Genomic DNA, 60,948 nt, shown 5'->3' with positions numbered 1-60,948 from the left:
TACCTATAAGGCATTTTTGACATTTGTTCTTTTTGAAGTCTGAAGCGACTGCGGGCAGCAACATCCTTTTGGCCGCGTGACTCGGGTCGCCTAGCAATGCCTCGGCAAGATACGAAAACGCTGTGAGCTGTCGGAGCAGGAAAAGGAACCCTCAGCTCGGCAAACGTGTAGAATTACTCCCTGCCTTGCAACAGGCACTAAAAAAAGTCCAGCGCGTGCGCTGATTTACGGCCGCCGCCCCGCCCCGACAAGATGGCGGCGGCTCCGCCCCCTCACGGGTGTCGTGCGCCGGAAGCGGAAGTGGCGCAGCACTGAGGCGGAAGCGGCCGTTGTCCGGGGAGACGCAGCGCGGCCGGCGCCGGGAGGGCCGCGGCGCGGCGGGGATGTGGCGGCTGGCGCTGGCGCTGGCCTGGCTCGGCGGCGCCGTCCCTGCAGGTGAGGCCGGAGCGTGGGGCGAGCCGGGGGGCGGCGGGCAGCGGCTTGGGGCCGGTCCTGTTGCAGGACGGCAGCGCCCGCGGCCTGCCCGGCGCGGCCGCTGACGCCTCTTTCGCGCCGCAGGAGCCGCGGCGGAGCCGGGCGGCCGCTCGCCCCCGGGGTCCGCGCCCCCCGCCGAGGGCGGCTCCGCGCCGGGGGGCGGCGGGCCGGCGCAGTACCGGACGGCGGAGATGGCTGATGCGATGCTGGGCAGCGGGCCTCCCACTGAGCAGCCCGTGCTGCTCTCGGTGGTGCCGGCGGAGGCGAGCGATGGAGCCGCGGCCGCCTCGGCTACGGGCGCTTGCGACGCTGCGGCCGGAGGCGGCGAGTGCGGCGGCCCCGCGGCCCCCTCGGCTCCGCCGGACGCCCACGGCCGAGAGCTGGTCGCCGGCTCCCCGGTTGTGCTGGAGACTGTGCTGCCCGCGCCGGCTGAGGAGGCTAACGGCACCGAGGGCGTGAAAACACCCAAAGTGAACTGCGAGGAGAGAAATGTTACCGGGGTCGAAAACTTCACGCTACAAATCCTGAACGTTTCTCAAGTAAGTAAATCGCTCAGTTTACTGCTATTTTAAATGAATTACGATGATGAAAGGTTTGATGTTAATAAGCGATTTCTTTAAAATTCTACATACTTAATAAGTATCTGAGCAAGGGGGTTTTTCATGTTCTGAACAGAAATGTTAGAGATGCAGCTCAATCCACAGTCCTGCATCCATGTCTGTCTCTCACCTGTGTGTCTGTAGTGAATTGTCAGCTTTCATGGTGGGCAGATGAGTGTCTCTCAGAAGTTATTAATGGCACGTATTCCCAGTGGCAGTGTCTGTTTCCAGTTTATTTCTTATAGGGGAGAAGACTTTAATTAAAAAAAAAAAAATATTCAGCTACTTGATAAATACTATCAAGTATCTAACTGCTTACTGAAAGATGCCTTCCTGTGTACAAGAACTCTGTTAAATGTTTAATCGTTTGTGTCTCTTTTTATTATACTTTCTCTAAGGATCTGATGGAGTTCTTAAACCCAAACAGCAGTGACTGTACATTAGTCTTGTTCTACACACCATGGTGCCGCTTCTCTGCCAGCCTGGCACCTCATTTTAATTCTTTACCTCGAGCGTTTCCAACTCTTCGCTTCCTAGCCTTGGATGCATCTCAGCATAGCAGGTAATTCCGACTTTCTGTGATCTTATACCAGTCTATTTCCAATACCAAGTTTTGTGTGGTAAAAACAGAAGTGATTTTTTTTTAAAAACGTTCAATATAAATGGTTATATGTCCCTTTTATTTTTGGCTATGCTGTTTATATATTTTTTCGTCTTGACAACTTTACTTTAAACATATAGGAAAATGTTACTCTATCAGTAAATATAATTAAACTGATAACTCTGTTCTGTTAATTCATTTTGGGATTTCATCAGTCAGAAGTGTTACATGCTCCCCCACACCTCGGTATGTTCTTGAATAACAAAACTAAGACCCGTACAATACATGTGTTTATGGTGAAATAACATGCTGATCCAATGCTGAATCTTACATTGTTGAGTAATTCATGAGTAAACTTTTTCCATAATGCCATAAGAAGGTGATTGTATGTTGTTTGTTATAAAGTGGCAAATTATTAAAGTAAAACTGACAATGCCTGTATTGTGAGTCTCTTGTTTCTTTCTCCAGTGGATTTCTTTTCCTTCATATCTTGTGTTTGTTTTATGTCAATCAGTTTATCAACTAGATTTGGAACTGTGGCTGTACCCAATATCCTCCTTTTCCAAGGTGCTAAACCTATGGCTAGATTTAATCATACAGACAGAACATTGGAAACACTGAAAGACTTCATTTTTAATCAAACAGGTATGTAAATCAGCTCTGATGTAGCAATAGGAAGAACAGAATTGCTTCTCAGCTCCAAACTGAGCTTTCTTCTCTGTTTGTTCTTATTTTAAATGAGTTTCATGAAGACTCTGAAGGGACTGTCTGCAGCAGTGGGTCATCTAAGCACTTGCTTTAGTGAGTTGGATTTCAGACATGCTAAAAGCAGAAACTCAACTTACTGGACTGCTTTTAAAGAGCAGGGAGAGACAATGAGGTTTAGCCGGAGAAGGATCAAGCACCTCTTTCTCCCTATGACTAGTTTGAGAATAAAGGCAGGTGAACACTGGGAATGTGTGTCTTGTAAGGTTGACAGAGGTTGGGGGACATGACAGTGCTAGAAGAGACAAACGGATTCCAGTTTTTGTGATTTGGCTGCCCTCGTTGTGAGCTTGCAGTCAGACAGCTTTCTGTGGTGTATTCTTTTCAACTAAAAAAAAAAAAAAAAGGCTAGGCCAATGAGGGCCTTCATTAGGAGCTAGGAGTTGTTATATTTTATAATATAACAAAAAATACCAACCTTCTACCCCCTGCCCCTGCTTTTCATTCTGCATGAGTAAACTATATGATAGACATGTTAAAGTACAAAGACTCTCTTGCCAAAATTTTTAGTCTAACTATATACGCACCTTAATTTGAGAGCAGGAATAAAGCTCCAAATGTAACCAACTTATTTGTATTGAATAATTATTATTGGTGTTGATCAAGTGATTCTTTTTTCAGGAATAGAAGCTAAAAATGATGTGGCCGTGACTGAGGAAGACTGGGATGGCCCTCTGCCTAGCGTTCTGACAAAAGGAATAGATTGGCTACTTCTGTTTTCTTTACTCTTTCTGGCTAGCTTTGTTATGTATGCAACTCTTCGAACTGAGAGCATTCGGTGGCTAATCCCGGGACAAGAGCATGAACATCAAGAATAACTTGAGATGCTGAACCAAGGACAGGATTTCTTGATTATTGATAAGCAAGATATGTACTTTTAGTCCATACAAAATGGACTAAGAATGAACTGTTGAATTTGTTGGTTGTAATTTATAATCTTGACTGAAAATCTGCTTGTTCATCAACTACTGAATCTATAAAAAGCAAACACATGATGTAACATGGTAAGTAAACAAATATGAAAAAAATATTAACTGAAAATGTATTTATTAAATTGCTCTGTCTTGCTTATTTTTAATGTACCTTAATGTAAATATGTGATACCATTCTACTTTCTTCTTAAGAAGTCCCTGTGCTTTGCTGATCAGTTAAGATTTCTACAGCATATTTGCTTGTATATGTGGCATTGCTTGGTAAAAAAGTAGAGTAGAATTGCTTCCATTCGGGTGGAATCTAGGATTCTTTTACAAAACCCATAGTTTCTGTGTGAATGATGCAATATATACTATGAAATTAGGGTGTGTTGACCCACGCAGATCATACCCATATTCTGACTTAAGCATTTCTAAAATAATAAAGTGTTGAAGGGCTATGTTCGTGAAAGGTGATGTTATTAGATTGATTGTCAGGGAAATGAACTATAGTAGAAAAATGCTTTAAAATTAGTGTATATCAAACAAATGATTCCATTGTCTAAAGAGATTTTAATTATAACAGCATTTATTTGCTTTGCGCTTTTGGATACAGTAATACCAGCAATAATAAAAATTTAATAACTTCTACAATTCTATACAGGGTAACTATTTCCCACCTTTGGTATTGAGATTAGATGCTGTTCATCTTGTTCACTGTGGCTTGTGAGTTTTGAGTAACAGCCTGACTTGCGATGGCAGTTCTTCATAAGATTTAGAATACTTTCTAAAGCTCATTGTATTGTGTGTGAGGTGTGTGTGTGGGGGGGAGGGAGGGATATAATTTATTTAACACTTCCCTATGGAATTAAAATGCATTTCTTTTGTGTGATCTTAAGTCACTTTCTTACAGGACTATAAATGCAACTCTTGAAGTATGGATCACTTATCTAAATTAGTGAGACTGTTTTGAGATTTGATTAAAATTTCTGCTAACATGTTTGCTTAATTGGAAAGTCTGCACCTGATGCTACGTAAAGAATTGATGAGGTGTTTTAATTGTAACTACTATGCAAGATCTTGAATAAGGTAGAGTCTGCTGTGTTGCATTTTCTTTGATTATTTGATGGTGTAACAGTTATTTGTGACACAGGTGTGCCCTAAAACCCTGGTATGAAGCTTTAGAGTGGAAATTAAACAAAGAAGAAACAAATACAGTCATAAGTTCTGTTGCTTAACAAAGGATTTCTATTCCTACAAAATAATCAAAAAAAAATTTTTTTCCCCTCTTGTTTCCTGTAAGTTTCCAGATATGGAAAGGTCAAGTCCTTCAGTTATGTGTGTTAAACGGAATAAAACGTAGTGATAAAACGTGATATCACTGAGGATAAAATTAGAGAGTATTCTAATTTTCGTAAGACTCGAGATTTTGAGGAAGGACCTCTGGAGAACGCTTCCCCCGTCCCCTCCCGGCTGGATTTTCCCCACTATCCGTCTCCGTGGATACCTATGCCGAACTAGAGCTGTCCCTAAAGAACTCACGCCGCCCCTGCTCCGGAGGCCGGGGCGCGAGGGGCGCGAGGGTGCGCGGAGGTTCCGCCCGGCGGGAGCGCGGCCGCGGCGCCGCCCCTGCGCAGGTCTCGCCTCGCCGGCGCGGCGCGGCGCGGCCTGGCCTGGCCCTGCGCGGCGCGGGGCTCCTCCCGGGGGCGGGGCGCGGCGCGGCGCGGGGGGCGCCATGCCGGGCGGCGGCGGCGCCGCGCTGTGGCGGGCGCTGCTGGGAGCGCGGCGGCTGGCGGCGGCGGCGGGGGCCGGCGGGAGCCGCGCCGCCATGGTGAGGCGCCTCGCGCGGCGGCGGCGAGCCCCGCGCCCGGCCCGGCCCGGCCCGGCCCGGGCGGCGGCCGGAGCGGGGGCGGCCGGAGGGCGGCGGCGGGCTGCGAGCGCAGGCGCCCGCCCCGCCGCGGGAGGGCGGCGGGAGGAGGCCGCGCTCGGGCGGGCCGCGCCGCCCCGGGGCCCGTGCCGGGCCGCGCCGCCCCGGGGCCCGTGCCGGGCCGTGCCGTGCCGGGCGGGCGGGCGGGCGGGCAGGGCTTTATAACAGTAACTTCTTATAGCGCGCGCATAGATACAGAGATGAATATATATACACATGTATTTTACACAAAATACTAACCAGTCGTGCGTGCGGGTTTCGGCTGTTGCCCCTCCAAAGCTGAATGCTCCGTGCTAATCTCCTTACGTCACTAATGAAACCTTTTTACCTCCCAGACCTATTTTTCCCCCCCAGAGCTGCTTTCAGACGGATGCCGTTTGCTAAAGCCACGGCGTGACGGCCTGTCAGCAGCGCGGCGCGGGTCGGCTGCGCCGGCCTGGCGTGCTGAGTCCGTGTTTACGTTTCTGTGTGCAGCCTGCATTGGCTTTTCGTTGCACTTTTTCTTTCTTTTCTTTTCTTTCTTTTTTTTTTTTATCTTTTTCAGACAATTTTGCACCATGTTGTGGTACACGCTGCTGTGCACGCGTAATTGCGAAAACGCAAACGGCGCCTCGTGCTCTCTCAGTTTTTAAAGCACATTGATGTTGCTTTCTTCTGCATTTCTGAATCTGAAAACGGTTGTAATATGTTTGAGGAAATACCACAAAAAACGGCCTTTGCAGTTTGTTTTTAAACAAAATCCTATGCTTGATATGTGCTCAACCCTGTATCAAATTCAAATCTCCCTGTTTGCATGAAGAAAGGTGTCATTTAATCTTAAATCACAGTATTGTCTCTGTGACTTGCGTGGCCTAAATAAGGCCTCAGGAAAGTAACGGAAATATGTTTAAAATTAACCAAACAAAATCTCTACTGACAACCTGGAGAATGAACTTTGTACTGATTCTTAGTCCAGATCCTGGTCTTATCTATCTAAAACAAAACATCCCAGAGTTTTCTGAAATCATCCTATTAACTTCATCTCTTAGCAGATAAAATAATAAATTGGAAGTAAAAAAAGAAACTCAAACCTACAAAGTTTTGTCATAGCAACTTAAATTTGATATCAAACTATTCTTGCAAGTCTCAGGTGTTATTCTGAAGAGTAAAGGGCCTGAATTAGTTCAGTCTGGGGACTGTAAAACCCACATGGTAGAATGCATATGTCCCACTGAACACAAACTATCGTAGCTGTGCTTCAGAGTGACTGCAGACTGCTTCTTGGTCCCTTAATATTGGTGAAAATTTTGCGTCTTGGAAATTATACAGGCTTTGGTAGGTTGCTCCTTAGCAATGCCTGAATATTGCTATTATTTTCTGAGAGATAAACATCTGATAATAAAGAGCAATCTTAAAGGTTTTTGCTCAGCTAGAATTAATTGTATTAACTTGTGTTCTGATTTGACATGCAGCACCATCTGGTGGCAGAGGGGTTACTTCTTGTGTTTATACTAAAGCAGTGAGCCCAGACCTGCCTGCGCATCAAACTGGATTCTCGAAATACAAACTGTACACATTGGCCCTGTCAAGTTAGTTTGTAAGTACATGTGACGAGAAAGTGGCTGGAGGTCAAAGACTGGCACTTCTGTAATGAAATAACTGCACATGTAACTGTCAAAAAATTTGAGCAGAAGAGCTTTGCGTTAGGTATCTACAGACCTTCAGTTGAAGTCCTGTTGAAGAATTGCTCAGTGACTCTCAGTAAGGCTTCACATAATTGTGATAGCCTAATAGTATTTGTAAAGACTAAAGCAAACTGAATTTTGCTTTACTACGGAAAAAATTTCTTCTTGTTAAATCATTACATTTATAAAGTGAATTTGAGACCAGTCTGTTAGAATATACAGTCTGTAATTAATCATTCAGATGTTTAATCTCGATTTCTAGGAAAAATATCAAACCTTGTCCAAAAGACCTTTAGACCTTCCATCTTCAGGCCTGTTTTTTTAGGCACTGATTTAGATATTTAAGCAGGTGGTATGATCTGTTAAGTCTGTGCTCCCACTGGATTTAGAAGGACTCATTTTGCTTAAAATTGGACATATGCATAAGCGCTGTATAGAGTCTGGTGCTAATACCAATAACTTACAACTGCATGTGTTTGTATTGTCAATTTTTCTTTGTGTTGTCAGTGAAAAAAACCCTTTCTGTTGCTTTTAGACTACTGCAATGCTTGCTATTTGTAAATCTGTTTTTACCTTCTTGGTAAAACACAAGTTATCTGTAATACAATCTCATATTGTATGTTGTTTCTGTCTTTTAAATTACAGATATTCCCCTAATGTCCCTTCTAGCATCATGTAATTATACAATTATTGCGTAATGTAAATCTTATTTATGTGGCTAAATGAATATATGGAAATAAATTCAAGTGTTACTGCATCTGGATAATTCAGGTAAACAAACTATAGGCTACAGGTATGCTGATGTCCATGTTTGGTCTCATGAGAGTCTATGTGTAATTCAATACCTGAATACATAGCCAAACTTAAAGGACCAGACAGAATCAGTGTTTCTTGGTTGTTCTGAGTAATGTGAATTATGCTGATTTGTGAAATTATAAAAAGTAACAAATCACATAGTGATTTTTCCACCTCTTATTTCTTGAATATTTACATTTCTAAAATATATAACCACAACTTCATCTTGTGGTTTTCTTATTGTTATATAAAAGAGAACCTCAACCTTACTCGTGTATTTTTTTTCCCCTTAATAGTCTTCACAGTCTCACTGGTTGACAACAGAGGAAAGGAACCAAGTTTTACTTGATCTTAAAGCTTCAGGCTGGTCTGAATTAGGTGAAAGAGATGCCATCTACAAAGAGTTCAATTTCAAAAATTTTAATCAGGTAATTATTGTTATATACTATTTTTAATATAGAGGAAACATAATTACTTTAATTTCCATATGATCTTGATGGGAAAATGTTTATATTCTGAAATTTAGGAGTGTCCTTTTGAGGCCAAACTGTTGGATTTGCTTAGATGGATTGTTCTCTGATTCTGATCTTATTAGGTGGAGTAAATAAATTCCATTTTGTATTTTTATTGTAGATACGTTCTAATATCACTGTTTCTTAATTATAACATCAGGGTGAAGGTCAGGGTTGGTACTATGGGATTAGACAAATAATATTTGATTCTGTTTTTTTTTAATTTAATTATTAGCACTCCTAGACTAATGATGGAAATCTTTAGCTGTTGAATAGTGTGGTTCATTTTTGTCTGGTAAGAACTTGAAAAAGATGGGTAAATGTAAGAATAGAAGCTTTGGGGAGATAAGGTTGGGAAAATATGATAAGCTTCACCTCTTAAACAGGAAAACAGAGTTCTAATACACTTTCAAATGAATTGCAGTTGCTCATCTTGCACTGCCTTTGGCACAGTGGATTATTGGTTAGGCCTTGCTGGTTTTATATTTGAAGTCAGAATCCTGAGCTGTAATACAGACTATCAAGAACACGTCTTTGAAATCAGTTGCAATCTTACTATGAAAATATTGAAGTTTTCTTGAAACTTATGGTCGGCTGCATTCTAGTTACTTAAATATTTATTTGCAAGAAAATTTGACTTTTGATGAATCAAGAGACTACTTGAAGAAGTCATGTCCAAAGAACTAATTAACTGTATTGAATGTCCTAAATTTGTGAGTTTGTGCAGAAAATTGTGTCCTGTTAATTTCCACATAACTAAGAATAGTATTTCTATACTATACCTTTCATATAGCTAGTCTGTTTAACATGTTTAAGTTAAGATTTAAGGACATACTGCCAAAAGATGAGCATCTTTAGTATGTGGTTACGATTTCAATTGTATTTGTGTGCTGACCTCTTTTGCAAGTTTATTCTAATGTGTTAATTCTTCTGTTGCTATTTCATTTGATTCTGTTTCTTAAATTCAGAACATATTTTTGTTCTGAAATTAATTTGTGTTCAGAACACATTCAGGACAAATTTTGTTCTAGCCAAAGTAGTAGTGAATTAGTGGATACTGACTACTTTTCTAGGGGAGGAGGGGAGCAATGCAAGACCAATTTTCTTACGGTATTGGAAAACAGCCTGTATGTGGAAGTGAATGAAGACAGTTCCCATTCTATTTTATTTCTGAAAGAGGTGCTTTCTCAGGTGTGAGAGGAAACAGGATTTTATTAAGGTGACTTGCTCTGGGTAAGATGATTCTTTTCTCCACTATTGGACGGACATAGCAGATCACCACATCGGTATTTATTAGTGTATGTAGGGACTAAGAGTGTGCTGTCAACTGTTTATTTATATGGCTATGCTTAAGCTCCAACAGAGATCTTTAGGAAGTCATAGTAAGCTAGATAAACAATTTGCTATGCTGCCTCTTTTTTTTTCTAATTCAGATAGTAGTTATCACAGTGAGGAAAGCCCAGACAGTAGAGGGAAGGTGAGTGAAGTGCTGAAGCTCTTCTAGGCTGTTCTGAGCTAGGTGAGAGAGAGAAGGGGGAGGAAAAAAAAGCAAAAACAACCCAACTGCTGAAAAATGAGCTCATAAGCAGGACAGTGCTGTTCCAGAGAGCACAGAGTCCTTGGTGGTTTTTTTTCCTAGATTGCACTTTAAACCTGAAAGTTAATGTAGAACAAATTAAACCATATCATATAGCAAATCACGAGGCAGCAAAGGAGGGGAGTCCATGAGAGGAAGCTCACATGAAACCAGGAGAACTGAAAGAACCAACAGAGAGCAGCATGCTTGACCTTGATGAGATAAAAGAAACACATGGAAGAGTTGAGATTTCAGCCTTTAGGCTTGGAATGTTCATGAAACAGTGTTTCTGCCAAAGCATAGTCAGAGTCCTTGTTGGTTCAATAAACTAGAATATTTTTTTAAACAGATAATAGAAAATATTTTTGCATACTGTAAATATATTAAATCACTTTGATCAGATGCATATAGGCAGTGTACTGGCAGACATATTGAGAGACAAATTAGTGTGCCCCACCAGCAGATAGCTAGAAAACCCCCAAATTTTTAGCCTAAAATTAAAAAGTTGGTTTTTGACTCCAAATACAATCTTACAAAATATGTAGATACTCATACGTCTTCCTCACTTGAAATTCAATGAAGAACATATATATGTAGGAAATCAAGTGTATTTAAATGCACATACTAGTAAATGGTTATAAAGCAGATGTTTATACTTCTAGTACCTATCTCCCTAGCAACAGTAGTTAAAAAAAAAAAAAAAAAAGCTACTTCAGTTGTTTGGAAGGTATTGGTATAGCCTGTCTGTGTTCCATTCTTGCTTGCCCTTCACAGACCTTCTTTAAGGGAGAATTAAAATTGTGTCAACGAAAGTTGGGAACTGGCTTAAAAGTTTAACTTTTTCATGGCAGCACTTGGTACATCCAGCTGGGAAGACAAGCAGACTGGGTTCTCTCTGTAGCTCTGATTAGGATCAAGGTTATATGTGAATATCTGAAGGCAGACTATCACATACTAATTTTAAAAAATAGGTGAAATACCATCATTTGCAATTGCAGAGGGTGGAAGCTGTTTGTGGTATCATAAGGGCTTAGTGTATGATTTCCAGATAGGATATTCAGAGCTGCTGGTAAAGAGCAAGTATTTGTCTTTTGGAAAACTGAAGCTGAAAGTGAATTAAAATGAACTGATGCATGTGTATGCTCATTGAAGCTTATGCTTATAATACTCTAAGTAAATAAAGTTTATTACAACTTAGGGAGCACATGACAAAAATAGAGCTATATACCTGCTTTGTAGCATGGAAGAGTTTAGTCTTGTAATGAAAAGAACAAACTTTTAGGTACAGCTTCTTTTATTTAATGTAATAAATCTTCTGTTTACAGTATTTAAAGTGTGAGTATTTAGTAAAAGTCAGAGAACTGAGAAATATAATTTCCTCAGTGATCTTCATTCTGCCCTTTTACAGATGGCATAAAATCAGGTGTGTAAAAAATTGAGTTAGTTGAGCTGACATGAAAGGTATTTCAGATTTATGTTTTGCAGATGATATTGGTATGATTAATGTATTCATTGCTTTTTTATTGCTTCTCACAGATAATGTTCATGATGCATGGAAAATTCTGTGTCTTTAAAATCTATGCCAGGTTTACAAAGTCTGTGTATGTCAACAGATGTTAAGAATATAAACACAACTTTTATTATGAAGTTGTGCAAATGTGTAGACATGAACTTGGTTTATGTATATTATTTTCAGCATGAGAATGAAATGAAACTTCTGTGAAACAAGAGTTATTTAGATTCTTGAAGCTTTCAGGCTGAGATTAGCTTGGTTAAAAGCGATCAGAAATGGGCTGCCTTCTTAGTAGCTGACAAGCTAATGACACTTCTGGCTTACAGAATTATTTTGCAAAAGAGCTTAAAACTGCTGATGCTGATTGTTATTTTGAAGATACATTTTCATGAAAATGGGCTTTTGGAATACAATTCTCTAGAACAAGTTGGAAAGAGTTTGAAGTCCCAGTATAAAACCCTTGGTTAATCATGTTTCTGTGGGTGCCTTGCACATACTAATCCTAATGTCCTACTAAAACAGTGTTAGTGTTCAGTGTTCTGTACTCCACAACATGGTCTAGGCGCCAAAAGAAGTGTTTGATGCCTGACGGGATTATTTTTTGCCCCTCAGCTGAACAGCTCCTGGAGAATTGGGGTGGATAGACTTAGACTGGTCTCCAGCAGATCTCAGAATCCTGACATGGTTCTGGGTGAAGATGAGCCACCGTAAACTTTACAGCTACATCAGAGCTTATTAAATTGTATTTTTCCTCATGTACAGGTGTACGCTCTGTAGTCATTGACTGGCAACAAGGCAGCAAAACCCAGGGCTAGTACCACTGCTTGTTTTTTCCTTGTGTTTTTCCTCTATTATTCTCACTCCTTTGTGAACTGGTAGAGGACAGATATGAATCTGGCTTTTAAAATGTGCTGTGGAGAGCTGTTGTGGAAAAAGCAAAAAATTATCAAGGCTTTCAGGCTACTTTGTATCACCAAGACGTGTTTTAAAGCCTGTTGATTACTGTTTCTGTGTGACTGCAACAAAATGTTTATCTTCCAGGTATATAGCAAGCAGTTTGTTCCCAGTCTGCCAAAGCTTAATTCAGGACCATGATAGAAATATAATTGGCACTTTCAGACTATACCAGTAAGTTTTACTAAACATAGTTCTGAGATTCAGAAAAGAAACTGCAGATTGGACAAATGTTTGAAAGTCAGTAATCCAGGGAGGGTAGAATTGCTGAATACCTTCATGTCCTGACCTATATCTCAGGAATTTATTGGAGTTTTCTCAGCATTTCAGCTCACTAAATGTCAAGAGGAGTGATCATGCAAAGGGGTCAGACTTAGCTTAAAATCCAGAATTTCTGCTGAAAACACTTTGCCTGTCTGTTCTTACAAATTGTGCTTAGAAGTAATTCAGAAATTCAGTTGAAGATCTCTTTTTGTTTTGATTGCTTTGCATGGAGGCAATCTATTTGTCTTCTGACCAGTCATATTAGTTTCTTGCTTGGGTTGTGTGGACAGACCTAACAACGGAGGAGAAGGAAGTAGTAAGGCAGAAAACTCCTCTGGGAGTAATGAAAAAAATGAAACTTGGCTTTCTAGGAATTTATCCTCCCTGTCTCTCTTTGCCATTACTCAGATACCTCCAGCTCTTCTTCCTCATGATGTTCCTCCAGCTTCATCATTTGCCTGACTGAGTTGGGCAGGAGGTAGCACAGTTATAAATGACTCCAAGAGCCGTATGTACTGGCTGGTTTGCCGACAGGCAAACAGAGAGGAGCAGTGTCGAGTCCTCAGTTTGGGTCCCTCTCTGTCCGACTGTTCATTTTCACCAAATTTGCAGGAACATCGTAGTTTTTAAATTTCTGTGTTTCTTGTCAAATTTGGCTGAATTTGACCAGAGAGCTTAAGGGGCAACAGCCTGTGTGATTGCATTTCCTTAGGTAATCATGCAAAAGTAGAAAATGCAGTTACAGAATTACAAAAGTGGGCATGTTTGATGGCCTGGTTTGGTATTTACAGCTGCTTTCTTTTGTAGGATAATTTTGAAATGAAGGCTTCTATAATTTCATCTAGCATCTTTCCAAAAAAGGAAAGTCTTTCCATAGGTGTGTAAGACTTCTAATGTCATTTTAGAAAATGACTGGAAATCAAGTGCTTTAAAACTTTTAGAAGTTATTTAAAATACATTTTCTGTTCTGATGACACAGGTGAAAGATGAGCCTGAGGAGAGATGACAGTAAGAAAACTCCTTGGAGAACTTCATGTAGTGAGAGTAGAAGCACATGTGTTTCGTTGCAAGTGTGGAATTCTGTTGTTTGAGAACTTCTTTGGAAGAGGAGTGCACAAGTTCTAGAACTGTTAATTATTCTCACTTTACATTTCCTTTCTAAGTTTGCTGGCCATTTTGCTTGCAATCCAGAATAAAATCTAGAGCAAACTCTCGCAGAACACCTTACTATAAAGAATAGTAGAAGCCTTTTTTTTTCCCCCTTCTTGAAATGCCAGCTGTTTTCCTTTAGCCGTAAGAAGACATACTCAGTTTTGTCCCTTTAGATTGGTTATGGTTATATATCATGGTTATAGTATGGTTATATATCCAAACTAATTTGGTAGGATATGCAGTGAAATTCTTTATTTGTTTTAATCATCTTACTTGGTGAAAATCCCTTGGCATGAGTCCTTTTTTTTAGGTACCTTTATTTTGTGAAGCTCATTGACCATTCATCAAGTTTACCCTATGGAACTGGAATAGCGGGGGCATATTCTTAATGAGTTAGTGCTGTGCTGGTTGCTCCAATCATTTTAGCTTAGTTTAATTTACTGTACAATAATGCTGAGCATGTCTGAATGTAATCTGTGTCGATACTTCCTTTTCTGAGTCCTGGCACATTGCTTTGTCTTCTGTGTTGATCAAAGATTGGAAAATTTGTTTTTATATGCGTAGGCAGTGAATTTCATTACTGTTTTATATACTTAATCTTTTGGCTGTTTGGCTGAAATATGTCCACGCCTTTTACGTATTGAAAACATAATATCCTTTAACCTACAATCTGCAGAGTTAAAATGAATTTTATTTAAAATATTCAGTTGTGGACCACATCTCCAGCTTTTTATATGCCACAGTGGTCTTGTTTTTTTTTCTTCTCCATTGTCTGATAGTGAGGTCATTTTCAGTCCTCTGAGAAACTTTATTCCCAGCCAGATGCGGGCCATATATTAAAAGTAGCACCTGTGGCTAATATCACAGCAGCTTACCATAAATTTACATGGTAACTAGGATTATATCTGTCAAGACTGCTAAAAAATGTCTAGATTTAATTTGATTTCCAGTATTGAAGGAGCTCTCCAACATTTTGCTTCATAACTATATTTTAAAAGTTAAAATCACTCCATTGTTAAGTTTTATGGCACTCCTAGTGCCCATTAAGTTGATTTGTTAAATGGAGGTCAGAATAAAGCAAGTTGGCTACATTAGGATCGGAAACCAACCCATTTGTGACAAATTTAGTCCTCGCGTGTGAATCTTCTCAAAGCCTCGGTACTGATTGGTTTCAGGTGTAGCTTATGTCAGTTTTGTTTAACCTCAAAGAAAGAGCAACATGAGTCCATTATTGTCAGTTATGCGAACCAAAAGACAAACCCATTTTCATTTGTTTGGGATGTTTGTTTTTTTTAATGTTTGCTTTCTCCCTCTTTTTAGATTTTTCACTAGATTACCTGTTGAATGCAAAGAGTTGATTTTTTAAAAAAATTATTTTTATCCATCTAGGTAAGTGCTGTTTTTCATATAGACTTTCCTAAACTGCTTCATTTTCCATTATCCTTTGAGTCCTCTCCCATATGCTATGATTTGTGCACCTGCAAAGTTATGAAAGTATTTCTTTTGGTAGTTACGTTGTTCACCAGCTTCCCTGCATTTATGAATACAATAACTGATTTACAATAAATCAGAATTATTTATGAGCAGATTTACAGAGTTGAGAAAATCTTTGTATCAGAAAATAATGAATTTCTGGCCTATCTGCCTGTTGACATTTTTCTTTATTAGAAACTGATAGTGAAATTTTCAGGACTTGCAAAGGTTAACTCGCAGGCTAAACCAGCGCGAATGAACTGGCTCAACTGGCTCAGAACTTAGCATAGTAAAAATATATTATTCCTAGATGATCACACCTTCCTCGAGTTTATACTTGTGATTGACTTAGTAAATAACACTCTTGCCTCTGAGTCAGGAGGTCAGCGGGTCAAGTTCCAGCTGCGGGACCTGGATGCTTTCCACCTACCCACATCCCTGTATGGCAGTGGCTCCGAGAAGCTGGCGAGCTCCAAGTATGCATGAAACTAAATGAAGGTCCTTGGGAGATCATTCCTTTGAAAGCTTAAGGTTCTTCTTCCCTCGCTTTAAAAGAGAAGGACATGACGGTAGTGGCCAGGTCAACATAGCCTGTTTCCAATAGTAATTCCAGTTAACTGGCAACCAGCAGTTTTTCTACCGATGAGAAATGCTGCAAAACTAGAAAGTTTACTATGATGGAAATATTTAATCTGTTTGCATCTAGGCAGAAATTAAATGCTTGGAGCTGGGAAGTACTGGATTTATTTTCTTCTCATGGCCAACATGGCTGGCGGGGTACAAGAACAGAACACATGTAAAGTCAGTCTGTGCTGCAGAACATTATCAGTCTGATGTTCTATGTTTGCCAACGTTTTTCCTATTTTAAATGTAGATGCCTTAGTGTATCAGCTGCCTCTGTCTTTTAAAGTTCTTCACAATTTAGCCTTCTCTTATGTATCTGGGTGTCTATTACTGTAAAACCTGCTTCACTTTAACAGCATGTCAGTGATGCCTGTTTTAATCAGATATTTCCCTGTTTAATACTTCTGCACTCCTAGGGAACCATTACTTTATCCCCAAATTCCTTCCTTAAAACTTTGCTATTATAATGTGTATGAGAAACTTCTGCTAGATAAAAGTTAGACAGGTGGCAAGTTGTGATTGCTCCTTTTGCTATTTAGTCAGTCTTGTCACCTCTTTGGCTAGGGTCTGTGCATAGAGATCATAGCGCGTGGAGTCTGGTCTGTTTGTGACAATACTAGTTACAGTATCAGTATCACCATTATAATATCATCATTGCAGTACCACCCTTGTCAGGCTGTCAGGATTATTAAAAATATCACAGGATAATGATACTTAAATGGAATCATTTTAAATTGAAGATTCAGGTTGGGCTTATGTACATCACTTTCTTCACTGAATAGGTTTGCCGGTAAATTCTGTTTCTTAGATAAAAATAAAGCAAGGTTAACTCTTCCCCTGACTTGTCTTTTTCCCCTGCCCTCCATCCTGAAAAACAAACAAACCAAAAAAAAAAAAAAATCCTTTACTACTTGGTGAGCTAATCTCAAGAATTCTGCCGTGGCAACTGTAATTAAAAGATGATGTAGAAGTGATATCCAAGATGCTGCTGCCTAGGTGTTTTTGAAGTTGCATTTGCAATTTGTTTAATTTTTCTTATGATTTTACTGTGATTAGGAACAGTAATTTTACTGATGAACTAAGCCCCCCCCCCTTCGTTTGTAATTTGTATATCCAACTGCTATGACACACCAAGTAGACCTGTTGTATCTAGATTTAAGCAGACCGCTGCTTAAGGCTCTGCAACTGATCTTTGGGCTGCTCTCCAGTTGGCTCTAATACAAATGCTTTCCTTAAAAGATAGATTTATTATCACTTAAGTAGAAAATATTACAGCATTTGCTTTATGCTTATTTCATGCATTAATCTGAATAAAAATAAATTATTTGTCAATGCCTTTTGGATTTCATGAGCATTCTTGCAGATTTGAAGAGAAGAAAATTTTCTCCTTTTTTCAGCTATATGTAATGCACAAATGGCTTTATAATGATTATTCACTCTGAATTAAACTGGACAAACTGTATATCAGCCATACAGGCCTACTAAAAGATAATAAACATGAGCAGGTCAAGTGATTTTAACTAAAATTTGGACTCTCTTACTTTGTTAAACTAACTTGGCAAATGTGGTAATGGTTTTGAATTCACTGGACCACTTCATTTGGGAAAATGCAAATAAGATTTATATTGCCTTTTCTAAAGATGGTCACTCAGAATGATTTCTTTTACCTATTCAGTTCAGGAAACCTCATACCTTATAACTTTATGCATTAAAATTTATTTGTATGGGGGTGCTGGGAAGACCCTGATTTAAACGCAAATAGTACATCTTTCCAATGTGCTTATATTTAACCTTTTGCGTCCCCTTGCAGTTGGAATAGTGCCTGACTACAGTTTTAAAACTGTTAAGAACACCAGCACTTCTCACTTTCTAGTAGTCCCCCTCCAAAAAAGCAAGAAGGAAAAACACACTTTGGGGTATTATACTCTGCAATTGTAATTAAAAATGGACTCTGGCTGGTAGAATAAAATAAAATAAAATTACAATGCACCTATTTAAAAATTAACCATTACTTGCCAAAAGCACATCAAACCCACTTAGCGGACATCCGTTAATCCAGCGGTTAGCTGTTTCAGGCTTTAATGCACACTGTTTTACACGTTAACGGTTTTGAAGTTCCAGGCCAACGCTGACCTTTCACATCTGCTCCTTTCACAGTAGGAATCTCCACTTACTGCTTCCTGTCAGGATGGATTAGAGTGACAAAATGCAGCGCTTGGGCTGGCTGCAATTTCGTTTTTGATCAGAATTATTTCTTTCACAAACAATCACATTTGCTAAAATGTTACATCTGCTGTGAAAAGCCACTGGCAGACCCACAGTTTATCAGTGTGATGTGAGTATAATTTTTCATTCGTCTTTCATAAAGCTGTAAACCAGCTTCAGATAGGTTTTCGGGGGAGAACTTCCCTTCCTCCTTCTCCTCTTCCTCTTGCCCTTCTCTCCATTTGCCATTTTCTTCCTTTAATTTTGTTGGGCTCAGATGAAGAGTTGCTTACGTTTTGAAAAACATGAAGTTGACTGGGTTGTCTTTGAGGGATTTGCATGAAGCTTTTGCTGAAGAATGTATTGTTCAGCTAGGAGCCTGGGTTTGTTAGTGCTGAGCCAGCACCTTGCTGCTTTGCTTATTTATTGCTAAGGGTGCTTTACAGGAAAGTGTTTTATATTCCTAGGTGCAGAGGGGAAGGTCCTGATTCATTTCATGCTTGAGTGTGATTTTCATTGTGCTGCGATGAGAATAACGATAGATGGTTAAATATGTGTTTGTGTATTACCAAAATGTACCTTGTTAGAAGAGTCTTTATGCTGTAATAGGAGTGAGTGGTTTTAGCAAGCAAAAATACTGTTAGCTTTACACGCTCAGGTTGTTGTGTTTATGCATGCTTCTTTTAATGCCCAATGTAATTAAAAACAAAACAAAACAGAAGTGTACAAAGGGTTTCCTGTACTTTGCCATGTGCTCATTTGAATTTTTGTTTTCAACAAAAACTTGGAACTTCTCAAGATATTACATAGTGCGTGCACTCGCTCACTTACAGGGCTGTGCTTAGAGCACACAAAGGTTTTGAAGACATTTAAAATGTTGAGTATAGGTTGTGCACTTCTTTCTAAATTGTAAGTGATAAAGTGAACCTGTATTTTTAATACTGTATTTTAATGTAGTTCCCTTTATCCATTTCTCTGTTACTTGCTTCAGCCATTGCTCCAAATATTAAATACAGGAAATGAAGCACAAGTCTATGAAATTCATGCAGGCTGTGCATGTTTTGTTACATAAGGAACGTTGGGCGTTATAAAAGAGGCAAACTACCCAGGGTTTGAAGAATGTCCCAGAGATAAAAATGTTGTCTGAAATGATAATATCTCTCTCCTACTCTTTTTTCACAGGATCTGTGATTTGAAGTGTTTGTGTTAAAAACATATTATTTGAATTTTATAGCGCAATGTAAAATATAAGCCAGCCTATGCTGGCCCAGGTGAAACTCCTGCTGAGTTCACTGCAGCCATGTGTAATCTACTCCTACTGAAAAGGTCATAGAAGCCTTCTCAAGGCTTATTCTGACAGTATAGTAGGATGTTTTCAACAGCTCGGTTGAATGAAATGATTCCCTGACCAGATCGGCAGTATGTGTTCCTCAGACCACATTATTTTATAGCTTTAGATCTTTTTCATTTCTGGCTTGGCCAAGAGGCAATTAGAGTGCCTCTCTGAATTCCTCACACCTCCATCTTCAGCGATTCCTCTATTGCGTGCTTGAATTGTTGACCTTGTGATGTGTCTCTCTTTAAAAAACCAAAGCAAAACAAAAAAGCTCCGTGTAGTGGTAAGAGGATAGCCAAAGATGAAATGATCATGAGACCAGCTGCTTCTTCTCTTAATCTATCATAAAGCAATGAGTTTCTTATCACTCTTTGATGTTTTCTTAGGCTCATAAATGGCAGAGATTTAAAGGATTATCGGAGGCAGGATACGATTCCTCTTGGATACTCAGCAGAGAATATTTTGGATATTAAACTGGTAGTATGTGTAATCTTGGCTAAAAGACCAAGAAGAATTTTGCCTGAGTGCTCCTTATGTTATCAACAACATGCATGGCATGTGAACTTCATTTTCATGTCTACAGAATGAAATCATTCCTTTGTGTACAAATGAAAAGGAGCACTGGAAAAATAGCAGTATTTCTGCCATGGCCAAGTCCATTTCATCCAAAATGTGGTGTAATGGGATAATGAACTTCCCTGTTCTTCTTCTGGATCAGTTCAGAAAAGCTTTCTATTCAAGAAAGCACCTGAGCGCTATAGAAGTCAGTGTTTGAGCAAATTTTTGAAGTTAAGCGTTCACTTAAATTAATTCTCATTTGGTCCAATTTCAAATAGCTTTATGCTATGGGCTAGAACTATGTGATCAAAGGTGTTTTAACATCATAGTGCCAAAATATTTGTGCAATATGAAGCATACAGGTGAGTAGAGTGACTTAACAGAAGATTCAGGTGCATGAATTCAAACGGCTAGAATGGGGACTAACTGCATCTTATTGCTAGTTTGTTTTTATAGTGTTTTGTTTGAGAGCTTTATTACAGTACAGCTAGAGTTTTGATTTGTTGGGCCAAACATTTATTTTAACAAGTGAAATTATCATTGTTCTTTCAGTTGCACAGCAAAGAGTTTATTATTTTAAGTGACTGATTGCTTTAACAGGTGCTCAGTTAATGGGGACTTCATTGTATTATTTAATGTTTTTTAGTTAGGGTGCAAAAAGCTCATTTAAAAAAGTCATGTTTCTTAAAATAGCCATTTTATTTGGTGTAAACCTCCTAAGTGCAACCTTTATATCCGTTTTTTGAGCACAAGAAAATGGCTTGGGAGGTGGAGGGCAATACTTAGCTGACTGTGTGGCTGGAGGATTTCTTCTGTGTCCTAGTTCATTCCAGAAATGTGTGATTATTTTCTCCCCTTTTCATGTGTTGAGTGACGAAGAGTACTGTTAAGGAGAAGGGAAAGTGTAGGTTGATAAAACTAGATACGGATATTTAAAATCTGATCGAACCTAATTTTTGAATGAATAATATTTACGAGGCTGCGCTTACCTAGAGCGTGAAGGGCGGGAGTGGGGGGGGGAAGGTATTTCAAATGCTTATCTAAAATCACAATCTAAAATATATCACAAAAGCCATCTGTGGAAATGTTGTAATAATGCATGATTTTAGCACCTTAGGTTTGTTGCTGAAGCTGCTACAAAAGAATTCATTTAGCAGTAAGCTAAGGAAATACTGCTAAATTTTTACTTTTGTTCCCCCCATCATTTAGCTCTGTTGCCTTCGAACCAATTGACTTCTGATGTGAATTATTCAGTATTATTGGGTACTAGGTAAGGTGCAAAGCTCAGCCTTCAGTATCAAGGCCACAGCTAAAAGCCAGCTAGGTCAGGATGAGGATGCATGGCATAAAGGTTGCTGCTCACACAGCATCTCTGCAATAAGCTTGTGGATGCAGCTGCCCACGCCAAAGCAGATGGCACGTTAAAGGAGATGCCATTGCTAGGGACTCCTGGGACCTTGTTCGAGGTTTAGCCGGGACTTTAAATTTAGGACCTTTACTTATTTTTGGATAAGTCTTTACAGGCAACAATAATAATTTTTATATGCCTATAGTAAAAGAATGTATCTTCTAATAAGGTGGAATTTAGATCGTTTGAAATTTTTATCACTAGCAGAAAGAAGGTTTTGTGCTGGTTTACAACATCTCTCTGTTTTCTTACTTCATTCAGTCAAGCTTATAAATCTTTTTGGTGGTACAGATGATTAAATTGGACATGAAATCTGTTCATTGAATGACTGTGCGTATTATCTGCTTTCTGTTCATGAAATCCAGGTGCAATCACTTATTGTAATAAAAATGAGAATAGGAAGAATGATCCTCAGATAACACCGAGGCTGCTGGAAAAGTAAAAATAAGGAGGAAGAAGGTAATAGATGTAACATGTTGTGTCATATTATCACCAATAAGAGAAAAAATAGGTCCAAATTCAGCAATTATGAAAATACTGATATAAGCAGGGTTTAAAAAGAAAGTAAAGGTGAGATTTGTCATGCAGATTGTGCTTGAGTGTATTTTGCACATGAACGAATGTGAGGGGAAGATTAAAGCAAAACAAGGAAGAAGGGTTTAAGAACAGGTCACTACTCTTTATACCTTTCTATTAGTTGCTTTTCTTGCATTGATTTTCCATATCCCGTAGCCTTAAGAAAAAATTTGTACTTGTTTCAGACCTGCTGAATCTCAGATGACGCAAAATGTGCTTGCACCTGCTGTTCTATGATAAACCTCTATCTTAGTTTAGATCCCTGCTGAATTTGGGAGATAAAGTCTTTGACTCAAACTTATTTTAGAGAATCACACCTTTAGTAGCATCAGAAGTATAGAGCTTATAGTGCTGCACCTGGTCTAGATTGCACTGAGTAAATGTAAACTTTTCTTTGCTCTGAGCAGCTTGGGCTTTTTCCTGAGGACAGAATTCTTGAAATTGCCTTCTGTCATCTCCTGCAGCTCTTGACATTGTACTGGTACCTGTGTGAGAAAACATCCCGGTTTAAAAAAGGCCATGCTTCAGAGCTCCGGTTCTGTTTGCCTCCATTTATTCTTCATGTTCTTAAAATGGGTAAATCATATGACAATAAACAGAAATACCCTCAATGAAGAGAAGAGGGGAAACTGTTGTTTATCTGGTCAGGTGGTTTAGATTAGCAGTGATGCTGGTCTGTATTATGTTACTTTAAATCATAGTGTCCCAACAGGACATAAATTATGAAGATTGTTACAGTATGTTTCATCCAATGTAAGATCAACAAATTGGAATAATTTTTTTATAGGAAAATCAGTGCTTTGGCAAGGTTATTGTTGAAGAATTTAATTTAACTTGAGCTTTGTTTGCATTATTTCCTAATATATAAAAACTATTTGCATAATGTATGAAGTATAAACATTTTCAGAATCAAAGGCCAGAATGCCTTTTCCAAGATTACGTAGAGTGGCAAGCTACTTAGAATAGATCAGTGTTTGTGCTTTTGCTGTCAAAAATGTTTGATATAGAGCTGGCTAGCTAGTTTCTTCACTGACATAATTGTAAACAAGTGTTGCAAGACAGAAACAGCTTTCTTTGTAGAATGTAGTGTAAAGGTTTTCACGTTCTGTGGCAGACCTAACATGTAACTTGGAGTATGGGGTTTACAGCTATGATATGAATATAAATAGGTAACTATTTTTAAGAGCCAAGTAACATTTCATTTTATTATAAATGATGTGTGCAGATATGTGGGAGGGGTGTGAGCAGTCAGCACTGGATTTCTAAAAGGTTATTGTGAATTCAGAAGAATGTAGACAATTAAGTTTGAAGTTGTAGAGTGTGGGGGGTTTTCTTTGTTTTTTTTTTTTTTTTTTGTTTGTTTTGTTTTGTTTTGTTTTACAACTCCACATTTCTTTCCTTAAGACAGAAGTGGCATCTTGGTGCATGCCTGCATGTCTGTAGTATTCCACTTCCATCCTTTCCCTGTCTTAGTATCTTTCAGAGTCATGGGTAGTGTTTCCCCAAGTCCTGAGCAAGGCTTGGAGAACAGTGCTGTTGGAAGTATTAATAGTTTGAGTAGCCAGATATTAATGAAGAGGAGAAAAAAATCACCACCCTAGATTTACCAGGAATTTTTCCTGTTCAGGCCCTGCTTGTGCTCCATGTGTGGATTGTGTAGTAGTGTTCCCTAGGCCTGGGAGAGAAATGGAGGTAATGGGGAAACTTGGGCAAAATGTGTTAGCCTGCTATTATGGCAAATAAGTTGTTAAAAGTAAGGCCTTAAGTTGTTGTCCTTCCTCTGTTTTCAGTGTGCTGTTGTTGCTGATCTTCAAAGAGATTAGCGTGTCTGTGACTTGCTACCGTGACCCCCAGCGTGGTGGGGGACGTGGTTCTGTGGAACCAGGAGTTATGCTAAGCACCAGACAAGGCAGGTAAAGGTCTTCAAGATGGTCTGTAGCAGAGCAAAGTCACAGAAGGGGTTGGATGATCGAGAAGATATGATTTTAGGATGTGATTTAGTTGCATGGTTAAAAAGGATTGTCCTAGTATTTTTGGAATGATATTGAATTGTCCTAGTATTTTTGGAATGATATTGAAAGAGGGAAGAGCAACAGTAAAGTGTCCTCCTGTTTTATGTCGAGTATAAATCCAGATAGGGCCAAAACAAAACAAAAACAAAATGTCTAATGCCACATGGATTCAATTTCCCTGGAGAGTATTCAGATAGACTGATGATGCCAACAGGAGAGAATCCCAAAATGGGCACATACTTTTAAGAATGAATACCTGTCCTTGTATGTTGCTCTCACCTTTTTAAATATTAATTGGATTCCTCCTTTTTTGTGTTTTAACCACATTGTCACTTTCACATTAATAGTGTGATGCTACAAGATTGTGCGTATTTATAAGGTAAAAATATTTCTTAATGGAGTTAATAGAATTAAAAGAAAACATACTCAATTTTTCTTGCGAGCAAGCAGAAAATGTCACGAGATTAAGTTAAACCCTAGTGACGTTACAAAATGTACTTTAATTTAGCTTGGCATTAAAGAGTTTTCCCTTTTGTCTGCTGGCCCATAGCTCACTATTAGGTAGTAATGTAAGCTAGATATGTGAAAACCTCTACAGCTTGGAACTGAACCTGAATGATTCGAGCTTATTTTTGTGATGTGTTCAGACTGCTTGAAGAACCAGAAAGGATACCTGCTATAAACTGTGTGCAGTGATCATTTGTGCTTGATGAATGGAAAGCAAATGTGCTAAGCAGAGTTATCTATTGTCATGTATGACAATGTCACTATAACTAGTGTTATTTATGCATTTCCCACCGATAAATGATACAAATGTAGCACTGATGGGTGTGGGAGGGAAGACAGGTAGCCCTTACATTGCAAAAGGTCGAGGTTAATGCTGCCTCAAGCATTATAATGACAGATGGGAGGCAGAAACCTTAATGTATTTGTGATTAGCATATGGTTTCCTTGGCGGAACGTCTGAAGGATTGAAGAGGCCTGGGTACTGTCTTCAAAATTTACACATTTTAAAATAAATAAATAAAAAGTATGGTTATATTGTTGAGCCTCTCAGCTGTTTTTCTTGAATATCTTCATTTTTGTGTAAAGTATTGTCAGCTGCTTTGTTCTGGAGATACACTGTGGTAATCTATCACTGGGGACTCACTGTTCAGTGATATATTAGCACGACATATCGACCTGTGTTGCTTTGATGTATAACTCATCAAGATAATGTTGGCAAGTGTTGTACAAAAGAAGCATGTTTAAAAAGTATTAAGATGAATTGATTCCTTGCTTAAGAAGTGTGAAAGGAAGAATAATAGCAGATTAGCTCAGGGATCTTGCGAGTCTCCCAAAGCAGTTAAACGCTGTGCAGTGCGAAGTGGTGGATGGAATTTCATCTTTCCTCCCACTTCTGTTTTTCCCATTTTCAAGAAACACAAGTTGCAGTAAGCTTTATTTCTGATAGCATATTTTGTCACTTTAAAAAGCAGTTTCACCAGTCCCAAAACACTACTTGAGCAAGACATGACAGCTGATTTTTTTTAATCTCTTTTTCACTTTCTTAGTGTAAGTTATTCTTCCAAGAGTAGCTCTGATTTTTATCTCATGGAGGCACACTATGACTGGTAGTGTTTAAAAACCATTTTAGAAATGGTGTTACAAATGAAACACCAGTAGTTTTTAGTTCCTTCTTTCATGGTCTTAAAAGACATAAAGGGAGAAGACCTTCTAGCACATCCAGGGCGTCTCCTTGTCTGTTCAGGATTGCTTTGCTCAGTACTCTTTCTGCTGCTGTAGCTTAGTTTGTTCCAGGGATTCTGCTGTCTGCCTTGGCCTTGTTAGAGTAACCTACATGTACAGATGTTATTTAGCCAGAGTAACCCAAATGTACCAGATGGATTAGGTTGAAAATTTTTACTTAATGTGCTTGTTACTCACATGTCTGACTACTTTGATATAATATCATATAATATTTAATACACTAATGTGTATTATGTATTGTAAAATAATGTCTTTGAACACTTCTTTAGGGCTTCTGGAAAACACATGAATCCTCTCGTTCTGCCTTGTTTTTCAAGTTAAGCTCTAAAAAGTTCTCTTTATTGGCCAAAGGGGCTACAGAACTCTGTTATTAGTATAGTTAAGGTCAAGATTGTGTAGGATTGTACTGTCATAAATAAAGTACTTGTCCTACTTTCAGCAAGAAGTGTGTGATGGTCTGATAAACTCTACCCACCAATGCAGTCTTGACAATGATCTTGCACTGCAGACTGTTTAATAATTTTCATTATTTTTAATTAAAGTTGAAAAAGTGCAGACTCCTACTCAAATTAAGGTTGGTTGTGTTGCCGGAATGTGGTAATTACTTTAATTGATCACAAGATAGTTTCCTTGATCACCAATTAGACCAAATTACCGATCAAGTTTCAAGACGTGAAGAAATGTCCAAACTGATTTTATATAATAGTGTTTTCATAGCTAATCAAATCTAAATATCTTTTCCTTCCAGAGCCAATTGTATTTTCTAAAAGAAAGGTTATGGCTCTACAAATACAAAGGTGATTCATAAACAATAGCGTTCTAATTCATTTAATTGGCAAAGGAAGTATTTAGGACTGGAGATTGCACTGCTGAAATTGCTCAGCAGAACTAGCTCATTTTCTTAGTGGGAGATTCTTACTTTTTTGTATAAATAAACTAAACTCAAATACAAAAAGTAAGTTGCTCTGAGTAATTTGCAATGAGAAAGAATGGCTCTGAGTAAAGCAGGGCAATATATATGTATCACATGTGCGTGCTTTCATCCTTTACTATAAACTTCAGCCTACTCTGATTGTGACAGTTGTAGTCAGCTGGAGCACTCCAGCCCTTATTGCCAAGGTTGGTCTTAGAAACAAGCAGCAGGACTGTCCTGGGGAGGGTCCTCTGTTCTGAAATTAATTCCTTTTCATGATACGGGCAGCCTCAAGTTCAGTGCTCTTCAAGAATATGTACAGTTCTAAGATGATGTAGATGTACAGTCCATTTCGTCCAGCTGGGAGGCTTTTTGCTGACTGCAGGGAAACGAGAGAATAGATTAGGCCAGTGGTGCACTAACTGGTGAGGATTTGTTGTCATAAAGTGGGAAGGAAGAGCTCCGGAACAGATTCGTCTCACAGGCTAGCCTGTTTGCGGAGTAGTCTGCTCTGTCTTCTGTCTGACCGTAGAGCAACTGATTCTGTTCATGCAATAAATGAAGCATGCGTGTGTAACATAAGCTGCATATGTACATATGTGGGTGAGCTACTCTGACCAATAGTCGTTGGTGGTGCATACATGAACTTGGTAGGTTTTCCTAACTAGTTTTTCCTTTTTTGTTTGTACAAAGGCCATCTAATTGTAGATGCATTGTTGTTGGTTCCAAACTTTCGGGGACAATTCTGTATATATATTGCTATGTTGGAAATAACGCTCCAATTAAGCCAATGGGAACTCTAAAAACTTTTAAATAAAATATGTTTCAGCACTATTAATGCATATGTGTTCCACCTTGTCACTGATGTCTAGTGCACAACTTACTGCTTTCTGCTTCAAAGCATTTTGTTGAAACATTTGAAATTTTTTAACCATAATTGTTCACTCCAAGTAAAATTAAACCAAATGAGAGCTTCAAGGGAAGTTGATTTCCCAAATTTTGGAATGCTCTTGGGTCAAAGAAAAAAGCTTTTTAATTGCTGACAGTTTGGTGATTTCCAAATGACAAACCTCATTGGAATGATTTTCTCTGATTATAACGTTTGCATTCATTTGACTGGCAAAGCGACTAACAAAGTCATACTTCATCCAGACACTGATTCTTTTTTTTGTAAAGGTTTTTGTAATTTGTGAGAGGCAAAAAGACTGAAACTATTATCAACCATTATATGTTATTCATTGACCACATGTTTGTTTGAAATGGCCATCACTTGGTGGAATGTGGACTATGTATGTTCTCTTCAATAAATTAGCACTACAGAACTACCTAAATCAGGTAGGTTTTTGCTGAGATTGTTATATTGTAATATGAACCAGACCACGGAGGTGGATGTGACTTTTGCTTTACATGTTAATTTAAGTCCCGAACCCTGATGGATGGAACCAGTATGAGCAAAGCCCATTGACTTAAAGGCGTTCTCCTCATGCTCTGAGGCTCTTTGGGCCCCATTGCATAATTGCATTCTTGATTTGCATGGACATTCTAATTTTCTTTGTAGTGTAGTGATTTACTCTTAAGTATTTTGGCAAGAGTCTCCTATTATTTCGTTCTTGAGCCTGTGAGAAAGCCTGCATCCTGGAGAAATGTGCAGTGCAGAATACAGGGGAAGAGGATTGGAAAATCTATTTTAACTATTTAAGGTAAAATACGAGATCATAAAGCAGAAAGCCAAACCCACCTGCTGCTTTCCCCCTCCCCCCCCAGCTAAAATAAATGGCAAAGTAATTGCATGAAAGGATGTGTTTCTGGTATCTTTCTAGTATAAGAATACTGTGGCATGTTGCTTAATTAGAAACGGCAGGTTGGCAAGGATGCAGGAGATGAGAAGTGTTGGGATGGATGTTTAAAATACCTTCTGGGTGCCAGAGGTAAAATCATTGCTCCCATGCAGTGTCTTTGAATCCCTGAGTAAAAAGCATTTAGTAGAATGATTTACCAGGATCTGAAGGAGATAATTTCTGTGTTGTCAAGAAATGCTTTAGTGGCATGAGAAGATGAAACACTCCTTTAGCGCATGCACAGAAATGAGGCCCAGTATGCTGGAGCATCTCTAGGAGTTTCAGAGCTTTTAGAGTGAATCTTGCAGATCCAATGCCAGAGTAACTTCAGTCAGTTGCCCCAGCAGATGGCTGAGTATTTTTGGCTTTGCTCTCTATCTCCTAGGCTTTTGGATTTATGACACGAGTTGCTCTGCAAGCAGAGAAGATGAATCACCACCCAGAATGGTTTAATGTCTACAGCAAGGTAATACGTTCACTAGCTTTAGTTACAGTCACTGCAAATTAAATAGACCAAAATGTTGTCATAGTGGCACATTCTCTGTGCCTTTTTTTTAGCTTATATGCGATGGAAGAAATAGGGAAATGCAAAGACATTGTGGTGCTTTAAAAAAAATCTTTGCAAAGATAGCCCCAATCTGGATGGAATAGATCGGTGTTTTAGTTTTCTTTTGTTCTGCATACTTTTCTCCAGCTATTTCTACTTCCTTCCTGTTTTTAAGAACTTTCTCTCAACTTTGTTAGACATTCTACTAGACATTCTACCAGACTGCTCCAACTCGGTGTTCTTCCAGTGAGTAAAATATATATATTCCACAAGGTACTAAGATTTGTAGTGGTAAGATGGCAGCAAGAACAGAGTTCTTCTCTGCAATTTGCTGCCAGCTGCATGATTTGGACTGTCACTTAACCTTTCTGGCCAAGATTTAAAAACTAAATAGAACCCTTTAAACCCTTCTTTATTTAACTTGAATAAATGACTGTGTTGAAACTACTGAACACTCACCAACTTTCATTCTTTTCTGTGCAACAAGTTAGGAACGCAGAGGTGTAGGAGATCAGACTGATGTGTAGGTACCTAAATGAGAGCGTGGAATTCTAAATTTAGACTTGATTTTTTTTTTTTAAATATGGGCCCCTATGCCTCAACGTAGCAGCTTATAAAATTTGTTTTTAATATTACTTAACTGATGGTGGTCTCATATTTACAAGGCTTACAAAGTATACTGCAACCCTTGAATGAAATGTGCTATGTGAGGGTGTGTATGGGGGAGTTATTGCTCTCTATTTTTATTTTCTAATACTTCTCATTGCATTGTATTGAGTTGTTTGTTTTAGTGTTTGGCATAATATATACCAGTCCCACCAAAAATATACTGAAGGACATATGGCGTGATTGTACCTGTTCAGCATAGTTTGTTTTGTGGCAGGCACAGAATGCTAGGCATAATCTTAAAGATGGGATTAATTGACACAGAGTGGTCCAATTAAAAAAAGCCCTAAACAGCAAAGCCTGTATGGCTGGCTTAAGACTGACAGACAAGCTGTGTTGTGGAGTTTAAGAAGCGTTGCCTGCAGCAGCCTGCCTCTCCCCTCTGCTGGGAACTACCACCTCCAGGGCCAGAGCGACAGAGCAGGACGTGTTCTCGTGTCTCAGCCGTATCTGCAGCTCCTAACGCAAACTCGTTCTCAGCAGCCCTTTCAGTCACCCCAATTAAGGGGTTGTTAAATGGTGACTGGACAAAGTCCTGAACGTCTGCTCTTGATGATTCTCTTGACTTTCTAGAAGGCTTAGAATTCCCTCTTTTCTTCTCGCTTCTTTTCCCCAGATCTCTGTCAAACATTTGAGAAAGTAGTGCCCAACGTGTTGTTTGTGTTAGTCTAAACACACTGATGCAGGCAGCTGCGTCAGAACAAAATGCACCAGTCTGTTTGTTTTTCCTTTTGAAATTCATCTGCAGCAAGCTCAACAATTTTTTCACCTTTAGGGTACTGTTTTTTAACAACTGGTTTAACCAAACACTTGGGCCATTGAATTTTCTGTATACAATTTAGTCACTGGTCCAAATTCTTTGTGAAACTAATATGCGGAATTTAAATGCAAAGAATGAGTTATTTGATCGGACACTTTTTTCTGGATGAAATCCAAGAATGCAAGCCTGTTTTATTCTGCAAAGGGGTTCTCTTCAGGTTAATGTTCAGGTTCTGTTAAGCCTGCTCACCTACAGTATTTTCTACTTAAATGAACAGTGAGACTCCAATTCAGTATTTGCTGAGAGCTTTTTAGTAAAAAAAAAAAAAAAAAAAAAAAAAGTTTGCTACAGAGCCCTCCTCTTGAGAGACATGGAGCATTTTAGATTAAGTTCTGATCAGCCTACATGGCAAAGATCAGAATAGCTATTCTAATCCGTTTCCTTTCCTTTTTTACAGGTTCATATAACTCTTATTTCCCATGACTGTGGTGGACTGACCAAAAGAGATGTGAAGCTGGCCCAGTTTATTGACAAAGCTGCTGCATCAGTGTAACAAAGATGTGAAAAGTTTTAATATAGTTGCTATCAATATTTTGTGTTTAAATAGCATCACTCATTCATTGTAACTCTGATTTAGGCCAAGTCCCTCAGAGGACAAGATACTTTTTTTTTTTTTTTTTTTTTTTTTTTTAATAAAATAAAAACACAGACTGACTTAGCCTTGTCTGCCTTTAAGACCTTAGTCTGAGAGACCATCCTCTAAATAAGCTTGGGTTTATCCTTTGTCATTGCTGGCTCCACGTGAGGATACAGAGATAAAACAGCAAAAAAAATATTTTTGAACAATGACGAATTTCTCTCCTAGAAATTAAAACAGTGATTTTAATATTAGAAGCTAAACACAGGAGCAAGCTTCAGTATCCACAGAGCAAAGCTGGAATGAACACTGGACCCCCACCCTCCAGAGCTGTAAGTGCTCCCCAAGCCTGCAGGGGTCCCGGTGGGTGCCGGGCCCTGGGGCCCCCTCAGGAGGAGAGTGCAAACGCAGCTGCCCCGTGAGTGTGCCCTTGTGCCTGGCCACATGAGAGGTTTATACATCTCTACTCCAAGAACATGATAGCAGCCAGACTGGGTGATTCCCATCCTGCCTCTGGCAGTGACTGGTAGCAAGCCCTTAGGGAAGATGAGAGTGGGGCATGCAGCTAGTGATGCCTCCTTGAAGTGCTCAGCAGATTCTGCAGCTCAGCTACAACCTTGTGTTCCATTTTTTTCTGTGAGTTTGTCTAATGGCCGTGGGAACTCACCTGTCTTTTTGGCATCCGCTGCCTAGCACCTATAGCAGGTAAGAGTGATACCGTGTGTTTGAGAATTGTTTCCTTTCTGAGGAGGTATAGGGCTGGATCCTACAGCTACTGCAAACTGTACTTATGATGTATATGCAAAAATCTGAGCAAGTGCTTGAAGCTCGTGTAATTAAACGAAGCATGTGCTTTTAAGTACTTTGGGTCAGTCAAAGTGCTCAGCACACTGCAGGATCAAGCCATTATTTTTGTCATGGCAATCTCATACCTGTAAGAGAGGTCAGGGTAGCTTTGACAGGCTCCTGTAATGCTGGCAAGAGCTGTCAGCAGACAGGAAAGCAGCATTAGCAGGATTCTCCTGCTAAGCTGGGCTAGGCTGAAGCTATGGACACCCTTTTTTGTAATTACAGCCACTTGTTGCAAATGTTGTTCCAAGAGCTGCAGATCCCACCAACAGGTTTTAAAATAATTTCTTCCATGGTTTCAAAGTTTGTTTTTTATCCTGTGATCCTCAGATTTTCTCTGCCAGCAGGGAGAATTCAGCCTGCTTAAGGACTGCAGAAGGGGGCTTCTCTCTTTGCAATCCCTTTGCTAACTGTCCCCACCATGCGCAGTCATGCCTCACAAGTGATTGCTGCTGTGTAGTTACCAGAAGATTGACATTTTATAAATGCCTAAATACATAGTTAGAATGACACCAAAGGCACAGTTACAAACTACTGAGAAATGAGATACATACTGACTTGTGAATCGTTGCCAAAATCTGTCTGGTGCATGTGTTAGGTGTGTGGTCTCTCAAATATTTTTGGATGCAAAATGCCAATAGCTGACAAGTAAATATTCCTGTTGATAAAATAAGAAAGATAATTTTTTAGTTAATCCTTAGCAAGTGTACTGTCATGCGCTGACTGGTAACAGGAATGAATGTGTCAGATGTTGGAGTTCACTGCCAGTAACTATGCTTAAGTTACGAAATAAAAATGTAAAGGAGACCCAGTTCAGATGTTCTTCCCTTAAAAATGTCTTTTCTCACTGAAGCAGCAGATTTCCCTGATATGGCTTGAAAATGGTTGCTGTTGCAGAAATAAATAAAGCTAAAACAAACAGTTAGACTGCGATGTCTTCTGCTACTCATGGGGACATGAACAAAGCTTCACCCGAAGTTTTGGTGATGTCTCTAATGAACTGCGAAAACTGTTGTTAGAAGTTGATATATAATGCAAATGCTTTGAATAAAACCAATAAAATCAAATTCCTCCTTTGTAATTTGTTTCTTTGTTATTATACATATGTGACAAAGCTGTTTAGTTTTAAGATAAATAATATTTAGTTACTGGGAGGTCTTTGGTTTAGAGTATTGATATTTATTTACATACACTGAGAAACAAAATCCCCGCCAACTAACTTAGCTCTCAGAGCTACACTCTCTAGTTACGGCATAGCGCTGTACAATTGCGGTGTTTTGAGGCTCTGACTAGTGAAGAGGCAAAATAGTCAGAGAAGAGGAGCCCTGCTTTGAAACGTGCAGTTTGGCATAGTTAACAACTTCTTGTTAACTTTTGGAGCGTTGCAAAGACCTGTGAGTGCCATTTGTGAATATTGCAGTGCAATGAAATAAAAATAGCAGTGAATAAAGTGCTCCCATTTGCTTTTCCAGTGAATGTTGACTTTGAAGACAGTTGCAGGTGAAATCCTGGCTGTGCTGAGGCTTCAGAGAGTTCTGCCGTCATGCCACTGAAGCCAAAATTTCACCCTGGGCTATCATATAGTGTCCTTTCCTCTAGTCCCACTTTAATCATTTTGTTAAGCTGCTGCTGGCTGCTTTCCTGTGCTGGTCGGTACCTGCACTTCCCAGCACGGAGAGCGTTGCTGTTCTCCTGGGGTTTGCCTTGCTATACAGGGGCAGATGCTTTTTTCACTATAATTGTACTTTTTTTGTTTTTGATAGAATTCTCAGGAGAACTGCATCCCAGACCTGTGGTGAACCGCTGTGAACTCCACCTCCTCCCTGTCTCCAGCAACATCTCTAACGTCCGTAGCAAACTACCTGCTCTCTGCAGAGCAAGGCAAGGGAACCATAGCCTGTGCGAAGTATACTGAGAAGCAGCTGGCTTCCCTTCGTAATCTAAGCCATCCCCAACTCCGAGCAACGTAGCCCTAGTCCACACTCCTGTGTCTCTTCAACTACCTTCCCCACGTGAGTGCCCAAGTGGCTGTTGCTTGGTGAGCACGCAGGTGCTGTGGGAGGTGGGGAGGGGACGCAGCTCCCTGTGTGGAGGGCTCGGTGCAGCAGAGCACGGTCTTCCTGGCCAAGCTGAAATTTCCTGGGAAATGTATAGCAAGAACGTAGTGACAGATACTGCGTTTTGGCCAGGAAACTTTGCCTAATGCAGCCTTTTTTGTGAAGAGTATCGTTGGCTCGGCTCTGAACACAAGTAGTCAGACAGCAGGTTTTGGATCTTTTCAAGGTGATGGCATCTCTGTAGTCATGCTGCTGCATTATATTATATCATGGGCTTGAACAACTGCCTGAAGTACCACTTCCTCTGGTGTGCAGACTTCTCTTCTGCATGGGTTTTATAGATGTGCATGGGCTGGTGCCTGTTCCCCATTAGCCTGCAGGATTGCACCCTAATGTGGGATGATGCCTCTCTTGCGAACTAGTAACATTTCCCTGTTTACTGTGATGTTCAGCTCATGGCTAGGAGCCACCAGGTTAAATATTTCCCTGAAAGTTTGTCTTTTGCTTGAAGGCTGATTGTGGCTTTAAGTGTTTGTATAATCCATCACGAAACAACCTTCCCCTTGAAAGTAGCTTCCCTGCATCTAAATTAACTTTAACTCAGTGTGTCCCCCTCACCAACCTAGTCTGTGACTTGTGGGAAACACAGTCCCTGTGAGACCCTCTGACATTGGTCCGTGGTCACAGGAAATTAAAAAGCTAAAACTTGAGGCTGAGAGAGCAAAGTATGAAAGATGCCTGCAGCATGTAACCTTGCTGAGATTACTGCCTGAGTCCTGGGGCGTTTGGGGACTGCTAACTGCTCAGCTACCAGCAGAGATCACACCTTTATAGGACAGTCTCTGAAACGCCTCCAGCACATAATTCTTCCCTTTCCTTAAAATGGGAACCCAAGTCCACTAAACTTTAAAAATCACATTGGATACAGCAAGAAGGTAACTATCTGCAGACTCGGCACAGGGATCGTTTACCACCTGCTGTCACAGCCATTCTGCTCATTAAGGCTGCCCCATCTTCCCACACACGTTTGCTCTCAGCCTGGGTGAAACTGAGGTTGTGTGTTGTCAGGAGTTGATAGAGTCATTCCTATTCCCCCTAAAGGTAGGGATGTCTGCATGTGCATGTGCCAATGACAGTCCTACAAAGTACTTGGTGAAAAGGCAAAGACAGAACTGAGAAGAGGTTTCAGCCAAGTCAGACTCAGCTTGGTGGGTCTGGGGAGAAAAGGCAGCCAGATCATGGATAAGTCCTATAGATAGGTCTGCAAGTGCATGCAAGAAAACAAACTTTTATGTCTTGGTTTGTAAGTTATCATCACACTGGGATTCCTCCTGTCCTTTCTTGTCGTCATCTTTGTCGCTCAGACCTGACAAGAGAGGCATGAGATACAGTTGTTGAATAAAAGTTGGCTTTTTCTTTTAATTAGCCTCTCTCAAGAGGGGCAATTCAGATGCTAAAAAAATGCTAATAGGGAAGTGTCCTCACCCAGCTACTTCTCCAGTTTGGGAGGGAAAATTAACATGATTACTTTTCTGTTCTCCTTAGACACTTCATCCTTGCCCATCCTCTGCTTTGGAGTGAGCCTGAAGGAACTGGAATGAGTTCAGGCTGGTGTGATGGTGTCGGCTGGCTGTGAATCTGCCCTGTCTGAAGCCCTGGATGTTAAACAGAACAAAGCAACAATGTAGATCCAGTTGGACTTGAGTTTTCTATTGATTTAGTTCCCTCAGCTGGCTTGGCCTGGGGTCAGAGCACCGAGGAGGACATGGGTAGGTGTGGTGTTAGGGAAAGGTGAGACCAGAGCAGCGGTTTGAACTATCACGGTACTGAATCTTTCCTGGTTTATGGATGCTTCCAACATCCCCAGGTTTTGAAGGCTAAAGTAATTCCAGGTTTTCCACAGATCCTTGCTCTAACACAGCCTCTCTGTTCACTCCTCCTATGTGCCAGATCTCAGCCCTGCTCTGCCTTTTCCTTGCCTGCAAGTACTTTTCAATCAGGCAAAATACAATTTTGAAGACTTCAGGTTTTCTGCAGCTTCTGGTTGGCATGTGCATCTCTGCTGGCCTTTTAAACCTCAGGTTAATGAAGGGATTGTTAATTAATTCAAACTAGTGATTTCCTCTGCACAAGCTAGTTTCAATTTTTCGTAATTGTTTGCTCCAAGAAACAAATATTTGTGGCTTACCCAAAGCTGTGCCTCAGGATTAGCCAAAGATGTGTGTCCTGGAACAAGTGCTTGCAGAGCGTCCAGACTAACAAGCTCAGAGATGCTGACTAATTGAAATAAATTGGCAATTGTTAATACTCTCGCTGTATTTCCTGAAGAAACAAGGCAAAAAGCAAATATGACTGAGAGTTATCCCACTGACATCAAAGGCTGTATTTGTGTCAGCACTACTCATGCTGAAGATCTGTTGCAGAGTTGGATCCTTTGGTGAGGAACTGACAATCGTTTGCAAACAAACTTTGGAAATACTCCAGCCATGGCTGTCAGTGCTCCTCTGGCTAGAGTCAGGCCAGCTTGCAGCCTGCGCTGGCTGCAGGGGTGCTGGAGCCAGCAATAAAGGCTGTCTGGGCCTGCAGCAAGAGCAGAGATTTGCACTTGGACCCTTGTACCTTCTCCAGGTACAAGCAATCCTTCTACGACATGAAGAAGGATTTCCCTCTGCAAAGCTGAAATGTAACAGCTCAGCTCCAGTGTCTGCTGATGCCCTTTAGGAGTGAGCTGGAGGTGAATGTTTGCTGCTTGAGGGACAAGGCATGAAAAAATGGAGCCAACCAGGGCAGTGGGACGGTTCTTCCCGAACAACCTCGGAGCGCGTAGCAGTTTCCGCCAGGCTGTGGCCAAACTGCTCCCGGGCTTGCAGTGAGGCACGAAGTGACGCGCGCTGAAAGGGGGCCCCCCTGGACACAAAGGAAGAGTCTTTTCCTGGTTTCCTCATTCCTGAGTAATGAAAGTATTACTGCAAAAAACTGTCTGTGTGGCTTGTATTGAGGAGCTGGGCAGTGTCCAGCAATAAAAATGCCTTTCGCCCACTACTTTGGCACATTGCAGAATGTAAACACTGAAAATGAATATAATTTCACCTCATCATAGGAGTGCTTGTAAATTTTTTTTTGTTTTTTTTTCAAGACAATATTGCCAGGATGAAAATAATACATTAAAATGAGCAAAGAGCAAAGTAGCTCGCTTGGATTGCTCACATTATTTTGGACTGTCAAAGCCAAAGGAATCTTTTTGCTGTTTTGGCTGGTGCACTGCTGCCTCCACGGGGCTGGGGACCTGGGGCACTTCCCTCCAGTGCTTCACCTCTTGGTCCTCCCATGACGGTGCGGAGATGTGATGTTCCCCAGAGAAGATGGGTCTGATGGGGGCCAGGTCCCCGAGTGACATAGCCTTGTGGTTGTCTCCTCTTCTGGGTGAGAGCCTTCTCCTGCGTGCTCCTCGGCTTGCATGGGGCTGAGGCGCGTGTTGGCCGGGCCTTGCAATTCAGCAGCAGCTTCCACCTGTGGAGGTGCAGGGAAGGTCTGCAAAGGAGGTGCTTCAGGGTGCCTACAGGCCCAGGCAGATGCCAGGGCGTTGAAGAGAAGATCAAGTTTTCCTTCATGAACAAGGTGCCCTCGTTTTTGATTTTTTTTTCAATGAAAGTTGAAGTTCTGCTAAAATATGCGTATGACTTGAGGAGATTGAGCCCATGAGAGGCTCCGTGGTGCCTCTGAATTGACCAGCCCTGGGTTCAAGCTGCGTTGCGCTGGATTACAAGCTGCTTTGTCAGTAATGGATTTTTATAGATCTGTAGCCAAAACTCGTATGCTGTGCCTGAACCGCTCAGCAACGCAAAACCAGTTAGTTAGGTATAATCAGCGTCTGCTCGTTACTCTCTCAGCGCAGGCGTTTTATTTATGCAGGGCTCGGCCTCGGACGCTTGCCCGGCTGATTTCTCCCGCTGGAAGCGACCTCACAGAGCGGCGGCGCCGAGCAGCAGGTTCCAGCGTCTCCGAGGCGGAGCAGCCGCCGTCCCGCAGCGCCGGAGCGCCCCGAGAGCCTTCGGGAAAGCTGGGCGCCCCGGCGGTCGAAGCGGGGCCCTTGGGAGCATGGAGTACGTAGAGCCTGCCCAGAAGAGACAAGTGATATCCGAGCTGCTGATTAAATCTTTGAAGTCCTCCTCTGAAACTGATACGAGAGGGTCTGCGCTTTGGCAGTTCAGGTACGCGCGTAGCAAAGACCTTTTAATGTGGAGTTAAGTTTTGGTTATGATGATCAGATTCACCCTCTAAGTAGTTCTTATGCTGTGGGACCTGGTACATGACTGAGTGAGCCAATATGTGTTTATTTTAAATGAAAACAAAAGGTTGGATTTTTTTTTTTTTGTTAGCTTTGGTTACATTTCAATTATTATTTTACAAACATTTAACAAATTATTCTTAAGTAAGCATTTAAACTAAGTATTAAATGTTTTTTTCCTCACTGACATTAACTAATTTCCTCAGTTTTGGTGCTTACTAGACCATGACATTTAGTAGCAAAAGTAGGGGAACAAGAGTATCTTACTGAGTCAGATCTTTCTGCTGAGAACAGAGTACATCTATCTGACTCTGCTTTTCATGCGTCTTTTCTGACCAGAAGCAGCTAGACGTGCTCTGGCAGTCCTTCCCTTTGGGACAGGTCTGTCCTTGTTTGCTACAGAATTATGTGGCTTTTTCACCTACCCAAAAAGGACCTAATTGAAAGATGATTGTAGTGTGTGGATTTCTGCCCACTGGACTCGAGGTGAAAAGCTCTGATTCAGACCAAAATGCACTGAGAATTCAAATAAAGCAGGAGCCAGCTGCTGGGTTTGATCATGGAAACCATCCAGCTTGTGGGAATGGATGGTTGTGCCTCTGACTCTGCAATAATGTGTATGGGAGTAGATCTACTCAGGATGATATTTGGTGTGTTTTCTATGCGGTATTAAATTTAAATGTCATCAGGAGCTGCTGCTGCTTGGTTGAGATTGCAGATATTTTTAAAAAAGGACAACAAGTTCCAAGTGACGATATCCCTACGTGACACCTTGCAAAGTCTCTGAACATGCTTTTAATCTGGATTCAATCTCATACCCACCAAGCATGTCCACAGGCATGACTGCAGAATCCAGCAGTGATAAGGTACATGCAACAGGGCTGCTAAATACCTGCTTACCTAGCTGGCCTGAGCTGCAAACTGAGCCAAACTTCTCAGCCCTCTCCACTGCTCAGGGTGGTTGGGACCGTTTGGAAAGCTGGGCTTATTGATGCCTGTTGTGCTTGACACAGAGACACCCAGAGGTGAGGGGACATCCGTGTTCTCTTGACTCTTCTTTGATGGTGGGCCCCTGGTTCTGTCTAGCTCTTCTGTTGTTTCTGACAGGAGAAAGGACACCGAATTTTGTGCCTACCTGCGCAGACTGCTGAACAGTCCAGTCTTCACATTCCTTATGATATGCAGCATCTCACTGAACGCCATCTTCCTGGCTGTGGAGACTGACTACCGCCTCAGGTTAAGCTCGAGTACCTTTTTTGCGGTAAGGCATGGCTAGTGCTCCCACGTGACACAGTCAAGAGGAGAGAAACCAAGAGATACGAAGCTTTCCTTGGAGGATGGGAGAAAAACCTGCATCTCTGGCCAGTCCGGCTGCCCCTGCAGGTTGGGATCACTGCTGGGCTGCAGCCCTTCGCATCCCCTCATCCCTCCTTGGGACAACAGCATGTCTGCAGCAGTGCCGGGCTGGCTGTGTGCACGGTGGTGGTGGTGGCATGTAACCAAAGCCATGGTATGGCTTTGCCTCCTTGTGCTGCTGTGTACTGAGAGGGGGAGCTGGTAGCTCACCTATGCAGGCAGTTTTTGTCTTGTTTCAAGCAATGAATTAACTGAGGACCAGAGGCCCAGCCCAAATGAGTAACTCTTCAGTCACCAGGCACCTGGCATGACAGTTGCTTATGCGAGCCCAGGGCCTTGCTGTCGTGGAGTTATGCCAGGAAACATATTTTAAGGGCAAGCTTTAAATCCCTGCACTTGGTAATTATCGTTCTTAAAATGCAACTGTTAGGTCCTTTCCATGGCAACTCTTTTCCCCTTTGTAGTTTTAGCACAGCTGATTTTAAGCACCCTTTTAATATTCAATTTTCACATTGGAAATCTCTCCTGGTCACACTCCTTGATTTCCTCGTGTTACACAAGTCAGCTACTGTACACAAACCTCTTAGCCTTAATTATATATCCCAGTAATATATAGACAGGCCTGGCTAATGTCAGGAAACTCCGTCACAAGCTTTAGAGGTTTTAGAAAACTCTGACTCCAGAAACGGGCTTTGTGCTGGAGAAGCAGGCAGTGCGAGTCCAGGGTGGAGGAGGTGGCAAGGTGTCCATTGCTCTGGGACATGCTCAGGACCCTTGTGCCATGTGATGCCCGATCAGAGCAGCCACCTGGGCTTACCTCCTTGTCTCTCCAGCTCACAGATACTCTCATCCTCTCCATCTACACCAGCGAATTTTTGATGAAGGTGTACGTAGATCCCATCACCTACTGGAAGGACGGCTACAATGTCTTAGATGCTGTCATCCTGCTCATTGCATTCATCCTGTACGCCTCCAGCACGGGGGCCGCCACGCACTTCCACTCCTGGGAAACGGCCAAAGGTCTCCAGGCCCTCCGAATTCTCAAACTCATCAAGTACAGCAACGGGATGAGGGTAAAGCACTGCTCCCTGGACAGGTCATAGCGGCTCTTCCCCTCCCTTTGGGCTAAGAGTTTCTTTTCTGGTCTTTTTAGGTTAGTGTGACTGAGTCCTGCTGGCCAGGGTGCTCAGCGCTTGGGTGGCAGAGCATGGCAGGAGGCCCCCCTCTCAGTCCCCACCAACACTACCTGTTGCTGGGGATCCTAATGACTTGCAGCCCCCTTACTAGCATCACCGCACTGCCAGCATGCTTTAGCAGGGCATGGGAGGTTATTTCTGCTATTGAAGTTGTGTTAGTACCTTGCATAAGTAAATCAAGCAAAACTCAAAGCTGGGTGTACATCAGGGCTCTTGCTGTATCTGGAAAGGTGGGGGGTGTCTTTGTCATAGTGCTGCGTCAGCAAAGCATCGGTGTGCGGAGCTAGGTCTCCTGGGGCTTCCAGCAGCGGGACTCAAAGTTAGGTTATTAAGAGGGCTCAGGCAGAGAGAGGAGCATTGAGGAGCTGGTATCCACGCTTGGGTTCAAAGCCTGCCCGTGCGTTTGCAGGGAGGAAGGAAGGTGCCTGCAGCTGCCCACAACCCTGCAGCCTGACGTTGCTGCTGGCTTGGCCTAGGGAAAGCGCCAGGGAACCTCTGACCCTGAGGTGTCAGAGGAAAAACAGCGAGTTGTGTTCATCTTTCAAGCAATCCCAGTTTTTGCTGTTTTTTTGCTAATATAAATATCCTCTTGAATGCCCTCGAGCTCAGATGTGGAAGAGGCCTTGCAGTATACCCTGGTGTCTTGGGGGGCTGCCTGGCCCCGAGCTGGGTTGATGATTACAGTAGCTGTGAGGGAAGGAGAAAGCTAATTGTTCCTGATTTTTTTTTCTTTTTTCTTCTTCTTCTTCTTTTTTTTTTTTTTTTAGACGCTTATGACTTGGCTGTTGTTTCTTTTCCCTGTTGCTGCTCACCCCCAATGGAGTGTAGAGATTTTCTTTTTACTACAGCAGAGTAGACACAAAAAAATCCCTGTAAAATATAGGTTATGTATTATTCTTGGTCTGTGTGTGTTTTTCTCTGCAACACACCATCTCCTACTTAGTTTTCTCCTGACTACTCTGGAGGTTTGTTTTTCAGCACAGAGCTTATGTGGGCAATGAATGCTCAGCCAGCATTTCTGCATGTAATTAATTGGCTGGGTAGCCCACCAGAAGTGGGATGTTTATGGGCACAGGGCTCTTATAATGTTCACTTCTGAGCCTTCGTTCCTCTAGTTTGGATCGTAAACGTCACTTATCACCAGACTTTTATATGTTAATTATTCTGTGTTGCTGGGAGAAGGGACAGCATAGAGATGCATATGAAATAATGAATGATTTAGGAAAGGTGAATCAGATGCTCATGTTTTTGTCTGAATGATTGTAAAAGAACAAATTGATGCATGGCAAAGTGGGCAGATATTTAAAACTGATAAAGTGTTTGTGTTTGTCTGTTTGAAACTTGCACTATGCACACTCGACTTGTGGAACTCGCTGGCACAAGATGCCTTGTTTGGGGACAAAGAGTAAGCAAAACTGTAGGATAAGATTTGGCACCTTACTCTCATGAGACATTTAAATGCTAAGGTGCTTTGAAAAATCCCACTAGGCACAAGTCTGCAACTTTAAGAGCCTAAATGCCTTTGAAAATCTGGCCTGTACAAATCTATGTTTTGATGAAAGACAAGGACACTTAACACCTAAGGGACTGTGGCCACTGAGAAGTTGCATCCTGACTTTGGGTGAGAGTGCCTAGATGGCATTATCGGGTGAAAAATATCCAAAGAGGAAAGTTCTTCAGGCTCTAACAGTCCCTTCCTGTCCCAAAGCTATTATAAATATCACGCAAACCCCTACCATGCTGCTGCTTTCTCATTTTCAGGGGCATATGATACTTGCCTTTGCATCCTGATCTGAAAGGACAAGTGCCCTGAGCTGTTTGACAACCCAAGAGGCAACACTTCTTTGCTTAAAAGTTGTTTTAAAATGCTATAGGGCTGTCTAAATGCATTTTGCTGAAGGTGTGGGAGGTTGTTTATACCTGTGTGTATATTGTAATTTATTAATTGAAGTCTAAATTAGCCCTCAACAGGTTAGCAGTATTTAATGCAGAGAACTCAAACATGCAACACATTCTTGGCACATTTCCCTTTATTAATTAAAAACCTCTTTAAAACACTCTGCCTTCCACCTTGGAGCAATAAATTTCCACCTTGAGGAAATAATTTCCTTGTTGTATTCCATACAGAGACGTTCTGTTAGCTGCAATCCCTGTTTTAGTGTAGGCCCCATTCATCTTTATTTCAATTTGAAAATAAACTTTTAAAATGCCAGGTTGTTCTTAAAGAAAAAGTGGACTTTTCTGCTTTTTAAAAAAATATATTTGGGATTAATTTCAATGTAGTTTACTACCTGTGCAGACTGTGAACCACAAAGCTCCTTCTTAATAAAAGTTCATAGGAATCCACAGCAGTTCCTGAAAGAGCGCCGGAGAGGCAAGATATGCCTTGGCAACTGGAAATTATTTGATGCTCCTGCGCAGGAGGCACTTGCCAGCCTGCAGTTGCCGTGAGCCTTTTTACAGCCCTCTTGTTACCCTCAGCTATGGGTGGTTGTTTTTCTTTATGATCATGTACCGCAGCCCAAATCTGCTCAACGCCGTTACATAACTTGGCAAAAATGTCATATGATTTCGGGGTTGAATGACTTTTGTTCCCTGGCTGCAGCCTGCAGGACAGACCGTACATGTCGGGGGGGGGGGGACGGGACGTGAGCCTGCAGTTAGCATCCAGAGACATCCCACGCCTGCAGAAATGCCAGGAAATTTCCCTTTGATTCCTTCTCATAGAGCTGCTGCTACCAAACTCTGTGGTTTTGTTGCTTTCCTTCCAGCCCGGCCTTTTGGGGAAACTTCTTCAGATAATGCAACTGTTGAGATGTTCTCTGCATTTGATATTGCTCTTCCCCGCTGTTCTCCATGCCCTTCTCTGTCGTGCTGCCATGCAGCCGGTGTTTGCATTGCATTGCAGGCTTGGTGTTCACCTCCATCTGACTTGGGGATTTTAGCACATTGTCTCTTGGTGTTGGTTTTCAGTGTGGCTGTATTTTCTGGGCCCAGCACAACTGCTCCGTGCGCTCCGTCGCTGCCCGTTATTGTGTGTGGCCAAGAAAGCTGCATTACTGCTGCCAAGCAGCTTTCAGTTCTGGTGTCCACCAAAACCTTGTGCAATGGTGCAGAATAGGCTAAAAATGAAAAAAGAAGGCTGAAGCTGGTGAAACGAGTACGTAAGTGTGCCACACCTGCTGTCTGGGTGACAGAGCCCCGCTGGGAGCTGCAAATAATAGGTGCAAATCCTGAGACTCTTTGGAGCAATGGGCCCAGAGTCTTTCTGTCCTAAGCATGCAGTTCATCTTTTTAAGTCCACAGCAATCCATCGGCCTGCCAGCGCCTCTTAGCCTGAGCATCCTACTGCCAGGAACTACCAGGAGCCGAATGCAGAGAGCTGGGGAAGAGTAGGGTGAGCCGAGGCAGGTGAAAGGGTCTTTGAAGCAGGTTTGCTCCAGGGTGGCAGCAGACAGAACATTGGCATCCTGTGGGTGCGAGCCATTCCAGGAAAGAGAAATGAGAGCAGTACTAGAGGAGTATGTCAGCCTCTTCATCCTCAGCTGACCCACCACTGTTTCAAGTCAACACAGGAGATTTGCCACTTGGCTCTTGGCATCTCTGTGGCAGCTGTTTGGACATTTTTGGTGTTTTGTCTGCATGAGAGACTTTCTACAGGGAGGTATATGACAGACTGAAAAGAATCAATATTTGTCCTTGAAATTGCAGTCTGTATCATCAGCACAAGCCCCAGGAGTGCCGATCACCTGATTTACCTCCAAGCAAAACCTTCCCAGAGAGGTTGTGAGTCTCCTTCTCTGGAGATCTTCAAGGCCCGCCTGGATGCAGCCTTGTCTAACATGCTCTAGGTGACCCTGTTGAGTGAGGAGGTTGGACTAGATGATCTCCAGAGGTCCCTGCCAACCTTACTGATCTATGATTCTATGAAAACCCAAAGCAGCAGAGGACAAGCAAATCATGCAGCTCACATAGCAGAGTGCAAGCACCAGCTGTGCACCTGGGCAAGGAGCAATTAGAAACCTCAGTCTCTTGGCAGGGAATGAACATCCACCTGGGGATGTTCCCCATCAGGGGAAATGCTCAGCAGGGTTGTGCAGTCCAATATGGGCCATTCCCTCAGAGACCAGGCTCAAGAAATCTTGATGCTGCTTGTGGATATAAGCTATGAACTGGGGATGCTCTATGGCTTCCTTTGGTCCAGAGAAAATATTTTAACCTCACTTCACCTGAGTTTTGACTGGCAAGTATGTGTCTTGATTAGAGGCTAACTCTGCCAGGGGCTGAGAGCTGCTCTGAAGCAAGCTGCATGTTCTTGGCTTGCAGAGAGCAGCAGTGAAGCAGTTGCTAAATATATTTGCAATTTAAGAGTAGGTAGAAATGCATGGTGTTTGGGATGATTTCAGTAAAGAACCGGTTACCCAAGTCATTGTTTGAAAGTATCTAAGGCACCATTGCTGTGCCTCTGTGGTGTAGGCACAGAGCTGGCAACCTCTGCTGTTTCCACTCTTCTCTGAGCAAGGCTGGGTAACACAGGTGCAAGTCCAGACTATCTCTTTCCTCTGTGGTTATTCTTGGCAAAGCCGCCAGAGCTGGCAATTTTAGAGGGAAAAAAAAAGGCAAAGTAGGTACTACCTTTGCACAGGTCTGTGTTGCCTTGTTACATTTGAGTTGGATGAAAAGTAGATCCAAGAAATTCAGTCCATGTAGGCTGAGGGTGACTAGTGGCCAAAAGAAGGACCTGGGATGGTTGGCCATACACAGTGTTGTGGGTATGTTTTCTAGAGCAGACAAGCCTTGCAAAAGCAGGGACCTATTCAGGCAACTGCTGCAGGAGTTCGTAATCCATCATAACAGGATCAGCTTTTTGGCAGCCAGAGGAGATTGGAAAGAACGTCTTATGCTAGCTTTGCACAAATGTCTACACCAGGAAGTACCATCTGAGCAGACCAACTGGATAGATTTCAGAGCTTTAACTTGAGATACTGTTGACAGTCAGAGCTATTGTCCAAAGAGGAAATGATAAATGGATAGTCCCTGAACTAGTGCACTGTATAAGAAACCCTCTAGTGTTAGCAGGCTTATTGTAACCAAGGGAAGGCAGCCAGCTCATGTGGCCGCTGGTCTCTGGAGAAATATTACATGGATGCGAGAGGCTGCGTGTAGTCTTCTGTAATTTGGAGTTAACAGAATAGTTTGCATTTGGCTAAAAGCCATTACCAGTGATCTGACCTAAGCTCAATTCCCCAACCAGCATTCCCATCAACTCCCAAGAGTGTCTTTATATATATTGATGTCATATGTATGTCTTTATAAGAAATCAGGCTGTCTCAGAGGCCATACTCGGTTCCTTCGTGGTGAACCCAAGCTTTGCACAGGGCTTTCTCTAGGAGAGCAGTCACAGGAGGGATCAGAGAGGTTCCCCATATCTGGGCCCTTCCTACACAGCAGTGGATGAGGGGTAGCTGGACAATGAGGGCAGCAGAAATATCTTCCTCCAGTTCCTGAGGCATGAGGGTTAATAGCACTGCTCGTTTTTGTTCGGTGGATCACATAGGTTAGGAAGAGCTGCATCTTTTATGAATATGAACCTGTTACTCCATTAGTAACCTGTCATGGTGAAACTGTGTTTTAGAAGGGAGTGAGAAGCCTATGTGTGTTGAGAGTGATTCTTCTGGGACTGAATGGCCCTTGCGCTTGCCTCTGGACAACACTTACTACTGAGCCCTGCAAGGGACATTTCCCAGTCCAAGAGGCTCACAGAGACCAGATTTTATGGCGCTTCCGTGCACAGTGGTTGCCTCTCCCTAGTTCCCAGTACAACACTGCAGGTGCATGTGAGGGAGCTGGTTCAGAACTGGTCTTGGGAACTTGAACCACCTAGTGAATCGCTGGCTTGCTTCCCTGGCTTCATCCCTGCTGAGCAAGCCTTTGCTTTACCTGGGGCTGGATCTTGCTCTCCTAAGAAGCACTCACTTGTTTTTCCTTCTGCAGATTTTCACAAAGGCTCTTGGCCAGATGGTGAAGACAGTGATGTATGTCCTCATCTTGCTGTTCCTGCTGATGTTTATATTTGCCATTCTGGGACATGGTTTGTATGGAGTTCCTGAAACTGGAGACACTGAAAACTGGGGCAACATGGAGGCTGCCTTCTTCACACTCTTCAGTTTAGTAACTGTAAGTACAGCAGCATTTTCCAGTTCATGTCAGCCAAATAACAAACTCTGTTTTTTGGAGTGCTGCTGAAGAAGCCCATTAATTAACCTGTAACTGTGCTGAGGAGAGCGTGAACTGCTCTCTAGTGAGATCATATTGCAGATCTCTGTGAAAATTTGATTTGATAGATAAGTTTCCTGCCTGGTATTGAAAATCCAGAGGAGCAAATCTTTCAAGCTGCCAGCAATGAGATCTTTACTAGCTATCTTAAACCTGGAACTCTAAGAAACAGAAGAAACTGCATTCAATTTAACAAAAAAAAAAAAAAAAAAAAAAAAAAGAGAGAGAAGAACAAGATTTCATATGGCTTGTGAATTATACTGTGGTTTGGAACTAACTCTCTGGTCTGGTTAAATGCATTTGCAGGTTGATGGCTGGACAGACTTACAGCAAGAGCTGGAGGATCATGGGTTTACAAATAGCCACGTGTTCACGATAGTGTTCATCTTACTGGGGTTCTTTGTGTTCTTCAATATGTTCATTGGAGTTGTGATTATCAAAATGCAGGTAATGGTGGTTCCTTGCATTGTGTGTCTGTTTAGGTGCGTGTGCCACTAGATAACAGGCCTGTACTAGAAAACTGGCATTTAGCTACTTGCAAATTTGGCTCCTGGTGCAGCTAGAAACATTTAGGATGCAGAAGTCCTCAGTCTGAACAGAAAAAGCATGTCTTTCCCAACCTGCCCAGTCTGAGTCATCTTTACATCTCTACTTTGACTCTCTTTTTCCACAGCTGCTAAAACCTCCTGCCTCTCCAGCACAACCAGCCCTTTGCATCTGGGCAGGAAGTGCATTTCTCACCAAGGGCTTCTGAATCAAGGCCAGGCCCTGTGTCTGTTCAACCCCTGGCTGATTTCATGGTTCTTGTAGCTGCCTCTAACAGTCTTCTACAAGGTAGTGCTTGGAGATGGGGACTGGGCTACAGGAATGAATCTGCCCATGGAATAAGCTGAATCCTATGGCAAGATCCTCCTGCATCCCAACAGCTGTAGGGTGTCAACTGCCAGCTGATTTGACTTAACATCTTTCTTGCTCCTGCGTGGAGCTGGGTCTGGGCCAGGGGGTTTTGAAGCGCAAGTCTCCTTGACTGATCCCTCAAATCATCAGCTGTGACCTGTGCTCTGGGACTCACTGTCATGCTGGTGGTTTGGTATTGATAGAACTCAACTCAGAGCTATGAACAAGAGTGCAAAGCAGCAAAGAAGGCTGTGATTTGGGCCAAGAAACAGGCAATCCTGAAAAAGCAGCAGGAGGAAGCGAACAAGCTCACGTGTCAGCAGGTGAGTGACCCAGCTAGGCTGTGGTTGGTGTTGGGTGGGTAGCAAGAACTGCATGTATTAGATGCTCTTTAATAATGGCAAGACAAACATGAGCCATTTTCAGTAGAGGAATAATTTACTTTTCTTCCTCTCACCATTTTAATAATAATCTAGACTATAGATTCTGTATGTATTTTTGGTAGGATCATCATACAGTAGAATTTTGGTGAGGTCAGCGCTTAAAAATATTACAATGGATATTAATGGTAAAGGTATTAGAATAGATTTCTGTGTGTTTTGTCTGAGTTAGTTTAACTTCAAAGAGAAATTAAAAAGAAATCTTTTCTGGTCATGTCAGGCCAAGAAATCTGTCCAGAAATGACTTGGAATCACTTTCAGCTAGTGCTCGAGGGAGGTCGTGATCCTTCCTGCTCTCTCCCAGTCTGTTGATGCAAAGTTTCTAAAATGTTACCACAGACTTGAAATTCATGCTGCAGATTCTGCAGGAGTGCTTTGCGTTGCTTGATAAAAGGCTTTTGAAAAGCTGATTTGAAATAAATGTAGTAAAGCTGTCACTGAAATGTAAATGATTAGAGCAACGTGACTGCCTGTTTCCCCCAACGCTTCTGCTCATTCTTGTTAGAAAATGTAATTTAATCATTTCAGGATGGCTCAGTTGCGAGTGCTCTTGCATTTGGGCCAGAAAATCACTGGTGCAAGGACTATGTTGAGTGACTGATTTCAGTCAGCAATGTAAGTCTCTCGCCCAGCACCAGGGGTGGCAATAACTGTACAGTGACAGGACCTGTCTCCTTGGGCTGTTGTCCCTTCTTGACAGGTATTTGCAGATTGGTAGTGCCAGGGCATGCCACCCCTGGCCCATGCTCCTCAAGCGCAGTGGAAACAGAAGTTACAGACTGCTTCGTTTCTAGCCCATCTCTGGCTGGTGCAAGCAGGTGCTCGGTGTGTGCCCAGGGGCTTGTCGCACTGCTGGTGGCAGGGTCGAGTGCAGGGTGCGAGGCTGCAGCCGAGCTACAGCTGAGGCCCCTGGGGATGCTCCTCCTGTGTACCACCATTAGCCAAGGCAAAGCCCTCGGAGGTGCCTGGGAGTGACAGTCTCCATACGACACCTTCTTCTTTCTGACAGTGTTTGTTCCTGGGCTTTTTCTTTTTTTCACATCAGAAAACTGTTCAATATAAAGCCTTCAGTGAGCTGGTGGATAATTTCAAAAAGACATTGCGCCACTCTGATTCGATCATTGTAGAGGATTTTTGTGTCAGCATCCCATTTATTGATCTTTATTTGACAGCCCTGGACCTCCAGGATGACACAGTAGACAGGTTGGTAACTATGGAGCTGGTGAGTATGGGAGAGACTCCAACACAGAAGATACAAAATGCCTTTTTGACGTACTGCATTATTTCCTTGGAGTGAGTGGATATTTTGTGGCCATTCTCCCTGGGGAAAATGCTGCTATTCTCAGCATGAGCACTGCTGAGAGCTTAGGAAGGTACCAACACGACGTGCACTGTAAACGGGACCGATTTCTAATGCATTTAAACCAAAACATAACGAAACTTTGCTGGAGCGAGTAGCATCCCTAGTCTGTGCCACCAGACTCTGATAACGTCATGTCCCCAAGGTGAGGGATGGAGGTGGCTGTGCGTAGGCGTGTCCTGTCCCCAAGGGAGCTCGCCCAGCCAGCTGGCGATCGAGGGGCCCGGTACCCTAGCTCGCTCTCCTTTGTGATCAGGAAACCTGTAGCATTTGATACTGCAAGGGAGGAATAGATTCCTGTTAGAAGGGTTGACAACATTTTCTGGCAGCAAGGAAAGCCGTAGTACATGTGATGCCAGGGTGGGACCTGCTGCGTGAGCTGGATTTGCATCAGTGAGGAATGCGCTCAGCTTCCTGGCAGCAAATTTGTTGTCCTTCACCGCTTATCTCAGGCCCAAGTGCCCTGGGCTACCCAGCCCCAGCATGTCCCGGGGTTTTCAGAGCCCTGGGTGTCCCCCAGAGCTGAGTGTCCATCCTCCACAGCCTCTTGTGTTTTGCCTCGCAGCATCCCTGGGAGAGAGGAGGGTGCTTCTGGGATTTGTGAGAGGAGGGAGGATTTGTTTGCACCCAAATTCGGAAGGAGAGGAGGCAGTATACTTGCCTTCCTTGTTATAGCAGTAGTCCAGGCTGACCTGTACTTTGTCTCAGCAGAGGACTTTTCTGGATCTTGTTCAGTGAAATGACTAACCCCAGGCAGTTAGTTCAAACCGTGTAACCATAAAAACCTCCCACAAATCCTCTGAATGAAGACTACTGAGTTTTATATGTCTTGGGTTAACCTTAATGTAATACAAGCCTATGATCACATTTAGTACCTATTGTTTAAAAACCCTAGATCTGGTCTGGAGTCCTACAACTTTTTCACGCTGAGGACCAATTTGGAAGAGAGAGATGCAAGTGGCTGGTTCAGTGTAGCTCACCACATCTCTTCCAGCTTGCACCAGGAAATGATTTATGGAGTGCTGCTGACTCCTAGACCGCAGATCTGACCGCTGGCCTAGACATATTATTTTGAAAATTCCCTTTTGTCCGGTTCCCCAAGGGGGACCAGAGATCCTTTCAGGAATCTTAGCATTGTTTTTCCCCTGTGTTTTGAATGCACTGATCAGGACTAGTGCTTCCAAAAACGTTTTGCTGCGCATATGGTGCACATTGCTGATCCAGTCCTATGCAGCACTTCTGCCATTCACCAAATCTGGTCTTTGGGAGAAAAATATTTAAAAGAATGTTAAAGAAAACCTGTGCAGAAAGAGGAGTCAAATTCATTCAAATACTCAGGTTCTCTTCATTGTTCTTTAACCTACTGAGTTAACAGAGGGGTGATTAAATGGCGTGCTGTTCTCCATATGCCTCTTAAATAGGCTCTCCACATTTTCCATGGTATTTGAAAGTGATCTAGCTTGTTACTGGGATGGTTTTGCCATGCTTTTCTCTCATTGCAGATTACAGGATCTATATTATGAAATTCTTGGCACATTGAGCATGATCTTGGAAGACATGAAAGAAAAATCTCTGCCACTTCCTGAGAAAATTAAAAAATAAAGTCTTTTTTGTGGGCAACGTGATCTTTGGTGACTCAGAACTGTGTCCAGAATCTTTATTTTAAACCTCTATTGAAATAGGTCAGAAGCATTTACAATCAGAAATAGTTCAGAAAAGATTAGCTTTCCCTTCTGATCACTTACTGGCTTATTTCTTGACATAACTATTCCAGATGCAAATGCAGACCCCAGCACACCTGGTAGGTAGCAGCTGACTCAGGCAAGTGCACTGTGGTTTAGACTGGGGAAACTGCGTGCAGGCAAAGGATTACAGCTCAGATCCTTTTCCTGGAAACCTTGTGATAGAGCTGGGATTAGACCCCAGGCCGCGAGTGCTTGAACTGCCAGTCCCTTCTTTGTAAGGTCAAGCAGACTTGGCATAGCTAAGGGGCTGTTCTGAGCCGGAGAAAAATGAGCTGTGCTAAGGACACGGATCGTAATAGCTCTAAATGAAGCAGCTCGTAAGTGCTCTGGTGCTGATTTGGAATATCCCGCTTGGATGTGTCTGGCAGGTTTAACGCAAACCCACCCACACTGCTTTGGGTAATTGGAGAAAGCAGCAGGAAGCCTGCGGAGCGGCGGCCGCGCGGCACAGGGTGTACCGGTACGGCCGGTGCCCGGTGTTCGGCGGGGCAGAGCCTGTCCTCGTCGCGGAGGCGCCCGGGCGCGATAGCCGCTGCGGGCCACCGCGACCCGTCCCGGGTGGTGCGGATGGAGCTGTGACGGCTCGTACCGTTTAGGAGCTAGGTGTCCTCCCTTAGCGCACAGCGGTGGTAACCGAGAAAGCAGCGTTGGAGGGTGACGAGGGAAGGAGGTGCAGGAGGGTGCTGGGTGTCAGGGTCTGGCTCCTCCGTGCTCGGCTGTGTTGCTGACGTGAGGGTGTGACACGAGGTGCTGAAAGTTGCACCTTTGGCGCTATGGGTATAATACCGTGTGCCAAGTTTTTCTAAATCGTAACTTTTATATAAGCGTTCTCACAGCGACTGCTCGCTGCGCGCCGCTGTCCCCGTTCGGTCGGGACGCTAGTGACCGCAGAGTACGCGGCGGGAGGCCCCGCGAGCCCGGCCGGCCGGCGCTCCTCGGCGCCGGCATCGCCCGGGTCCCGGCCGCGGCAGCCCTCGCCCCTCGCTCCTTCTCGAGGGGGGTTGCAGCTGCTCACAGAAGCTCCTCATGAAAGGACTAGGGAGAAACCAAGGACACAAGCTCCTATTGAATTTGTTTTTCATGTTCTCGTTTGTAACCATTATGTGTTTTATGAGGAATGCTTCCGAAAGCTTCCCCGACATGATGGAAACACATGTGGCCTCTAATACGTTCTGTGACTGTTTTCGTGGAGAGACTAGATCAAAACCTGCTTTGCTCTGACAGCTACCCTGGGAGGCTTCCCGGTAAGCTGGATCGCGGAGGAGCGCGGGTCTCGAGCCTGCCCTCACCGTGCCTGCGCCAGTCACCCTTCCAGAAACACGGCGCGCGTGCGTGCAGTTCCTCCGGCATTCGCGTTCGAGGGAGTGCGGAGGGGTCCCGCGGCGGGTGCAGCACCCGCAGGCTCGAGCCAGCACCCGCCGGTGCTGCTTTCGCAGCAGCATCCCGGCGGGCACCGCTGTGGCTAGTGCCAGGGAAGCGGGCTGTCGGTAATCCTGGTTTTCTTTATTTTAAGGGTAAAAATTTTGTGTGATGTGAAAAACCATCCTCGCCCTGCCCATGTTTGTAGGAAGGGCTCGGGCTGAGCAGCTCGCTAGCGAGAGCTCTCCCAACAGCCTGAGCGCACAGGACGGCAACCAGCCTGCAGGGGCCCTGGTCAGAAACGGTCTGGGATATGTTTTAACCAAAAATAAAATTATGAAGCCAGGAAAGTGCTGCAGCGACTTTGATAAGTAGTTCTGGATGAATGGAGAGGCCAAGAATTACAGGTAGCAACCGAAAATGTTGATAGTGATAAAATCTTATAGCCCTGCTGACGAATTTCCAATTTCTAGTTGCTTCATCTGGATGGCAAAGTGTCTCCAAGTTTTTCAGGTTCCTGCAAGTACCTGTGGGCTTGTCTGACCACCAAGTAATGCTGCTTTGGAAGTAACCTGTGCACTGCTCTTGTTTGGGTGGTGCGTATCTGCGTACGGCCCAGAGAGCTCCCGCAGGTCCGAGACTGTCGTGTGCGGTAGGAGGCAGGAGGGATGCTTCCGTGGCCAACGGCCTTCCCGCAGGATTTGGGAGAGCCAGCTGCTGCCCGATGTGCTGGCATAATGACACGTGGGCACATGGACAGACTGAGCAGGAAAAACACATAAAACCTATAAAAAATACTTCCCGTTGCCAGCTGCGGCTCAGTGCCAGGTGAGAGCTGATGCCTCAGCTGCGAGGTCTCTGTCGGTGAGGGTGCTCGCGGGTGCGTGCGTGCAGATGGCTTTGCCATCGTCACGTCGAGGGCTGCCTCTGATCCTGCACTGCTGCTGCCTGGCGCGGTTTGGGACATCTTTGCCTGAAAGACTTTGCTTTGACTTTCTATGAATCCATCCTTGGGGTCATCTGAACCGCCCTCAGCCAGCCCCCACCCCAACCCCGGGCAAACCCCAGTGCTCTGGGTGGAGGTCTCACCCCTCCTCACGTGTGGGCAGCTTGGAGGCACCAGGCTCAGGACACCAAGGTTTCCATCTATAAGCTGTTGAGTGGCTCAATGTCATGGCTTAACCCCTCTAACTCAGGTAACAAGGTACTTCAGTGCATTCCCCACCCTCAGCTTAAGCTAAGTTCTCTCTCTCTCTCTCTCTCTCTCTCTCTCTCTCTCTCTCTCTCTCTCTCTCTCTCTCTCTCTCTCTCTCTCTTTTTTTTAACTACTTAGTTTTCCTGCCCCGTTGTACAGGCTGAACTGAAAGGAGAAGTGCCGAAACCCTTGGAGCAAGGGTCTGGCTCTGCTGGGACGCTGGCTGCTTTCGCCAGGCCTGCTGGTGCACAGGAGCCAGGTAGACCATGCATTCCATCCCATCCCATCCTGTCTCATCCCATCCCATCCCATCTCTCTGGCAGACACAACTCTGGATGGCAGAGTGAGGTCAGAGCATGGCTCCCTCCCCACTGCCCCCGCCAGCTCTCAGGTATGGTACGATGTGGGGCTGAGCTGCCCCTGAGCTTGGGATGCAGTTCCTGCTCTTCAAGGATGGCCCCAATTCCTTTGCCAAAGGGTTAAAAGCTGGGAAGCAAAACCTGGCCAGTTTTCGTGCCCAGTGCATGGCATGATGCTGTCCCTCAGCATCACCCTGAAGGAGACGCAGCCACTGAACGTGAAATGGAGGTGGTCAGAAGAAGGTCTGCACGTATTAATGAGGGCATTTGGTGCCCTTGCTTCTCCTGCGGTTGGGCTGGTGTAAATCAGGACCAGACTGAAAAAGTCAGGAGGGCTGTACCAGTGTAAACTGGACTTCATAAAAAGAGAGGCCCCTTTTGTCAAGCAATGGCTTTTCTGCAGAAGCTAAATGATACATAATGTTTATATAGTGTTTTGCCTCTCCTAAATGCAGGCTAGACATTAATTGATTCCAGGTTTGCTCTGTGAAGTAGGTCAGCTATTTCCATTTTGCAGATAAAGTTGCTGATGGGATTGCCAAGGGTTGCGCCAGGGGTCAGCGGCGGAGCTGCGGCACGAATACGGACTGCCCCGTCCCCCCTTCGCCGCTGGACCACGCTGCCGTGCTGAATATACAACACTTCTGATGTATGTTGAAATCAGCTGTGAATCTGTAAACCCAGTTACATTAAGCCTGGTTCAAATGAAATCTGTTTATGTCTCAAACGCTCCCGGCTGGTCAAAGCAGAACTTAACTAACCTAACGCTGTTTGTGTTCAAAGCCTCTTAAACCCCTGCTCTGACCATCTTGAGAGTGAAATATAAAGTCCTTGCTAGGATCTGGCCTGAGTCCAGGGAGTCATTTCAGACTCGCCCTCTCTTTTGCTCATGGGGCCGTTTAGAAAAAACATCACACATTTTAAACAGCGATGGAAAAAATAATTTTAATTCACTTCTGTTTACATAGCATTGGAAGCTTGCAAGGGTTTGTACAGACTATTATTAATGATTTAAACTGGTGCTGTAAAATTGTTGCCTTGTTCTGTGAACACGAAGCTAATTCTGTGCTGGTCTAGCTAAGTGCTGGTTTCCAGAGCTATGCTCCGGGGAGGGAGCAAGGATCTCATGGCTTGGTGGCCCCCAATCGTTGCCTTTTATTCCGGCATCCTAGGAACAGCCTCCTGCCTGTTCTGCTAGTGTTAAAGTATTAAAACCAAAAGCCTGGATCCAGAGAAATGGCCACCTCTTGTTGGTTGCCTTCATTTTGAGATGCTGGGCTTGGAGGTTTTAGATGGCCGGGCCGTTGGCACGGGAGGCGTATGCACGCTCTAAGCACCTTTCTGTAGACATGCCTCAGAGGAGGTCTCCAAAGTCTTGATCCAGCTTAATCTAGCAAATCTTGATCTAGCTGTTTGGGAGCCTGGCTGCTTTTTCGGTTCGGACATCGTAAGAACCAGGCTTTGCTCCTCTGAAACGGAGGGAGTCGTGCCTGCACGTGCAGCAGGCGGGCGCGAGAGGCGAGTTGGTCGCAGGCAACGTGCCCTGATGGCTCTCGAGCCGGTGGAGGTGGCAGATGAGCAGGCACAGGGACGCCTGCGTGTGAGCTCGGCCCATGTCACACGCATCCTTGCACGCTTCGATCAGAAGACTTGGACATGGTTTTACTAGTCTGTTGCACAGCGGGGTCTCGTACCTATAAAACTGCTCGTAATTACTGCCTAAGTTACTGGACAGGGTGATGCTGATTTTGTCATATAGCCCAATAGGGGTTTGTCTATTTAATATAAACCTTCCTCTGCCATAATTTACTTTTCTGTGTATATTGGTGTACAGTCCTAGGCTGCATGTGAATGTGTTTGTGGCTCCAAGCTCAGAGAGGGGCTAGTTTTGGACACCCCTTGGCCTGGTCTCTCGAGCTGCCTCGGCCGTTTTTGCTTGCCAGTTTGTGCCCGTGGCAGCCTTCGCGCTGCGGAGACGCGGCCTGGCTCCGGCGTGCCCCGGCAGGCTGGCGGTACGCCTGCCCCAGGGGTACCGTGGCAGGGAGCCACCGGGGAGCCTGGTTTGGGGTGTGTGTGTCGGGGGGGGGGGAACATGCAGAGCCCTCCCAGGAGGGGAGGTCGCCCCTTCCAGCCGTGGCACCGATTGCATCTGGGCTACTGGCCAGCTTCACTGGGTGCATTTGAAGCAATGGCTCTACAAGCAAAGCAAATCTGTAGATAAAATGATAGTTGGGAACATTGTCTATGCTAGCATCAGTTCTAAACACCTTTGAAAGTCTCCAATCAAAATCCTACTTCTGTTTTGCCTCTGCGATCCTCCAAAATTACCATGCACTGCGGTATACATTCAAGCAGCAATTTTATAATAAGCGTAAGCAAGCAATTTATTCTGCCTACTTTGCAAGTCAACCTTACACAACAGATTACAGGGGTGCTTAAAGGCATGTTAGTGTGAGTGGCTGGATCACTGTTATTACTGCCACGGCTGGCTCTAGCTGAAACAAATGCAGGACTAATCCAACCTCATTAACTGGCTCTGATGTATTCTAAAACCAAATGTGCAGTGTGCGAAACGTTGTATTTTAAAGAGAAACTTCATTTATGAGGATAACAAAGTTTGGAGGCTTTCACATGACACCAGAGACTGGTCTTTCCCAGAGGCTTCCCTGGAGATGTCATGACACTGGCTTCCTCCAGAGCTACAGATCCTCAGCAATGATGATATCGGTGTTATTGCATGGCTGTGGGCATGGATACAGAAGCGACCTCAGCGACGACCATGTGGCTGAGAGGCAAAGGCAGCGATGCAGGTACCCACAGCCAGCCCGAGCACTGCTTCCCTCTGTAACCATTTGGTTGCAATAGGGTTTTTGCTTTTGTTGGGACATGGCTTTAAATAAAAGATCTGTGAATAACAAACAGCATTCATGGAGAAATGCTTCATGTGCTTTGCCATCGCATGTCTGGATTAGGTAGAGAGAAAGTCTATTCTGCAAGGTGGCCCTGTGCTTAGGCTGTTTTCCTTGGAAAAGATGCCAGATTTGTTCCCAAAATGTGATACTGTGAGAAGTCCATCCTCTAAAGGTAAGCTTTAGGCTGATGCTGTATTTGATGCCAGGCTGGTAGGTAGCATCATGCTCTGATGCATAAACATCGCGAGACCCAGAATATTTCTCCACTGCCTGCCCCAGCTGCTGAAATTAGTGGAAACATCCCTGAGTTCAAAGAGTGAGGAGTCCAGTTAGGAGATTAAGAAGAGATTGCAAGTGGGGTTTCTGTCGTAATAGGCCTAATTACCTGGCTAAAAGATGAATCACTTGGTTCATGCTTCTCTTACATGCCTGTACACCGGGGATAATCCAATTGATTAAGCTATTCTGCATGGATGTTGGCACAGGAAGAGAACCAGTCCCACAGTTTTGAGATGCAACATTAATGTTCACAGATGTGAGCAAGTTCTCAAATGCAACAGCTTTGCAGAGAATTGCCTTTTCCTTCGTTCGAGGCCTCATGCCACGTCCTGCAGACTGTAGCTTAGCTCTGGAAATGCTGTGAAAAGCAGCAAGGTAAGGCTGAGCTGTTCCACATCTGTGTTACCATGTCTGCTGATGCTGTTATGAGTGCATGGGGAAAAAAATTGGGACAGCAGTGATAGGAAGCAACGTAAGATCTCAAATCAGCACAGAAACTGGCTGTATTTCTGGCTCAGAGAACAAGTGTTTTCAGTGGATATATTATTACCAACCGTGCATGACATGGGGTGAGCCCCACAGATCTGTCTTTCTGTCTAGTTTTCCATCAAAATTTGCACTTCTCAACAATTGCATGTGCACTTCTGTTGTCCTAATTAGTTACCAATGCGGTTAACACGCTCTCCTTGGAGATATTTGCCTAGCAAACTGGCCCCTCGCTTGGTGGCTCCCTCATGGCATGATTGTTACCTGTGGGTCCAGGACGGGCAACCCAAACCGAGACCTCGGCGAGTCCAGACCTCTGTGTCTGCACTTAGACGCTACCAAAAAGAAAATGATAAAACAAAACGCTGGGAAATCTATTCCTTATTTACAGTACTGCCAAGTCTCTATAAGACTTGTTGGAATTGCAACCCCAGAAAAACGTAAGGAGTAGAAAGGCTCTTCCGGCTGATATTATCAGCTGTAGGAGTAACACGTTGCCCTGACACCCGGCTCGGGCAGGTGAGTGGCAGAGGAGCTGAATTTCTGCTAGTTCATGAGGGTGAGAAAAATGTTTGCAAATGTTCCATATTTTTCTCAGCTCTTTTCAAGAAGGAAGTTTAGTAAACATTAGGAAGAATCAAAGGCAGACTGCAGTACTTGAAGAAGGAAAATTTGGAGAGACACTTCACAGTTTTCATGATGATAGTCGGCAAATGTGATGTGGATCACGACGGCAGGAGAAAAAGCATCAGGTGACCAGGCTGAGGTGAGTTTCTGCTGGATGTTTTCATGTTTGACCTCTCTGGAAGGATCTCCCAGTGCTGTCTCACCGCGAGGCACTGAGGAAAATGCAGTAAGTGCTCTCTATGCTCTCTGACCTATGGAGCAAAAGTTGTTCTGCGGTGCCAGGGAGCTGTTTCCAAATTAGCCGAAGTGCCCCGTGTGCTGTTTGTACCTACCGGAGCGTGCCCCGTCCTGGGAACGCTGCAGATCACCCCGGGCTGCCGTGGGCTGGAGCCTCGGCTGCTCCGACAGCAGCTGGCACAAGCTGAGCTGGAGAAAGTTTCCCAGAGAGTTTTGGGCCGTGATGCCAGGAGCCAGAGCTGCCTTGGCAGGGGCTGCCGCAGCTGTTCGAACCTGCCCTCTCGCCCGGGAGTCAGGGCGGAGGTGCCGCAGTCAGGGGATGGCTCCAAGCAAAGATGCGGAGCGGGGAGCTGCTTGCAGAGATGCTCCTTTCCTCGAGGGCAACTCTGAGAACCATCAGCACGGGGGAGAGAGCCTCGGATCCTGGCTCCGGCCTCCCAGAGCGGCACCGGAGGCGTGAAAGCCTCCCTCCGGGCGCCGGAGCAGCGGCGGCTGGCTTCGGGGGTCCAGCCGGGTCCGGCACGGAGGGCTCGGGCGCGCGGAGAGCGCCGGGGCTCCGCCGCCTCTCCACGAGCCCCACCGAGTTACCCGGCCCCGGGAGGCCTCCCTCGCTCGCTCTTTTGTAGGTGTCAAGGGCTCAGATTGAGCAGGAGCTCGGGGAAACCGTTTGCCTTGTTAAAATAAATGCATTAGTTTAATACGTACCAGGAGAGGACAGGGGGTTCTCCTTGTTAAACGTTTACCAGCCAGACCCCGCCGAGGACCCGCTCGGAGCAACGCAGCGTAGCCAGTTCCTCCGGCTGTGGTCCGAGCCTCCGGCGGGGCCGAGGAGGGATCCGGGGAGAGCGGAGCGGAGCGGGACCGCTGGGTCCTGGGGGAGCCGCGGCGCACGGCGGGGGGACCCCGCGGCACGCGAGGAGCCCCCCCGGGCCTCGCCCGTCCCGGCAGCCTCCGGAGCTGCCGCTTCCTCCCCGCGCGTCTCCGGGAGCGTTTTGACGAGCAGCGCGATCGCCACGGCTCCCGGGGCAGCGAGGTGGCCCCAGGCCGGGAGTTACCTCCGTTCCGGTACCCTGTTGAGCCGCACTCCCAGTAATCTTCCCTGCTTCGCGATTTCTTAGTGCAGCTATTTTATTTATGATAAGAATTCCGTATTTATGTTACTTACATGTGGGTATATATTAATTCAATACCTACTTACGGTAAGAATTTCATTTTTAATTTACAAGATTACACTCCAGTGATATTTCACAATTCAGGGTTTTTCAACATAACGTTTTTTTTTTCTCTTCTCCAGATAAATTCAGATTATTTGTGCATCCTGCAACTCCATGTTGCTTTGTAAATTTGTCGCTTCTTTATAAACTCCCTAGATTTAATAGAACAGAAGCATCATGCGTGAGAAAATTGCGTGGGGTCCTGCAGAAACCCTTAGGACTTGCTGGTCACTTGCACTTCTGTGATGCAGCGATCACAGATTTTAAAGGACCGTGCAGTCATTTTTTTTTTTTTAATGGCTCTATTAATAATGTTAAGAGAAAACAGATGTGTCAGGTTTGCAACCAGAAATGTGGATATTCCAGGAGGCATCAATTGTTGGAAGTAAACAACAGCCCTGATTCAACAAAGCACTTAAGCAGACACTTAACTTTAAGCATGTACTTAACACTGACTTCGGCCGGGCGTTAACATATGTTCGGCTATATAAGGAGGGACTTAAGTATGTACTTATAGTTAAGCTTGTGCTTAAGTGCTTGGTTGAATCGGGGCCAATTCACCAGCGCTCCCACCATCTCCCTAACGCGCTGCCCTTAGCTGTGCCTGATACCCGGAAAGCCGAGCGGCGACTCCGCTATGGGTCTGGGGTGTTTCTGCCCCCCGGGGGGACCGCGGCTGCTTTGCGGTAGGGCCTCCCCCCGCGTGCCCAGGGCCTGCTGCGCACCCCCGGCCGGGAGCAGGGGCCTGAGACCTCGTTTCCAGCCGAAGGCTTCTGGTACGGTCGCTCAGTGGCACTGGAAATCAGC

General features: G+C 43.6%; 3 protein-coding genes across 8 annotated transcripts; all 3 read left to right on the top strand.

Annotated features, from left to right (window-relative positions):
- Window positions 1–328: 328 nt before the first annotated feature.
- TXNDC15 (thioredoxin domain containing 15) lies at window positions 329–4,563 on the top strand. Its single transcript, XM_062587323.1, has 5 exons — window positions 329–446; window positions 615–1,013; window positions 1,472–1,635; window positions 2,189–2,319; window positions 3,061–4,563. Exons 1-5 carry the CDS (start codon window positions 384–386, stop codon window positions 3,255–3,257), a joined length of 954 nt encoding a protein of 317 aa, XP_062443307.1. The 5' UTR covers window positions 329–383; the 3' UTR covers window positions 3,258–4,563.
- PCBD2 (pterin-4 alpha-carbinolamine dehydratase 2) lies at window positions 3,285–32,925 on the top strand. 2 transcript variants are annotated; one of them, XM_062587320.1, is made up of 4 exons: window positions 3,285–3,443; window positions 8,033–8,164; window positions 28,785–28,865; window positions 30,830–32,925. In XM_062587320.1, exons 1-4 carry the CDS (start codon window positions 3,441–3,443, stop codon window positions 30,923–30,925), a joined length of 312 nt encoding a protein of 103 aa, XP_062443304.1. In that variant the 5' UTR covers window positions 3,285–3,440; the 3' UTR covers window positions 30,926–32,925. The 2 variants fall into 2 exon arrangements, with proteins under 2 accessions (XP_062443304.1, XP_062443305.1); XM_062587321.1 differs by lacking the exon at window positions 3,285–3,443 and adding an exon at window positions 5,109–5,181.
- A 700-nt stretch (window positions 32,926–33,625) lies between these two features.
- CATSPER3 (cation channel sperm associated 3) lies at window positions 33,626–56,191 on the top strand. 5 transcript variants are annotated; one of them, XM_062587572.1, is made up of 9 exons: window positions 33,626–33,870; window positions 35,461–38,126; window positions 39,311–39,464; window positions 40,393–40,632; window positions 46,750–46,932; window positions 47,338–47,478; window positions 48,132–48,251; window positions 54,166–54,286; window positions 54,904–56,191. In XM_062587572.1, the coding sequence occupies exons 2-9, from the start codon at window positions 37,822–37,824 to the stop codon at window positions 55,032–55,034; spliced, it is 1,395 nt and encodes a 464-aa protein (XP_062443556.1). In that variant the 5' UTR covers window positions 33,626–33,870; window positions 35,461–37,821; the 3' UTR covers window positions 55,035–56,191. The 5 variants fall into 5 exon arrangements, with proteins under 5 accessions (XP_062443556.1, XP_062443555.1, XP_062443559.1 ...); XM_062587571.1 differs by lacking the exons at window positions 54,166–54,286; window positions 54,904–56,191 and adding exons at window positions 49,414–49,571; window positions 51,231–51,413; XM_062587575.1 differs by lacking the exons at window positions 54,166–54,286; window positions 54,904–56,191 and adding exons at window positions 49,541–49,571; window positions 51,231–51,316.
- The last annotated feature ends 4,757 nt before the right edge of the window (window positions 56,192–60,948 follow it).

This window comes from Rhea pennata, chromosome 14 (genome assembly GCF_028389875.1).
Source record: "Rhea pennata isolate bPtePen1 chromosome 14, bPtePen1.pri, whole genome shotgun sequence".
Taxonomy (NCBI): Eukaryota; Metazoa; Chordata; class Aves; order Rheiformes; family Rheidae; genus Rhea; species Rhea pennata.
The sequence above is the reverse complement of the archived record's forward strand: the minus strand, read 5'-3'. Positions and strand labels throughout refer to the sequence as shown.

Coding starts and splice junctions, on each gene's coding strand:
- TXNDC15 (XM_062587323.1), top strand. CDS start 384: ATGTGGCGGCTGGCGCTGGCGCTGGCCTGGCTCGGCGGCGCCGTCCCT. Junction 447..614: donor TCCCTGCAGGTGAGGCCGGA/GCGTGGGGCGAG, acceptor CCCCCCGCCGAG/GGCGGCTCCGCGCCGGGGGG. Junction 2,320..3,060: donor CTTCATTTTTAATCAAACAG/GTATGTAAATCA, acceptor TTCTTTTTTCAG/GAATAGAAGCTAAAAATGAT.
- PCBD2 (XM_062587320.1), top strand. Junction 8,165..28,784: donor ATTTCAAAAATTTTAATCAG/GTAATTATTGTT, acceptor TCTATCTCCTAG/GCTTTTGGATTTATGACACG. Junction 28,866..30,829: donor GGTTTAATGTCTACAGCAAG/GTAATACGTTCA, acceptor CCTTTTTTACAG/GTTCATATAACTCTTATTTC.
- CATSPER3 (XM_062587571.1), top strand. CDS start 37,822: ATGCAGGGCTCGGCCTCGGACGCTTGCCCGGCTGATTTCTCCCGCTGG. Junction 39,465..40,392: donor GCTCGAGTACCTTTTTTGCG/GTAAGGCATGGC, acceptor TTGTCTCTCCAG/CTCACAGATACTCTCATCCT. Junction 40,633..46,749: donor AGTACAGCAACGGGATGAGG/GTAAAGCACTGC, acceptor TTCCTTCTGCAG/ATTTTCACAAAGGCTCTTGG.